Source organism: Felis catus, chromosome D3, assembly GCF_018350175.1.
Source record: "Felis catus isolate Fca126 chromosome D3, F.catus_Fca126_mat1.0, whole genome shotgun sequence".
Lineage (NCBI taxonomy): Eukaryota > Metazoa > Chordata > Mammalia > Carnivora > Felidae > Felis > Felis catus.
Window position 1 is genome coordinate 12,731,587 of NC_058379.1, and position 71,766 is coordinate 12,803,352.

At 50.5% G+C, this 71,766-nt stretch overlaps 1 long non-coding RNA gene across 1 annotated transcript; it reads right to left on the reverse strand.

Annotated features, from left to right (window-relative positions):
* Positions 1-30,653: 30,653 nt before the first annotated feature.
* Positions 30,654-41,671, reverse strand: LOC123381322. The gene is made up of 3 exons (XR_006588203.1): positions 41,328-41,671; positions 39,088-39,139; positions 30,654-30,834 (listed from the first exon to the last, which is right to left on the reverse strand). It is a non-coding gene; the product is annotated as an uncharacterized LOC123381322 (long non-coding RNA).
* Positions 41,672-71,766: the final 30,095 nt, after the last annotated feature.

Genomic DNA, 71,766 nt, shown 5'->3' on the forward strand with positions numbered 1-71,766 from the left:
CTCTGGCGATTTTTGTTAGGGCCATTGAAAAGCCCCCATGACTCTTTTCATACCTTTTTGTCCCCCTCCGTTTCACCCATTACCCAGATTCTCCACGACGAAGGGGAGCCCCGGGGTTTAACTTGGAAAGGGGAGGGGTGAACATCACTGAGGGTTGCATGTCCCTTAAGGTATTTGCCTTAGATCGGGTGCTCTGAGGCCGCGATTTGCACGCAGAGGGGTCACTGGGGGCCCCTCGCAGGAATGACACCTGCAAGGCGGCAAGGATTGCACCAAGGTGGAACAGGGGGGCTGTGACGCATTGCAACAAAGGTCTCAGTCGGTCCTCCAGGGAGCTCGGGAGCTGGGATGGCTCATCAGAGCTGTGTTAAATCAACACGAAGGAGCTGGGCCTTTCCACACCCAAGTTGATCGGTCATTGGGTAGAGGCGTCCCCCCCGGGAGAGTGAGCAAGCAGCTCCCTTCAGCCAAGGGCAGGTTCCTGCAGAAAGGGCTCAGCTGTGAGCCGGAGACAGGGAATATCTCCGGAGCTGGGGCGGGCGAGGAGTGCACTGGTTCCGAAGGTCGGACGCCTCGGCAGCCGCTCCCTTCACTTACGTATTCAACACACACTGTGCACCTGCTCTGTGCCGGACCCCGGACACCGTCCCCTACCTCGCCCCTCTCCAACCCCCTCCCCGCTGACGCCCCTTCTTCCGCCTTCCTCCCCATCTCCCTCTCCGACCCCCACAGTTTGCCCGGAGCCAAAGCTGCAAGAATTGGCTGGCTCTTTAATTGCTTCGCTCTCCTCCGTGACATCGATTGGAGGTGACATTTCCCGGGCACGGAGCTGCATCCCTGTGGCTGCATATTCCCCCTGTCACAGGAGATCATCGAAGCTGTCACCAGCGGAAAGCTAGAAGCCATCGGAGGGGCAGGGGGCGCAGAGATCCCGGGGAGCATTCAAAGGGTTGGTGAAACACACTTCCCAGAGCGGGTCCCAGAGGCACTTTCTGCCCCGCTGATCTCTGCCTCGGGAGAGTTGACAGGATCTGACATTTCAGGGGTTACCCGACTGAGCTGCACCAACTAGGTCTTTCACCCAAAGCAAGGGGAAAGGGCTGGATCCTGGGTGGCAAGCCGGTCCCTGAGGAAGGAACAGAACAACACGAGCAGGGAGAGAGGAAATCAAGCCGAGAGGATTCCAAGTGGCGTGGGGGGGCGGGAGGGAGGGGGCACACAGACTTGGATCTGAGCTCCAGCGCCGACCTTCGGAGATGCCTCAGTTTCCCCAGCCGTAATGTGGGGAGAATACTATCCACCTCCAGGGGTGGTTGTGGGGGTTCAATATAAACAATAAATGTGCCGATGGGGGTTAAATGTGCAGGGGTTGAATATACATATACGCGTAAATACGTATTTGCATATGCATATACATATACAGGTAAATATGTATTTGCATATGCATATACGCGCAAGTGTGTATTTGCATATGCATATACATATACAGGTAAATATGTATTTGCATATGCATATATATGCATAAATATGTATTTGCATATGCATATACAGATACAGGTAACTGTGTATTTGCATATGCACATACATATACGCGTAAATATGTATTTGCATATGCATATACATATGTGCGTAAATATGTATTTGCACATGCATATACATATTTACGTGTGTGTGTACGTACAGGTATAAATATATACTTCTGCTTATGGGAACTAAATCTAAATAATATGTATACATATAAATCAATCGCCCAAACTATAGGGGTATTTCTCGTCCAGCTCCCCTGGGTAGCTGCAGCCAATCCAGCAGCTTCGTTACCAAAAGACGTCCCAGAAATGAGCACTTCGCCTGTCTCCACTGCCACCCAGCCACCATCATCGGCCGCCCGGACAACTTTGACAGGCTCCCCACTGGTCTTTCTGCTTCCCCACGGCAGCCAAGACTCTCTCGAAAAACATAAATCAGGGCATGTCGACCCCCCCCCCCCCAGGTAAACACCTGTCAGGAGGCTCCCGCTGTGCTTGGAAAGAAAAGACCTTCCTTGCTCTGGCCCCGACCCCTCTCCAACTTCTCCCTTGCTCACTAAACCTCAGCCCCTGCCCCCCCCCCCCCCGGCTGCCTTTGCCCTTGCGGGTCCCTGTGCCTAGAATGCCCTTCTCCCGGTCTCACCTGACCGACGTCAGGTCTCTGCTCGGAAGTCAGCTCCTCGGGGCGCCTGGGTGGCTCAGTCAGCTGAGCATCTGACTTCGCGGTTTGTGAGCTCGGGCCCCACCTCGGGCTCGCTGCTGTCCGCACAGAGGCCGCTTTGGAGCCTCTGTCTCCCTCTCTCTCTGCCCCTCCCCGGCTTGCTCTCTCGATCTCAAAAATAAACATTAAAAAAAACCCAAACAGGTCAGCTCCTCAAGGTGGGCATCTGTCCACAATACCACCCTTGGCTAAACTCTCTCTCTCTCTCTCTCTCTCTCTCTCTCTTTCTGCCTCCCTCTCTCCCTCCTGCTCTGTCTGTCTCGTGCATACACAGAGATCTCATCATCTCACCTCCTTGCCATCAGCATTTTCTTATTCATGCCGTGGCTCCCGGAGTCTCCCCGTCTCATTTATTGTACCCCCAGCGCCCGTGCTTGGGACTTGACAAAAGTTTGTCGTGCGACGGAAGGACGCGTGCGCTTGGCCCGTGGCGGGCAGACTACGTCCCCGTCGTGACCTCGCGGGAGGAAGAGGCAGCCTGCTAGTCTGGCGCCAAAGCCCGAGGTGCCTGTCGCGGCCGGTGTCGGTACCGCCCCCGCTAACAGCCACGACACCCGCAGGTGACAGTGTCTGTTCCCACCCTCCACAGATGCCGCGGCTGCCCTTGAAGCCGCTGTTCGGACGGACGAAGGCCAAACGGGGGCTGTGGGAATGTCCCCACCCGCCTCAACTGCAGCTGGTCACCGACGACTCATGGGCTCGCAGAGCTCAAAGGGCCCAAGAGACGGCCTTGGCCTTCAGAACCTCTCCCTCTTCCGATGGGCGTGTGGCCCCCCGGGGAAGTCAGCCACGTCCCTGGTTCTTCCCAGGCTGGAACTCCCACGCTCAATCCACGGCCCACGGCCCCGGGCATGCTCCTCGCCTGGCTGGCTTTGCGAGGACTGAAATACCAGTCCCCATGGGGATGATTCTGTGACCCCCTCCCACAGATCGCCCCCACGAGCCCTGCTCCGTGCACGTCTTTCTTGCGCTTTCAGGGACTCCTTCTCTCTCTCGGCTCCGGGATGGCAGGGAGGTGTCTGTCTCACGCCCTCTGGGACCCTCAGCGCCCACACCGCGCGTGGCACATAGTGAGCGCCCCGAAACACGTGGTGGGTGAAAACCAACGCGAACCCGCCTTCCCACGGGCAATGCCGGACTCTCAGACCGTTCATCCGCTCCCGGGTGCGAGACAGGTCTCCACCGACCTTCAAGCCTCGCTTTCTCCCACGCCACGTTTCCTTAGCACCTCCAGCCGCGGCTGGGTTTTATTAATAATAAGAACAGCTTATGATTTATGGGGCACCATGGAACCCCAGCCGGCTAGTGGGCTTAAGCCTTGCGCATAAAAATCAAGCCTGCTACCTGAAAGCCAGCGGCTCGGCCAGAAAGGAACAGTGAACCATCGGATGCTCGCCGACCAAGCCCCTTGGGTTTTCTCCTGCCAGTGGGTCCCGTCCTGTACCACGGCTGCCCTCCTCCCCGGTCTATGCTCCCGGGCTGGCCAAGGACCGGGCTCAGGAGCCCACGGGCGTTCCCGTAAGTCAGAGAATCAGCCCCGGGGGCTAGAGAGACAGGCTGCAGATCAACGAGATGAGATATCACTGTTGGCTTTCGGGGGTGCTTTGTCCGGCCCGTGTCATCCTTGCAGGAAGTCGGAGCTCCTCGCAGACATGCGAACCTCACGTTTGTGCAGAAAAATCTTCCTCTGTTCTCTCGGGACACACGGAGCTCCCGCAACATCGGGCCAGCACCCCCGGCCCGCAGCCACTTGCAGGAGCTGAGTGATGGCTGCGCCCTTTTGAGGGGCAAGGGCCCCCGGTTCTCCCACTTAGTTCTCCCCGGGATAAGAAGGCCACCCAGGCCTTCTTCACGCGCCTGCAGGAGCCGTCTGGCTCGGAAGAGCTAACCACCCATGCATCCGCCAACTCGCCACGGCACAGGTGGAGACGGCGAGGTCTAGAGAGGAACGTTGCCCGAGATGGCTCAGGGGGCAAAGTCACACCCAAGCCTGGAGCCAACCCAGCCCGCTGGCCGTCAAACCGGGCCTCCTTCTCCTCGTCTGTGGTGCTGCCCGCCGCCTCCCCCCGCCCCCCCCCCATAAAGCCACTGTATTAATTTTCAGGGGCCGATGTGACAAAACTAGGTGGCTTTAAAACAAGAGAAATGTCTTCTCCGAGTTCTGGAAGCCAGAAGTCCAAAATCAAGGTGTGGGTGGGGTTTGCTTGCCCTGCTCAGCTGCCAGCCTAGGATCAGTTTCAGTTGGCGGACAGGGTGATCCGAGACCCTGGGCTCCACAGGAAGCTGCAGGGCAAACGCCAGGGTCCCCGAATAGCCCTGGCCGTGACCTCCACAGGGAAAGGCCCCTGAGCACGAAAACGCAGGAACAGCCACCACAAACACTGACATTACCAGGAAGAAGCACGGTGATCATGGTAGGAACAGGCGTTACGTGGTAACGCACAGGCATTATGCCACCGAAGCCTCGCGAAAACACGGTGAGAAGTGGCGTCATTACGTTCGGTACAACGATGAGGGAACTGGAGCCTCGGAGAGGTGAAGCCACTTGATTAAGGCCACACCGCAAGCAAGCGGTAGAAGCAGGTTCTGACCCAGCTTCGTCGGACATTAAACCCACGGTTTGCCCCGGCACCGGACCTCAGTAAGGACCTTAGCAGGGCGCAGTTGTGGTGGAGTCAGTCCCGCCATGTGGGGAGCATCCCCTAAAAGGGTCCCCGTACCCGATTCCTCTCCTTGAAAAACAGTTCCTGCCGAGGAGGACGTAGTGCCAGCTGGTGCATTTCCTATCCTTCCAGAGACTCAAAAACACCGGGAGGGCTTAAATTCCACTGGTGACAGAGAAATCGTACAGGCGTGTGCGGGGCCTTCAGGAATCTAGGTCAGGTGACACTCGCGAATTTCTTGCCTGCCTGCAATCTTCCATGTTCAAGGAGAGACCAGGGGCCAATCTTCACCCGCTGAACCTCCCCAAAGTTTGCAGGATGCCCCCCCCCGCCCCCCCACCCCCCGCTCCGCCCCGCCAAAGTCTCTTCGTTCTTCAAAGTTTCTTTTTTTTCTGCCACCAAGGAGCCAGGACCCATCAACAGCTCTCATCCTCATGAATTCTTTATTGGATTTTTTGGGTAGACGTGATAAAAAGCACACTTAGCCGCCAAAATACATAAATAGAAGGATAAAGACGGCCAAGGAATTTGGAGGTAGGGGCTGGGCTTGTGAGTGTTTACATCGTCACATGTTAAAGAACAGCTTAAAGCTACAAACGATATAAACTGTGGTACTAACATAAAGAAAATAGACAAGTCAGTCAATGAATTAGAAAGCCCGATGGCTTGATGAATGTTAGGACACTTGATTACGTATTTGGTCACACTACTGGGAAAAATTAGCAATACCCTTAACAGAGACGCTAACACATATACAGGCTTTTTTTTCTGCCAGGCACGAAGCATTATATGAATTAACTCAGCCCTGTCACTCGCCTTGTGAACTGGTCCTGTTATATTCCCAGGAGAGAGAGGAGGAAACTGAGGCACAGAGAGGTTAAGTGACTTGTCCAGGGTCAAACAGCTAAAGAGATGAAGCAGGTTATGTGAAGAATCTCAGGTGGAACGAGTTTCTGATCTACGAACGGAGAAGACCTTCCCAAGCATAAAGACAGGGGCAGGAACGAAAATGCAGAAAATTAATGAAGGTGACTTCATGGAGAAATCAACACCCGTTGAATCACCCACAAAAATGAAAACACCTGGAAGGGGGTGATAATTGACAGAACTGGAAGGAAAAAAAATTCTAACTTATGAGAGCAAAGGCTTCACGTATAGTGGTTCATGTATAATGAACTCTTAGAAATTAATCAAAAACGTGGACACTCTAACAGAAAGAGTGCGTCAACAACCAATTCATAAAAACAAAACCACACAAAGCGAGTAGGCATACAACTAAAGAACTTCAGAGAAAATAGAGACAGAATTTATATTTTTCTCAAGGTTGGTGAAGATTTAAAGAGTTGGGATTGGCTAACACTGGGGAGAAGAAGTGAGTAGGGCATTCTCATGGACTTCTTCCAGAAGCGTGAATTGGTATAACCTCATGGAAACGATTTATCACATGTATCCAAAATATTTCCATTAGCCAGGTAATGAATTCCTCTCCCGGCACTTTAACCTGAGGAAATAATCAGAGACGCACAGAGATTTACGTCTAAAGTGATCATTGCACAATAATAGGAAAACCAGAAATGACTTAAATATCCGACAATGGAAAATCCATGAAATCAAATTAGGGCTAGTCTTACAATGGAATATTTTGCTAAGGTCATGTGTTTGAAAACAATTTCAGGATCAGAAAAATTATAGGAGACTATGTTGCTAAATGAAAAAAAGCAGGTGTGTATGGTATAATCTTAATCCCATAATTGTGTGTGTATGTGTGTGTGTGTGTGTCCGTCCAAAGACAAATGAAAAGAATACAAAGCAAATGTTTAACAAGGTAACAGTGATTATCCTCTAAGAGGTGGAATTAGGTGTTATCTAGTCTTTCCAGTGGCTATAACCCAAATACTGGGCAGCTCACATAACAGATATTTATGTCTCACCGTTCTGGAAGCTGGGAGTCTAAGATCAAGGTGCCAGAATATTCCGTGTCTGGTGAGACCCCGCTTCTAGTTCATAGATGGCCACCTGCTTGCTGTGCCCTCACATGGCAGAAAGAGACAAGGGAACTTGCCGAGGTGTCTTTAATAAGGGCACTAATCCCATCACGAAGGCTCCACCCTCCTGACCTAATCACCTTCCAAAAGTTCCACTTCCAAATGCCGTCACCTTGGGGGTTAAGTTTCAACATATGAATCTCAAGGGCACACAAATATTCTATCAATAGCAGCCATTTAACCTTTTTTTAAATGTTTTTAAGTTGATTTATTTTGAGAGAGAGAAAGAGTAAGGGAGGGGCAGAGAGAGAGAGAGAGGGAGAGAGAGAATCCCAAGTAGGTTCCACACTGTAAGCACAGAGACCAACTCAGGGCTTGAACTCACGAACCTGTGAGATCATGACCTGAGCCGGAAATCAAGGGTTGGAGGCTTAACCGACTGAGCCACCCAGGCGCTCCAGCCATTCAACCTTCTTTGCGGTTTTCTGCATTTTCCCAATTTTCTCCAACAAACACGGAGGCGCCTGTCATTTCTGCTGTTGACCTTGTGTTCCTAGTCCTCTAACCTCAAGGCACGTAGCAGATTTTATTTTCTGGCCCTCCTCTGTGCTGGTAGGGCCATGTGACCAGTTCTGGCCAATGATTTTGGAGCATTGTGGCCCGTGGCACTTCCTGAGCTACAGCATTGAAATGCAGGTGTGAGACCAGTTATGTCTGGGATTGTGTCCTCTCTGTCAGCCAGGGTCACACACGGAGTGACCATGACAAGCAGAACCCTACTTGCTGATCCGGGACAGGTAGGTAGCGTAAACGAGAAATAAAAGTGTTCTTCTCCTTTTGCTTTTAAGCCCGCTGAATTTTGGGAGGGAGTCGTTACCACGGCGCAACCTGGCTTACCCTAATTGGAAACACAGCGTGTTGCTTTTCATGCCAAAAAACAACAACAACTGAGAATATTCCAAGAAGGAGGGGCGCCAGGGTGGCTCAGTCAGTTAAGCGACTGACTTCGGCTCAGGTCAATGATCTCGCGGTTCGTGAGTTCGAGCCCTGTGTTGGGTTCTGAGCTGACAGCTCGGAGCCTGGAACCTGCTTCGGATTCTGTGTCTCCCTCTCTCTCTGCCCCTCCTCACTCACCCTCTGTCTCTCTTTCTTTCTCAAAAATAAATAAACATTAAAACAAATTAAAAAAAAAAAAGAATATTCCAAGAAGGAAAAAAAAAAATATGCACGTGCTGTGTCAAAGACACTTTAGGATCTTGAAAAACATGAAAGTTGGCACGGCAGGAAAATGGCCCTTATCGCAGACTGAGACACAGTAAGTGTCTCAGGCAAAGCTGGACATAAAGTGAACCCTAGAGCAGAGGTTCTCTGGTCTACACATTGGAATCCCCTGGGGGACTCAAAAAGTATTGTCGTCACCAGAGAGGACAACACGTCTAATGCCGAACCTATTGTAATTAATTTGGGAAACTATTACTATCGGTAATAATCATTCACAAAGAAAAAGAATGTTCTCGTGGTTGACAACTTGCAATTACCTGGCTTAAAACCGTGAGTCTCAACTGGGAACTGGGGGCAATTCCCCCCAAAAGAAAGAAAAGAAAGATGACAACGTCTGGAGACATTTTGGGGGGGGGGGGGTCACAACTTGAGGAGGGGGGGTAGGGTGCTGCTGATACGTAGAGGGGACAGATCGGGAATGCTCTAAACAGCCCACCGTGCACAGGACGGTCCCCCACAACAAAGAATTATCTGCTCCGAAGTAGCAGTCGTGCCAAGGATAACAGACTCTGCCACAGAAGTTGGGATGGGGACAGATTCTTGAAGTGGAAAGTCATGTCAGGAGCTCAGGGACAGCTTTTGGGGTCCTGCCCTTGCAATCCTGCTATGCCTACCAGCTGTGGAAGGGGAGGAAGCCCCTGGGGCTGGCCCTGGGTTGCACGGTCACTGCTTCCCTTAAACCTCCCCCTGGATCCAGATCATCGCACACCAGGTATGCACTTGAGATTGCCTTTCGACTTGGAGGAGCCATTCAAAAGTCTTGGCATCCGCCGGTGCTGAAAGTGTTTATAAGAGACTTCCTCGGGAAAGAAAGGTCATCCAGGGAAAACCAGAAACAGATTTCTTTTCTTTCTCTGGCTCACTTCCGCCAGGCACCTCCAAGAAGTTCACTAGCACCTTAGCCATGGAAGAGAAACATTTAAGAGAAGAAAGGAGGAAGAAGCTATTTACGCTACAAGAAAAACTGCTCTAAGGGTCAGCCCGGGTTGTGGTCTGGGGGGGAGAAGAGACAGGATTAAAGAACGGGGAAAAAAGAGAGGAAAGAAAGAACAAAGAAGAGAGGGAGGGAAGGATAATCGATAAATAAGTGAAAGGAGGGATGAGTGAGTGGTTAGATGGACAAAGGTATAGAGGGGTTGGCGGGTAAGTAGATGTATGGGTGGGTTGGTAGATAGGCAGGTGAATGAATGGGTGACTGCAAGGATGGATGGATGGATGGATGGCCGGAAGGGGGTGGGGGGGGGTTGCTGGATTAGATAGATGGATAGATGGATGGGTGGGTGGATAGATGGGTGTGGGTAGCTGGATGAGTGGGTGAGTGAGTGGATGGGTGGGTGGATGGATGGGGGTGAGCAAGGGGTGTTGAGGGATGGGTGGCTGGATGAATAGATGGGTGGGTGGATGGATGGATGGGTGGCTGGAAGGGGGTTTGGGGGGGGTTGCTGGATGGATGAATGAATGGATAGAAGGAATGAAGGATAGGTGAATAAGAGCATGGATATATAGGAGGGTGAATGGGAGGTGAGTGTGTGGGTGGGTAGATGATGGGTGGATGAGCGGATGGACGGATTGATTCATCTCAAAGACATTGTATCTCTGCATAAGATTGCAGATGAGCGGTTCCTTAGCTGAATATGACAGCTAGCACGTTTTTTTTGGTTCAGTCACGGTTCCTGAACAGTGTCCTTCAATCTTGGCCACACGTTAGAATCAGCTGGAGAACTTACAAAAATCCCGTGGCTCAGAGGCCAATCCCTACGTCAATTATCTCACAATCCCTGGGGACGACACCCACAGCACTACTTTTTTTAATCGTCCCGTGATTCAAATGGCAGCCAAGCTTGAGGACCAGGATAAGTTCAAAAGGCAATGTAACTCGGCTAGACCCAAACACCTGCACTTGCTTATTTCTTGGCCGAGCCCAGGCTCCCTTGGAGTTCCTTGCTTCGCTTTGGTGAATTCTGCGTATGTAGCCAGACGTGGATGTCAAACTTGGGTTGGTATCTGCCCCCTTATCAAGATGCTACGTGCCTTTTGTCCATCTGCAAAATGGAGCTCATGAAAGTAAAGGCATACACCCAACAGAATTTTTCAAGGAGCAAAGCAAACAATGCCTTGCGTATTGTAAACACTTCCGTGTTTACCCTTATGAAGATAATAGCAAGGCAATACCTCCCAATTCGCCGATACAAATAATAATCACTTACAGCAGGTATTATTCGTGTACTTTATGCCAGGCATTGTTCTAAGATCTTTACATTTCATATGCATTACCTAATTCAGTCCTCGGAGAACCTCAGTGAGTTAGGTACTATGACTCTTCCCATTTCCCAGATGGGGAAAGGTTGAGTCACTTGCATTTTGCACACACAGCCAGTCCCGATGATTTCACCCGCCCCACTCTGACCTCGGCAGACCCGCATCGCGGCCTCATGGTCGACCCACCTGCAGAGGGGAGAGAAAGAATTCTCTGGCACCTCCTTGCAGGGCCGTTTGATACAGAGTGTGAAATAAACGCGTGTAAATCTAACGCCTGGGGCCCAGGGGGCAGGCTCTGTATTATTCCGATGACTCCCACTTTTGGAGGTGCAGAGGAAAGCGGGGTCAAGGACCTAGGCGCCCCACTTACTAACCGTGAGATCCTGGGCTTAAACACTTCACCTCCCGAAGCCCCCAACTCCTCATCCGTATCCTGGGGATGATAATGACCGTGTCAAGTAATAGTTGTTAGTATGGTAGTTATTAAACACCTACTTCATGGGAAGTCTGCTTCTGACTTAGATTTTGGGGGTGCAGAAGGTGTCACAGGGCTGGGGAAGGAAAGATCCCCACCACCCTCCATTCCTTAAACCTTTGCCAGCCTGTGGCTGACATCCTCACATCCGCCCCGGTGGGTTTTCGCTGGTGTAGGCGAGTGATACCCACCCTTCCTCCTCCTCCTGCTCCTCCTTCTTCCCCCCTCCTCCCCCCGCCCCGCGCTCCCCCTCCCTTCCCACTCCCAGAGACTCGGCTGGCTCCGAAGCTTCCAGACAGAGGAGCTAAACACGTTAGCCGACAGACTAGCAAGACACAAAAGGCGGCAGGAATCAAATAAAACAAAAATGCAGCCGAGTCACAGGTCAGTCCTGTATAAATATTTATGCTGAAGGAAAAGTTGGTGCCTGAGTAATGACCTTGTGGCTGGTATTAATAGAGATAATATGTGTCTCTAGAACATGCCGCCAGAAAGGGAAAGGGGGCGGGCATGGGGAGGGGGCGAGAGCAAGAGCCGGGAGGTTATAAATCTTCATGCCAAGCCGAAGCCCCTGCTGACCTTTCTACCTTTATCTCCCGTCCCCTCCAGCGACCCCCCCCCCCACCTTCCCTGCGTCTATATCTTCAAATCTATTTCCCCTCCTCGGCCATCAGGGTTCCACACAGCCATTCACTCGGGCATCAGCCGTGGTCAGGGCTGATCCCTGTCATCCAAGTTGGTGCCTGGGCACCATGCGGGGTACGCCCTGGGTGTTTCATAGGGGTTCAAGAGAGCTGATTGAGCCTCGCCTCTGTTGCCGATTCCCGGCGCCGCGTATGGGACTGGTTTTATCTTTTGATGGTTTCCGGCCTCCTCCCTTCTCCGATCCAGCCAGCTATTGGTTGGCGCTCTCTCTCTCGGGGCTGAGCGGAACCTTCCAACTGCAAACCTGACTGGGCCCCTCCGTCTTCTGCCAAAGTTCTCTCTGTGGCTCCCGCGGTCTTGAGATCAGATCCCAGCTCCTTAACCCAGCATACTGGAAGCTTCCGGGCCTGGCTCCCGCTCACCTTGTCAGCCTGCACCCCGCCCCCCGGCCCGTCCCTCCCTGGCTCCCCTCCCCAGCAATGCTGAACTGCTCACGGTTCCCAAGAAGCCCTGTTCTTTTCTCACGTCCAGGCCTTCCCGCTTGCTGCTTCCTTCCCTGTGCTAAGACTTTTCTGCATCTCTGAAGCGGGTTGCTTCCTCTGTGCCTTTGTATTCTTCTCTTAGGAGGCTCCCCTTCCCCCAGGAAGCCTTCCCCGCGTTAGATGCCCCTTTTAGCTGCTCCCATAACACCGTGCGCCTCTCACCGACACACCCCTTACCCTTTCAAGAGTCACTGTCATCTGGCTTGTCTCTCTCAGGCCTTCAACACTCTTGAGGGCCACGGGGGCAGCCAAGTGACATCGCTACAGCCCCACAGACGGCATCGCAGGGCCCAGCGTGCGGCAGGTGCTCAGAAAGCGTTCATCGGGTGAGTCACAGGGGTGGGACGGCGGGCTCCTTCTGCTTGAAAAACGAAGCGGGCTCAGCCTCCCCCCGTCTGGGACACATTCCTCTGCCTGAAACCATAATGGAAGGAGCAGCCATTCGAACGCTTGATCTTGACGGTCCTGGGCCGTGAGAGGTCTGGGCGACACAAGGGAAAAAGGAGCTAGGAGTCCCCCACCGCCTCTGGGCGCCTGGCCCTCAGCACGGGTGGTTCCCCCTTAATCTTCAAGGCGGCCCCGGAGTGTGGAAAGTTTCACCCCCGTTTTCCAGGCCAGGCATCTGAGGCTGGTAAGGGCCTAGAGTTGAGCCGGCTTGGGGGGACACCAGGCCCAGGCTTTCTTTTACAGCCTCCTGCCTTGTTGGGGACCACCTCTGACTATCACCTACTAGAGGGGATCGTATCTTTTCTTTTTTCTGTCCCCTCTATCCCACCCATCCAGGTACCAAGCTGATGGCCGGATCTTGTTGTAGCTTTGGATATGGCCGCTACGAGTGGGCCAACTGACTTGGACGTGGGTTGAAAGACCAAAGCCAGGAACAGCTGAGTGAGGCCCAGAGGGAGGATACCTGGCCATCACAGAAGCTTCTGCGGAGAAGGCAGGGAGAGACATCGTCCACGGGTGTTCACAGCATCATTCCACAACAGCCAAGAAGTGGAAACAACCCAAATGTCCATGTCGATGGACGAATAAACAAAATGTGCTCTATCGATACGGCGGACCATGACTTACCCTGAAGCAGCAAGGAAATTCTGATACGTGTTCCTTGGTTTGACCAACCTTGAAAACATCGTGACCCACATGGAAGAAAAAGGAGTAAAGGAGGACCCGCCCTCTCTGCCTCGCTGCCGGGACAGCCTTCTCCTGCTCTGACTGGAATCAGCTGCCCTCTTGGTCCCCAGGCCTCTAACTGGAACCACAAGGCCCCGCTCCCCGAGTTTCCAGCTTGCGGACGGCAGTCTGCAAGACCTCTCAGCGCCCCACAAACGCGGCAGCCAATTCCTTACGATAAATCATATGGGGAAGGGGCGATGGAGACTTCGTGCTTACTGGGCGCAGAGTTCCAGCTGGGATGACGGAAACCTTCTAGAGACAGACGCTGCCGATGTTAACACCACGACGTGAACATCCCTCACGCCACCAAGTTTCAAGAGTGCTTTCCCCTTGAAAACAGCCCTCGTAAAGGACAAAACCCACAGCAAACTTTTTGCAAAATGTAACTTCGCCACCGCTTGTCCTTAAGGTAGACATATCTTCCGTGTTAATACCGTAGATTTATCTTCCATGTTAATAACACTCCAAGCATCCAAGAGCACGTTATCAATGGGTCACTCCCGGGACATAACTCCCGGGACGTAAGGAGTTTGTGGCGGGAATCGTGTATAACATGGCCCAGTTGTCAGGTGCAGGGAACACAGGGAAGCCTGACTCCTGACTGATTACAGATTCACACCGTCTCCACCCAAAAGTCACCATGACACCTGACGTCACCCATGGTGCCACCAACCCGGTTAGGGTTTTGCCTCCTCGCGACGCTTTCTGGCACCCGGCCCGGGGAGTTGTCGATTCCAGGGACGTGGTGGGTAACGTGAGCGGCAGGGACATCCGGCTCCCACAATTCATCATCTGCACCGGCACAACAGACAGAGGCCTTTGTAGACGCTTATCTTGCAAGGACACCTGGCCTCACGTGGTGTGGCCCGGCATCCACTTCAGTGGGGGCGGGGAGGGTCCTGTACCTGTGGAGTCAGCCCTTCACCATGGTGCCATCCACCCAGCTCCCCTGATGCTAGATTCCTTCTCCGTGAGGCCGGCAAAAGGCACGAGCTCACCGTCGACTTCCATCAGGACTGGGGCTTCGGGAGACAGTAGGTCAACCCACTTCTTTTCAATAAAATTCCCCGTGCCTTCTTTGCCCGCAGGGCACGCCAAAGGTGCCAAGCGCCGAGCTCAGAAAACTCAACACTCTGACTTCAAAAATCGCTGTGTCGAGTCCTCTCACACCAGCTCAAAACAACAGGGAGGGGGAGGAGGTACAGAAGCGACAAATGGAAGCAGAATCTCTTAGGACCCAAAGCAGTTTCTCAATTCCCAACTTCTCTCCCATCCATTATTTTCCTCTTTTATCTTTCTCCTCCTCCCTTCCTTCCTCCCACCTTCCTCCCCCTCCTCCTCCTGCTTCTCCTTCCCTTCCCCCTCTCTCCCCCTCCTTCTCCCTCTCCCTCTCTTTCTTCCCTTCCTGTCCCCCTTTGCTGTGTCCACCCCCAATCTGCTTCATCACGCTCAGCTCTGGAACTTTCTGCCCTTCACTAGGTTGCCCCAGTTGGCTTCCACCTGCCCCAGCCTCCGCTCAGCCTCTGCGCCGCCCCACACTTGGCGCGGCGAGCCCAACTTCCCAAGAGGTAATCTGGCGGACTCCGTCTCAACCCTGCTCATGGGCAAGCCTACTGATTGGCTGCCCTTGATCAGGTGCTCACCTTTCATCCAATCAGTAACGGTAGAGGGAATGAAGGGCGTGGAGTCATGTGACGCACAACATGGCCACCTACAGCGCAAGGACTCAGGCCGGGATGGTTTCCTTTAGAAGGGTGGCAGGCAGGGCAGGCACGCCCCCTAGGTATCCGCTTTATAAGTGAGGACTGTGTCCCAGAGAACGGAAGTGACGTGGGTAAGAACATGCCCGTTAAGCTGTAAAATAATATATATATTATTTATATGTAATAAATACATATATCTATTATTTACATATAACAAATATCTATTATTTATATGTAATAAACATGTTATTTACATATAATAAATATGCATTATGTATTATTTACATATAATAAATATACATTATGTATTATTTATATATAATAATATCTATTATTTATATATAATAAATATATATCCTTTATATATAGTAAATATCTATTACATACATTATTTATGTATAATGAATAAATATATTATACATATAATGTCATTATTATCCCAGGTCACCTTGCTACTTATTAAAAGGGTTTTATCTCAGTCAGTTAAGTGTCCAACTTCGGCTCAGGTCATGATCTCATGGTTCGTGAGTTCAAGCCCTGGGTCGGGCTCCGTGCTGACAGCTCAGAGCCTGGGAGCCGGCTTTGGATTCTGTGTCTCCCTCTTCCTCTGCCCCTCCCCTGTTCATTCCCAATCTCTCTCTCTCTCTCTCTCAAAAACCAATAAGCATTAAAAAAATATTTTTAATACAAAGTGGCCCCGTGAGGTAGAGTGGCTAATATTTGGTTCCGAGCTCTAGCAGACAAATTTTCCAAAGGGAGAGGGAAGGGAAAGGATGTTTTTCGAGGGCCAAGTACATGGCCGGCCCTGTACGATGTGGTGTCTCATTTAGTCCTCATAGCTCTGTGAGAGAGTTGTTATCATTCCTTGTTCTATGAGATCACACAGTATAAGAAGCAGATATGTTAGGGTGTTCTCCCTACCAGAGGGAGACATGCCTGGACACATGTTCACTGCTTCCCACGCGTGCTGGCTTTTGTGCCCCTCCCCCATCCTCGATTCTCCCGGCCCATATCCTGGGACCACGAATACCTCATGCTTTATGCTGTCACCATCGTCGCTGTGAAGGATCCAACTGTGCGGCTGATCTATAATGTAAGGTTAATGCCTAATTCGCTCCTGTAACGTTTCTTTCCTGGATAATTCATGATAGGTCATTAACAACAGCCAGGGCGAACGGAGGGGCATGTTCATCACCATAAATCAGAGGCCTAAAAACATCATAGAAACAGGAAAATGTATGTATTATTCAGGTCAAACAAAGAGCCAGGTCTGCTTAAGGCTCCCCAATGCTCTTCTGACCCTGAGGTCAAGGGACCAAGCGCACGACTGGAAGGGATATTTGCTAAGAGCAGAAGCAGGCTGCTCCGGGCCAAGTGGGGATGCCACGTAAGGCTACACGTCTTCCTGTAAGACTTCTGACTCCCCAGGTAGAAAAGCCCTTCTGACTACCAAGTAATGTGTATCTATCGCATCAGTAAATAACTGCCATGCATAGAGCATCTACAGTGTCCCAAGCTGTGTGTGTGTGTGTGTGTGTGTGTTTTCCATGTATCAGTTAGCTATCGCTGCGTAACAAACTACCCCCAAACCCAGTGGCTTTTTATGAGTCTAAGATCTAGCTGGTTGCTGCTGTTGACCTGGACCAAGTTCATCTGATCTCAGCTGGGTCCTCCCATGCATCCGCGTGCAGCCGGTAGGTTGGCTAGAGGCTGCTACTGTCCCATGACCTCATTTACATGTCTGGCTATTGATTGGATGTTCGGGTAGCGGGGGTGACCGGGCCACACGTCTCACAGCGAGGTCAGCGTCCCAAGAGTTAGATTAGAAGCACGCAAGGCCTCTTGAGGCCTAGACTCGGAGCTGGCATGCTGTCACATCTATAGAGACTCTCTAAAGAGTCTACAGTCTCTCTAAAGAGAGTATCGGCTCACGTGGAGCTTAATTTTTGTGGAAAATAAGCGACCAACGGTAAACAAGTGAATCAACGCACACACAAGACACTTTTAGATGGTGTTAAACGCAGGCATGGAAATACAACTGAGTGACTGCTTAGTCATTGTTCAGAGGCGGTTTTTTTTTTTTTTTTAATTTTTTTTTTCAACATTTTTTTTTTTTTTGGGACAGAGAGAGACAGAGCATGAACGGGGGAGGGGCAGAGAGAGAGGGAGACACAGAATCGGAGACAGGCTCCAGGCTCTGAGCCATCGGCCCAGAGCCCGACGCGGGGCTCGAACTCACGGACCGCGAGATCGTGACCTGGTCGAAGTCGGACGCTTAACCGACCGCGCCACCCAGGCGCCCCCCAGAGGCGGTTTTTGACGGACTGGTCAGGGAGGATCTCTCTGAGGAGGTGCTATCACACCCGAGATCTCAATGGTGAGAAGGAACCCGCTGTGTGCAACTGGGAGCAGAACATTCTAGCAGGAAGAAGAAGGGGTGCCAAGGTCCTGAGGCAGGACGGCCTCAAGGAATAAAAAAGGAAGCCAGCGTGGCTGGAGTGCAGTAACTGAAAGAAGAGCTCTCCAGATGAAGTCCAGGAGGGAAGCAGACCTTTGCGGGGAAGCACAATGACATGTGAGCAAAATAAAACTCGCAAAAGGCAGTGCCTTGCCCAAAGAAGGTCATGACGGTAGCTAGCGAGAGGCAGAGCCGGGGTTCGAACCAGGGACCGTCGGAATTCAAAGTCACACCCTGCACTGCCCCAGCCTGCCTCCCAGGATGAAGACCGAGCTGGGACTTTTGCAGGTGGACAAATGAGACCTCACCCGTCAGAGGATCTAATGGCAACACCCCTGCCGGCAGCCGACGATGGCCAAAACTCAACACTTTGGCTCAGTCTGCTAACCTCGCTTCCGGCTGGCGCTGCTCTGCGGGGCTCCTCCAGCAGCCTCCGGACAAGCCCACGCACCGGAGAGCCTCGTGACAAGCCGACCTACAACAGCATCCACAGGCGCCTGCCCAGAGGTGAGCACTTCTCATCGGCTCCATTGTTTCCAGATGATTCCATTCTTCTCCCCATCTTGTTTTTTTTTTTGGGGGGGGGGAGGGAGCACCTCCCTGCCCCCTAATCATACTCCACCAGAAACCTTTACAACCTTCATTGTTAGAAGCTCTGCCCAGGAGGGGGTGGGGGTGGGGAAGACAAGAGGGACAGACTGAACCCTGCACAAGATCATGAAGGTCCACTTCAAGAATTCGGCCATCTTACTTGGACAAGCACATGCAAAGATCTGCGTAGTTTAAAATATGACATTCATTTATGCCACATATCTTTTTTTTTAACGTTTATTTAGTTTTGAGACAGAGAGAGTCAGAGCATGAACGGGGGAGGGGCAGAGAGAGAGGGAGACACAGAATCAGAAACAGGCTCCAGGCTCCGAGCTGTCAGCACAGAGCCCCACGCGGGGCTCGAACTCACAAGCCACGAGATCGTGACCTGAGCCGAAGTCGGACGCTTCACCGACTGAGCCACCCAGGTGCCCCATATGCCAAATATCTTAGTGGAGCACCTACCGTGGGTCAGGGACTGGTCTAGCAGTGGGGACAGAGCAGTAGGCTGGGCCCACGTGCTTTGCCGAAGTCCCAAACGTAGGACACGCAAGGTGGTCATAAATGGGGGTGGGTGGTTCCTGCAGGTGGGTGGTAGGTGATCAGGGAAGGCTTCTCGAAAAGAGGCTCTACGGGTAGGAACTTGACAATGAGGCAGAGAAGCTCACAGCTACTTGCGAGAGGAACAGGAGTGCGCTCAGACTCTTCTAGAACGTTAGCGAGACCAGTGTGGCTGAACCAGAGTGAGCAAAAGGGGAGTGGCCAGAAGTGAGGTCAAAGAGGTCAGGGGGGCCAGAGTTTGCAGAGCCCCGCGGGCCACGGTCAGGGCTTTGGCCGTCGCTCAGGGGGAGACAAGAGCCCGTGGAAGGTTCCAAGCAGAGGAAGGACACAGCGTCGCTTGGGTTTTCAAAGCGTCCGCTGGCTGCTATGATGAAAGCAGAGAGCCCTTTGAGGAAGCCTTTGCATTTCCTCAGGGGCGACACGATAGGGGCCTGGATTTGGGAGGAGCAGGCGGAAAGCGGTATCTGAGTGAGCAAGTCGGGTAGTCAGCAAATCCTGCACAATGAATAATTTCATCGCCACGACGGGGAGAGGTGTGAGAGAGGGACAGGATGCTATAAAAATGTACAGCGAGGAGACTGGCAGCCGGTTTCCTTGGGAGGACGCAGACTAGGCAGGGAAGGCTTCCCAGAAGAAGGGGCACACTAGCTGCCTATCGAAGGATGAGTCGAGCTGGTTACGTGAAGACGCGGGGAGCCTCCCACAGAAGGAACAGCATGAGCCAAAGTCCTGGGGCAGGAAGGCGGTTTGGAGGTCGGCAACAACACGCTCTTCCTTCTGTGATGTGCCACCCTGTTTGTTTGCCTGTGAAATAATTAATGATTCAGACGCTTCATAGCAAGAGGCCCACGCTGGCTCCACACCGCTATTAGCACTGTTTCATTTTTTTTTTTTTTCCTCCTCCCCCAGAGGCAGTTAAGGAGGCCCCGGACCTCGGACCTGGTAAACGAATCGCGAGGACCGCTTGGACCGGCTAGGTTGGGGCGAGATTAATAATGACGGCGTGGCTTTGACCTGTCCAGAGTTGAGTCCCCTCACGGGGAAGGACCTGGCAAACACATCTTTGTCCCAAATCCCTGCCCCTGGAGACAGCCAAGCTGCTTTATTGAGCTTAGCAGGTGTGGGGGAGATGGCAGGATGGCCCCTCGAAGGGGGAATCAAGATTAAGCACATAAGCTGGCCTTTTAAAAGCTTAGCGGGCCTTTCCAATTGGATCTCAAATGGACCACACTTGAGAAATTAAATAAACAGCATTTGTCAAGGGCTTTTGTGGGCTCCCAGCTGTATTTATTTATAGGTCGGTCTGTTATTTATGGGTGCTCGTGCTCCATATAAAAGCTTTGTCAGAGAAAAGTGGGAGGAGGGGGTGGAGGGCTTTAATGCGTACCGGGACACTTACGTATTCGCTCCAAGGAGCTCAAACAATGAGCCTTGCCTGCTTTCAGCCCACAGAAGCTGGTGCTCGAACCCATCAGGGCGGCCTTCCTGGAAACGCTGGACCCCTGGGTGCCGCCGCCCCCCGCCCCGCCCCGTCCCCAACCGGTCAGAGGTCCCCCCGGAGACCCGCGAGGCCCAGTTCCCAGAGAAAAGTTGAAAATCTGAGGTCGGTCGCGTCTTTGATTCGTCGTGACTTCTGACTCAGAGCTGGGAAGCCCCAAGAGCGAAGCCCCGGGAAACACCACCAGTGGCTCCTTGCACGAAGAGAGCGCCCGAGAGGCGTTGTTCAACGAATCGCGAGTGACCGTACGCTGTCCCTATGGTCATGAAACTGAACAGTGGGGTAGACCTCAAAGAAGTCACACGGGGTCCCTCGCGGGGGGCGGAAAAAAAGTTGGCCATGCCTATCTGGGGCCTGCGCTGTTCGCAGCTTGAGCTTGGTGTGTGTATATATATCTTTTTTTCTTTTTTTTTTTTTTCTAAAAATCCATCCAAAGGAGAATTCCAAGCGCAAAGGCAAAAAAGAGGGAAGGAGAGGAGAGGGAGGAAGGGAGGGATGAGGGGAGGGGAGGGGAGGAGAGAGAGGAAAGGAATAAAACTTCACGCAAAAAAAAAAAAAAAGAGGTGCCACATTGTTTGCGACAGTGAAGAATTAAAAAAAAAAAAAATGGGCTATTAACCCGGAGGACTGGTTGACTTCCTTACACCCCAGCACTGGTGAGTTACTACACGTTTGTTCAGAAGAGTCTACACAACAATACAGAAGTGGCCATGTTAAAATACTACGGGAAAAGGCAGGGGCAGTATTACCTCTACAGTATTATTAAAATCATGCGATTGTTTTTAACTATCAGAGAAAAAAAACCTCAAACGAAAGCCTTCTAAAATGTTAAGAGTGGTTATGTTTGGATGCCAGAACCGTCATTTTTAAAGATTTCTTCTGGGGGCGCCTGGGTGGCGCAGTCGGTTAAGCGTCCGACTTCGGCTCCGGTCACGATCTCGCGGTCCGTGAGTTCGAGCCCCGCGTCGGGCTCTGGGCTGACGGCTCGGAGCCTGGAGCCTGTTTCCGATTCTGTGTCTCCCTCTCTCTCTGCCCCTCCCCCGTTCATGCTCTGTCTCTCTCTGTCCCAAAAATAAATAAACGTTGAAAGACACTTTAAAAAAAAAAAAAAAAAAAAAAGATTTCTTCTGTTTCTCCAGGGCCCTGGGTGGCTCAGTCGGTGGAGCCTCCGACTTCGGCTCAGGTCACGATCTCACGGCTGGTGAGTTCGAGCCCCGCGTCGGGCTCTGTTTCGACAGCTCAGAGCCTCGAACCTGCTTCGGATTCTGTGTCTCCCTCTCTCTTTCTCTCTGCCCCTCCCCAGCTCATGCTCTGTCTCTCTCTCTCTCTCTCTCTCCTTCAACAATAAATAAACATTAAAAAAAGGTTCTATTTTTCTAAATTTCCCACTTTTGGGTAAAATTACATGCCAATTTGATGATCAAAAAATCATACTTGCTCAATTCGTCATTTACTAAATAAATAGTATTTTCCTGCCACAAGAAAAGCCTCTTTTCGTTTTTTAAAGTTTATTTATTTATTTTGAGAGAGAGAGAGAGAGCACAAGCCAGGGCGGGAGGGGGCAGAGAGACAGGGAGAGAGAGAATCCCAAGCTGTCAGCGCCCAGCACAACCCGGGGCTCGATCCCCCGAACCGCGAGACCATGACCTGAGCCGAAACCAAGGGTCGGACGCTTAATCGACCGAGCCACCCAGGCGCCCCAAGAAAAGCCTCTTTTAAAGGCCTCCCAAGGAGAGGTAATCCACTAGGTGGTTTCCATTGGTGCTGTTAAAGCCGGAACGCTCACCAGCGTGGCTTAGACCGGCGGGGCCCAGGCCTGAAGATCACCCGCCACCAAGCCGGAGAAGAGCTTTGGAGCAGCGCGAGCTCGAGGGACGTGGGCATCGCTCGCTTTCCCGCTACCTCCCCGAAATAATGGCCTCTGTCTGACCAGCGGCCCTCACCGTACTTCGGCCCTTGGCGCACGCGGGTGGGAAGCCATAAAGAGAAATCGCCAAGGAGGCAGAGAAAAGTTGGTGCCCCCAATCGCGTCTGGGAGGAAAAGCTGTTCTTCATCCAGAACGTCAGCCCTGCCCTCCGAGGCCTCGGGGAAGCCGAAAGTGTGGCGTCAGGGGCGCGTCACATGCAGCAGGGGGTTTGCCTGCCTCCTGGGGCCCCCCTACCTCGGACAGTAGATGTCCTTACCGTAGGGCAGAACCGTAGCAAGCTGGGCTCTTTGGGGGAGAAAAGGAAAGTGGGGAGCCAGGGACACATCTGTGAGTCATTTGAAGTGAGCACATACTCTCTGGGCATGGAGGGCGGAGGGGGGCTGGGGCAGTTGGTTTCCATTAAGCTTGGTAGCTTGAGAATTCCCCGCGTGTGGATGCGTGCCGGCCCCAGCCCCGTCCAGGGGGCCCGAGCGTCAGAGCCCCCGATGCTGCCTGGAAACGGCCCTCCTCCTCCTCCCCGCCCCTCCACCGGCCACTGTCGCAGGGGAACCCCAGTGTCTCCCCTGGGCCCGGAGACGGAGAAGCAGCCAGGAGGCCTGGGGACGCCGGGCCCTCCCATCCACCCCATTTTCCAAGACCCCTAATTAGGTATTTACATGACAGGCCAATTATGGCCCTGAAAGAGTGGTTACAGGCCAGGGGGTAATTAGTGACATTTTTAAAATACATTTTCAACCGCACAAAACCATGTTTACACAATGTCAAGGAACTGGCTTCAGACCGCAGAAGTGAAAAGAACCTTGCAGAGGCAGAAAGAGTTCGGCCGTGGACTGTGAAGGGCGCCCGCGTTCTCTCCGATGCGGGGGCTGATCCGAGCGAGGGTCGTCTTCCCGACCCCTGGAATCCAGGGGACCCCCTGCGTGCGGGCGCTTCCCGGGGAGCTGGGCTCACAGGACGGACCGCAGACCAGTCTCTTGCCTGGAGGAGCCCACGGCTCTCAACCGTACTGTGGCCGTGACCACATGGCTGTCCTCGTCACTTGGCAATTCATTCAACAAACGCTGGTGAGACCACCTCCCGTGCACCCAGGGGAGGCAAAAGGAGCCTCCTGAGGGCCTTGAGGTTCTGCAGCGCCTTGCCGCCTCGTGCCGAGCGCCGCTCAAGGCTCAGGGAACCCGCGATCCGACGCAGATCTGGATGCTTCCCAGGCTCAAGGTCGTTGAACGGCTTTGGGGGTACGATTAGCAGTTTGTGCGAGGGGTCGTTCATTCGCTCACCCGTTCACGATCGGGCCGAGTTCCCCCTCTCTGCGACAGAGACAAAGCTGACCGTGGAGGACTTGGAAATACACATGGGAGGTCTGGTCCCTGGGCTCAGGGAAAGTGGGTCCGTGGGGTCAGCAGAGTGGCTGAGTCCTGCGCTGGGGAAGCCGAGAGGGCAGTTCGGCTCTGCCTGGGAGGCAGCCCTGAGTGGGGCTGAGCCTCGAACAGCGATTCGTAGGTGGTCAGGCGAAGAGGAGTTAACCGGTCCCTGGGCAGAGCGTGAGCAGAGGCACAGAGGCGAGAAAGACGGGGTGGGGGGCCCTGAAGGACCTGGTCAGAGTGGCAAGAGACGAGCTGGAGAGGTGAGTGGATCCAGGCCACGGGGGGATGGGAAGGGCCCGGTGCTGGGCCACACAGTCGCCCCTGGAATCTCCCAAAGGAGTGGGGATGGCGGTGGGGCACTGCCGGGAGGGAACAGAAAGCCACGGGTCACCTCGCAAACCGAGGAGCGTCTGGGCAAGGTGTCGTGGTCAACTGCTGACTGGAGACGGCCATGCCATGACCATAGACAGAGCTCCGTGGGAGGCACGGCCCGGAGCTGTGGACAAGAATCTGGATGGGCACCGGCAGAAGCAGAGGGGCGGGGAGGTTCAAATGCCATTTAACAAAGCGGGGACTTAGAGAAAAACCACTGGTTGTGTTTGTGCTCAGTTTTTCTTTTCTTTTTTTAATTTTTAGTGTTTATTTTTTTGAGAGAGAGACAGAGACAGAGCATGAGTGGGGGAAGGGCAGAGAGAGAGGGAGACACAAAATCAGAAGCAGGCTCCAGGCTCTCAGCTGTCAGCACAGAGCCTGACGCGGGGCTCAAACTCATGAACCACGAGGTCATGACCTGAACCGAAGTCGGACGCTTACCCGACTGAGCCACCGAGATGCCCCCCCACCTCAGTTTTTCCATCTGGAAAATGGGGAGCTCACCACCTGCTACACAGACCTGTAATTACGGTAGCAGAAGTAATAACACCCTATTCATTTAGGTGATACTATCGACATTAACTATGATCACTCATGCTTTTCAGCCCTGTTTATCCTATTCTAAGTTTTTTATGTGTAGGACTCGCTGGATCCTTATAGAACCTCTGTGAAGTGTTCCACGCGCCTTAGCCCCATTTCCCAGATGAGGCAAGTGAGGTCCAGAAAGGTAAGCAACTTGGCCAGGGACACAGATCTGAACCTCAGTCCCGTCTAACTCCAGATGGCTCACGCTCTCACATCCCTCCCTCCCCATGCACCACGCAAATCCTCGCGCGAGGCCCACGTCCCCGACTCTGTCCAACGTGCATACACAGTGTCACGTGTCATCCGCTGTGACTCCGTCTCCTCGACCACAGCTGTGCGTCCGCCTCCAGAGCCAACCTCAGCCTTGCCCAGGACCCCAGCCAATCCCCGGCCTGAGATGCCTGCCCCGCTCCTCCCCACCCATGTAAACTCTTTGCGTTCTTGAAAGTTCAGTCCAAAGGCCGTCTCCCGCAGGGAGACTTCCCAGGGTCCCCGGGTCCCTCCTCAGAACTGTCATGGCACCACTTACCTTCAACCCCACCGACACTTGCTTTCCGGTGGGGGTCTCGTGTGCCTATATCTTATTTCCCTGCCTTGATTATGTCTCCCCGTGTCTTACGTGGAGGAGACCCTCCTGAACTGCCAGCTAGCAAGGAGCTGTTCTGTGCCACCTACGAGAAACAAGTCTGCAAACGCGACAGGCAGTGTCCCCGTCCTCATCAGAGAGACCGGGTCCCGGACACATAAACACGTAAGGACGTTTCACGTCGCGAGCATAAAAAAAGAGGTGAATTAACTCCGTATAATGAACCGTGACTGGGGTAAGTGAGGCTCAGCCCCACTCAGGGTGTTCGGGGAGGCCTCTCTGACGTGGCGATATATGAGCCGAAGCCTTCAACAATTGGAAGAGTCAGCCGTGGAAAGAGCTTGAGAAAGGGAGCCCCAGACGGAAGGAAATGGCAGATGCAAGGGTCCTGAGGCAGGGACGAATAGAGCCCTCCAGGAAAGGAAAGAAGGGAGCCGTGGCTGCAGCATGGTGAACCTGAGAGGACGGAGGGGAGATAACGTCCAAGAGCCGGACGCAGGCCAGGGCACGAAGGCCCTAGAGACGTGCTCGAGCTTATTTTAAGTGGAGTTGGGTCCACAGATCCTTCCCCTTTGAGGCGGCTCATAAACCGAATGGCAGACGGGTGCAGGAACAGGCCGGCCGTATCTCTTGTGAGCATCACCACCCCCTTCCCATCCTGTATCAATTAGGCCACTGACTCCATCGCTCCTGACTTCAAAGGGGGGAAAATGGCAGAGAATTTACAAAGGACAATAAACCCAGTCCGTGGCAGGCTGCAAACCCATAAACTTTTACCAGCTCTTCGGCTCCCCAGAATACATCACTCCCTGCCTCACCACCAAAGCGCTGCCTTTATCCACAGCCAGCACAATAAAAAAAAAAAAAAAATTTTTTTTTTCTTTTTTTATGGAATCACACACCACCTGGGAGGAGAATCCTGGAAATAACACTGGCCTCAATGAAGCGATCTCATTTGGAACGATCGAGGCCGCTGGCCGGGCTGCTGGCTCAGAGTTACAAGGTGCTGTTCCAACGCTCAAGGAGTCCCAACTGGACTCCTCAGCCGTCGTGTGGCCTGGGGCAAATCAGTGGCCCTTCTGGTCTCAGACTCCCCCATTTGGAGTGATGGGTTGGGGTCATCGCCAAGGGCCTCCCCATTCGACACACCCGGAAGTCTTTAAGTACCGCTCAAGGATTCCCTAGAACGCGCCCGGGTAACACCGATCATTGGCACGCGCGTTGGAAACAGCGTGCTCGTGCACTGCAGGCGGCCTTACGAATCGGCACAGCTTTGTGCAAGACAGTTTGGCATCGTGTATAAAGAGCCTTTCAAGAGAAACAGCACACGCACTCGGGTCCAAGAAATGATCGCATCGGGGTGCAAAGACGCAGAGCAACGATTCTCCCCTGAGAGCAATTTTGCTCCTCTTGTGTGAGGGGCGCTTGGAGAGATCCGGAGATAAATTTGCTTGTCCCAACAGGGGGAGGGGGTGCCGCTGGCACCCGGCTCGGGGGGCGGGGGGGGGGGCTCGGTGGGGTTGGGTCCGTGTCTCTGCTTCCCTCGGGGCAGCCGGGCCCGGTGCTCTGACACTCCAGTGGCGTGACCTCGCGTAAATCAGCCGCCTCTCTGTGCCTCAGTTTCCCTCCCTGTCAAATGTGGGTAATAACAGGAATCCATTGCATAATACCAGGAAAGCATTTGGGGCTATGGCATACCGGACGTGTTCGGTAAATATTGGCTTCTATTATACTAACACTCGTTTACGGGCGCATTTATTTCATTCCGTAAATATTAACTGAACACAGTAAATAAACATGACACAACGTTCTCATGGCCCCTGCCTCTCTCCCGAGAAAAAGCCCAGATTTCTAAGTCCAAATGAATTAACGACCAACTCCTGCCCTTCTGAAGTCGAGATTAAAGAGAGAGAGAGGCAAAGAAAGAGGAAAATTCTGTGCCCTCGCCGGCGCAGAAGCCAAAACATACATCCCACGCTGCACGGCCAGCCATAAATCCACCCCTGGGTGAGGGCTCTTCTCGGCTGGCGTGGTGCACAACGGGGGCCCCCGTACAGGCTTCCTCCACTACTGGCTGTAAGTACCCGCTGGGTAATCATCAGACCAGCCCCCTTCCTTCCCTCAAATACCTCTCAGCTCGGCAAGCAGGGAACAGCATAAGCAAAAAAAAAAAAAAAAAAGCTTCCTCCCTCCCTTGTCCCGTGAGCCTCCCGGCTTCCAGCTAGGCCAACCTCAGAAGGCCCCTGCCAAAAACGTTCCCCTGGGAAGAGAATGCCTCCCCGAGCTGAGTGTGCCAATGCCTAAAATCGTTTCATGTTTTTTGTCTCTACGAATTAGAAGCTGTTAAGAGAAGGCTGCCCAAGGAAACCAAGCACGAAATATATTTGGTTACAGATGGATGGGAGAGGTTTCTTTTTGCCTTTCTTCTTCTGCTTGCTTTTTTTCTTTTCCAAGAGACTGGGCATGAACTGTTTTTGTTTTTGTTTTTCTCTTTGAAGTTGCTGATACATTTGAAACTGGGTCCTTGGATCCCAAAGGGTGTAAGGAGCACACCCTCCTGGGTGTGGAAGAGACGTCCCCTCTATAAACATCCTTGCTCGGGCAGCGGGGTTGGCCCAGAACCCCCTCACACACACATGGTCAAGGGCAGCCTCTGGAAGCATGGAAGGCTCCCCACCAGAGCCACCCCCGCACCACCAGTGCTCTCTAGAGCCTTCTCACCAGCCCGGTCCCCACTGAAACATCGGGATTCTGAAGTTAGTGCCTCCGATACAAACCCTGAACCTTCCCCTCGCCACTCGGGCAAACCCTGTGCGCCTCGGTTTTCTCATCTGTCAAGTGGGGAGAATATGGATACAACCCCATGGGGTTCTTGTTAGGATTAAGTAAGGTAACGGTATAGCACAGGGCTTGGCACCTATATGTGTCCAATAAATGGTACCTCCTGTTATGGGTCACTGATCGCCTCTGTACCTAAGGCGGCACAGCCTGAAAACGGGGATCTTTGGGGAAACTGCCATGAAGCTTAATTTAATGACATTTTCCCTATCGGATACCAAATGCAGAGTGTCTATTTTTGTGCCCCCCGCACTGTGCTAAACAGTCCGCGTCCATTACCCTGTCGGATCCTTGCAATAGTTTGGAACGCGCAGCATTATTTCAAAAACGAGGAAACTGAGGCTCGGATAAGATACGGCACCGGTTCAAAATCTGTTTACTCCCAAATCTCTCTGATTAGAAAATGGTATCCTTTCAAATGTGCCTCCCTCTTGGGATGAGAGTGCACAGTTCACCGGAGGTCTTACTGATTCTCTTTCCGTGTCCCCCGAACGACTTTGAGTCTCTTGAGTTTCTGGGTATGAAGGCTGAGGCCAAAAGGGCAGCATGTGATAATAAAGAATAAGCATGCACCACGAGCTACCCTATTAGAGCCTGGCTTCTGTCTCTTGTGGGAATTTGGTGACGATGTGTCTCTCTCCCAGACTCTCATCAACTTGGTAACGTTGGTCAAGCCAACTGTCTGGGGGTATATTGACCTGACCAAAGAGCTGCCTCCACCATCACCACCAGCACCCCCAGAAGGCCTTCTCTGAACAAAGCCTCAATTCTGGAGACAAGAAAGAGTTGAGGGAAAAGAAGGGCCATCGGATGTATCGGCAAACGTCACGGCGATGAAACGCAAAGGCCGACCCCACACATAACGCCCTGAAGTAGGAAGTTTTCCTTCCAATGCAAAACTTCCTTTACGTCACCTGGGCCAGAGTCATAGTCAAACCAGACGTAAGTTAAAGGTAAGAAGAAGTAACAGATGTCGCGCAGCAGGACAGTCACTGCAAGAAGGACATGGGTCTTAGAGTCAGGCGGTCATGGGTTTGGACCTCACTCTCCCACTTACCAGCGGAATGCCCCTGGGGAGAGCACCTAAACCTCTCCGATCTTCGGTTTCCTCATCCATCAAATATGGAGAACGTTGCTTACCTTCAGGTTGGTCGTGAGCGTGAATTGCAATCATGCGTTTATAGTGGCCGCCACCGTTAGGATCTCAGCAAGTGTATCATCACGTTATTAAACCCCAGACCACTACAGAGCCTTATTCCCTACACATTCACCCTGAACACTTATTAGATGCAAGGTGGCGGCTGACCATCTCAGAGTCAGCACGGAGGAAGTTAGTTCCAGAGAAAATAAGACATTTGGATAGTTTAAAATGAAAAAAAAAAGAAGAAAGAAAGAAAGAGAAATATAAAGACAGAAAGAAGGAAAGAAAGAAAGAAAGAAAGAGAAAGAAAGAAAGAAAAAAGAAAGAAAGAAAGAAAAGAAAGAGAAAGAAGGAAAGAAAGAAAGAGAAAGAAAGAAAAAGAAAAGAAAGAAAGAGAAAGAAGGAAAGAAAGAAAGAGAAAGAAGGAAAGAAAGAAAGAGAAAGAAGGAAAGAAAGAAAGAGAAAGAAAGAAAGAAAGAAAGAAAGAAAGAAAGAAAGAAAGAAAGAAAGAAAGAAAACATTGTGAATTACAGCGCGGTCAGCCGCACAGAGGACATTCACCTCATTAGAGAGGTCACCTGCCAAGAAGAAGGACCTGTTTGGTGTGGCAGAGGGGGACGGAGCTCACAGTGTAACCCAGGTGAGCTGACAAGCCCAAACAGATTCACGTGATTCAGGACCTGCTTCTTGTCATATTTCTTGTAGATTTATCTTTCTGTCTTTGGGTCAAAAAGGAAACCCTTGCAGAGAACCGGGATCTCGTTTTCCTAAATGGTCCCCATCTGGCATGGTGCTGATCTTCCTGCAACCAAGGCTCAGCCCGGAGTTCCCACACAGGTGGGTATAGACCAAGAAGGTGGACGCACCGAGTTTGATCCGCTCTCCTCTCTGCCTCTCCCAAAAAAGACCATTTGGTGGCGTTGAAAGGGTTTTGCTCCCCGGGGGCTGAGTATACCTGGAAAGGGAGGCAGAAATTGCCTAGGGAAGATAACTAGAGGACCCCTACATCTTCACCAGTCAACGACTAACCGAAAAGGAATGAAAAGGTCGCTAGCTGTTCACATAGGAAAAGGTATTCAAAATCAAGGACTGCCCTGGATTCTAAGATTCTGTTCTTTCCACACTTAACTGTTTTGGAAAGATTCCCTCTTTCGCAATAGAACCTGAGTGATCGATGGCTGCCCGCCTTTTCTCTCCCTCTCCTGCCAGCTAACAGGTTTCAGGCAATTCAGGTGCCTGCTGTCCACCACCCCTTGGCCTCTGGAGAACAGGCCTCCATCTGCTGGCCAGTGGGAAGAGAGAGTGGGAGGGGGCCTTTCTGATGCTGAACCAGAGAAAGGGAGGGAAACGCTGCCGCCGGGAAGGACGGAAAATGGGAAGGACGGAGGGGACGAGACGTTCAGCCATCTGTGCGGCACCGAGCTGGGATGGAGTGGGGGAAGGAAGGAGGCTGAAAGTCTGGGCTTACGCTTCTTTAAAAGCAGCTTCCACTCGGGACTGAAACTTTTTTGTTTTTCATTTTTTTAAATTTTATTTGAGAGAGGGAAAGAGCACACGCGGGGGAGAGGGGCGCAGAGAGAGAGAGAGAGAGAGAGAGAGAGAGTCTCCAGCAGGCTCCATGCTGACCATGCTCGATCCCATGACCGTCGGACGCTCAACTGACTGCACCACCCACGCACCCCAGGACCGAAACTCTTGAGCCACAGTCTTGACCGAGGGACGCATGTACCAACTAACAGCTATTGCAGACAGGGCTGTTTAAAATATTACTTCATTTGGCAAAAGGTACAGTTGGCAACCTTCTGCCAGTCTCCCGGTGCCTTGTAGAATCACATCGTTTGTGACATTCCAAAGTTGATGAAGCGTTGCTTGGGCACGTGAAGTTGATCTTTCTCCAAGCGTTCTTTTTTTGTCTGGGTATTGAGGGGGTCTCTTCCTGAAAGAAAATAAGAGGACAAGCCACCTTCTGAATGTCATTAAAATAAACAACCTTTTAGTGATATTTTTAAAAGCTGATTATTGACTTACGAAAGTCTATATGATGCCGGATTTGGGGGTAGTGGGAACGGAAATGAACGTTTAGTGTTTGGGAGTAACTTCCACGGGGCAGGCACAGGCTGACTCACTTTGTGCCTCACTTGGGGGGCGGGAAAGAAGGTAATGAGTCTTTTCCTAAAGGGGAAATTGCAGTTGATGGCATAGGAAGGGAGGAGAGGAAGGAGTCGAGAATGATTCCCAGATTTTTGCCCTAAACTACTGAATTGACTGTGGGGCATTCCTTAAGCTAAGGAACGTCACAGTAAGAGAAAAAGAGAGGGCTGGGGGGACACTAATAGGATGCCCCTTTAGGAGAGCTCCCAGGGCCTGAGGCACATCCAAGTGCCAATGGCCAAAACTCTAGGATTTCGAGTCCAGGATAGACACAGAACAGGAGCCTTGGATTTCAACATCAACCGTATAGACAGGCCCAGCGAATACTGAACTCTGTACGGAGCCCCGCCCACCATCTCACTACCCCGTGTCTTGTCCACCTTCAAGGCTTTCCTATGGAAATGGAACCCCCCCCCCAAGAGCAGCTACTCTCAACCTCTTGTCCTGTAACTCTCAGTAGACAATCTTGAGAGTGACAGTAACCGTGATCAATAGCTCTCCGGGACCTACGGCTTTCCAAGTAGCTTTAGATCCCACTTCTGTAAGAGGAGTCTCTGGGTTGCAAGTGACAGAGAGCTCATTGAAATGACCTGAAACACAAATGGACTGCACTGCGTGACGGGTTTGCCCGGTTCCTCCGGGGAGCGGAAGCCAGGGCAGAATTAACACAGTCAGGAGATGTCCCAGGGAGATACCGGTGGAGGATAAAGGAAGAGGGGGCAGGAGTAGACCAGGAGAGCCTTCAGACTGTGTGATATGCTGGTCTGCTACCTGGGAGAGGAGAGAGGGAAGGGAACAGGATTGAGCAGAAAGAGTCTCAGATGGTAGTGCAGCTCCAATCAAGCCTCAGCGAGGCCAGCGGAAAGCCCCAGAGTGAAGAGAAACGGCCCTGCTTTGGGCCCACACCATGCTCGGTCCTCGGCTGGAGAACCCCGGGCACGGTGTGGCTTCCGAGTGAACACAGGCAGATCCTAAGTTGTAGACGTTGAAGGCTTCCAACCGTGATACTCACAGGGGAGATACTTGAGTGACGCATCTCTGTGGTGCCCCGGGTAATCGAGAGAGAAGCTTTAGGCATAGCCCGATCTGAAATGCTATTGGAATGTGTCCTTAGATTCCTGTCTTTCTCTCTCTCTGTCCGGCTGTCTCTCATCCCTCCTACCTTCTGTCCTCTCTGTTGACTTCACATTTCTTCTGGGCCTCATCGACATAAAACCAAAGATGGGTGTCAACAACATCAGGCTTAGAATATTCGTAGAGAAGCTTCCAATTTCTACGGAAGGGAGACCCACTGCATCCCAGCATCCACCCTCATTGCCACAAAGGGCTCACGTGTTTGCCCTGAACCAATCCACTAACACCAAGGGGCCGGGGATGCCCTTGATAGCCAGGCTGAGTAGGGAAGGAGAGAAGGGGACCTCTGAGTTCCAGTCCCACCAGAATGACACGGAGCAGAGAATGGCAGTCCAGAAGGCAGGAGGGTCAATAAAAGTAACAGCTGTCCACCATCACCTTTGGGGCAAGTGCGAAATCGGGAGAAAAGGTAAATTCTGCATCTGGGAGGGAGCCCATACAGCAGGCCAGGGGAGCACCATTTCATTCTGCGGAACACTAGTTAGAGGTTAGTTTGGTCAAGATCACTAAGGTTCGAGTTTGTTGGGCATTGGCTTCGATGGAAGGGGAAGAATAAAACTCCCAAAATAAAACTGAGTACATTCCCTCTTAGAAAAGTAAGTAGACGTCAGTGGCAAATCTCAGGAGTCTCAACTTTAACCTTCAGCGGTGGCGGCCGCCATTTGCAAAAGACATGTGTTCCCGATCAAGGCCATGGAGGGTAGAATTCTCACCCCGGATCTGCCACCTTCCAGCCGCACGGTCTAGGCTTACGACCTGCTTGTTTCTTTATCTCAAAATGCAAAGGGGGGAGGGAGCCTTTATTTTATTAAAAAAAAAAAAAAAGAAATGTCACTGTAAGAATTAATTAAGACCGTGAAAGCACCTAGCACAGTGCCTGGAACTTTGGTGTCTGAAAGAGTCCATGCGCTTCAGCTAACGTGGGCTTTCTGCCCTCTGGTACCAGGAAGCCATGCCAGCAAGCCTGAAAAAGCGTTTGCTTCATAATCCAATAATCCCATGGAGCCCTAGGAGGGGAAGGGAAAGTGTTCCAAGCCCAACGGGCTATTTTTGGGAGGTGAAACATCATCCCATTATTTGCAGAAGAGAAAGGGGACAGGGCAGAGAGTGGTTCTTCATGTTAACCTATGCCTACAGTTAACAGCGCCTTGGGGAAGGTTCCATTAGGCAGAGAGATGTTTCAACATCCTAGAACACAAAGCACCTTTACAGTCGTCCTTGATTTATTGCATCTCTGGGGCTGTCTCCTAACGCCAACCACAATCCGTTTAGGTCTGCCCGAGTTTCTGCTTATGTAGATTCAAGGGCATGGCCACAGCCCGGAGTGGAGGGAGGGACCCGGGGACTCTTTTGCGAGTCTGTTCTTAGCCTGGCCCCACTTTTGAGAGCAAGGAGACGCTCCAGATTCCTTTGGAGTTTGTTTCCTGAGTCTTTTGGAATCTCACCTGGCTAATCTAGACATTATTTTCGGGCAGTGATTTCAGAAACGAAAGCACAGATACAGATGAGAGCTCAGTGTTGGAGAGCACGGCGTGTGCCCCGGCTGGCTGGCAGGAGGTAGCGAAGCCCGGCCTTTCTCTGTGGTCTGACGAAATAAAGCGAATGGCGGAGAAGAGAGCTCCCTTGGTAAGTATGGGTGGGAGGATCCTGCTGTTGACTTGGGCAGGTGGGAAGTGAGTGTTCTGCTGGCCACACGCAGACCCTACACAGACGCCTGACGGCTCAACTCAACTTCACGGCCACCCTGGGTGCCGGAAGGAGGGGGCGGCTCTGTTGATGAGGAGAGGTCAGGTCACAACGGCATTGTCTCAACTTGCAGCATTAAAACACTTAATCAGAGGGGCACCTGGGTGGCTCAGTCGGTCAAACATCCGACTCTTGGTTTCGGCTCAGGTCACGATCTCGCAGTTGCGTGGGTTCGAGACCCACCTCGGACTCTGTGCTGGCAGCACAGAGCCTGCTTGGGATTCTCTCTCCCTCTCTGTCTTCCCCTTCCCCACTCGTGCTGTCTCTGTCTCTCTCCAATAAATAAATAAAACTTAAAACAACACACAGTTAGACTAATTCCTACGATTATGGAGTGGGTAATATGTGTTAGACTATCTATCTCATGTAATCCAAGCAGATCAAATAAAGAAACTGCACAGAAAGGCAAACACAGAAGCAAAATGACCCTTCAACTCCAGGCCTCGTTGTGTTCCCGAGAGAAGGGACAGCACGCGTCACAAGAAAATATGCGCCGGAATGTTCGTAACGTCTTTATTTACAATGGCCAAACGCTCAGAATGGTAGAAACTCCTATCAGAAGAAAGAATGGATGGACGTATGGCGTTATTCATACAGTGGAAAACCGTGTCGAAATAAGAAATAAAACTATTGCTCCACACAACTACACAGATGAAACCACAGATATTACATTGAGTGAAATAAGCCACACCCAAGAGTCTACTCTGTTTGACCCCATGTACGTGAATTTCAAGGACAGACAAAACTAATTGATGGAAGACAGAAGTCAGAGTAATGATTGCCTCTTGGTGGGAATTTGGATTGGGAAGCAGCACGTGGGAACATTATGGGGTGCTATCTCCTGATCTGGGTGGGGGTTATACACACACACACACACACACACACACACACACACGTGATAAAAATATTACTAATATATGTGTGTGTGTGATATGTATATTACACATCTATATCAGTAATCACTGAATATGAATGCACTGTCAGCAGCTTACTCTTCCCGTGCGATACCTAAATAAACTTGCAAAGAACGAAGGAAAGGGAGACAGGGATGGTGGGGGAAACAAAGACCCGCACAGATTCCCACAGCTAGTAAACGGCAGACATGGAATTTGACCTCAGATCTGCCTGGATTCAGAGAACACTTTAAACTACTGGGCTAGCCCGCCTCATAGCTGGGTTTCTGTTGACTATTGAATAAACATCTGTTGATGGATGGGTGTCTGTTTATGGAAACGTAGCCGCATGAGCTCACCGGCATTCAAGATTTAGATCCCGGTGAATTCCCTCTGACCTCTCCTCTCGTGCCTCTCAATGCCTCTCGTGGTTCTCGAGAAAATTTAGCTCCGGCAAGGCTATAATGAGCTTGCACTGCAGGCTGAAGTTTCGTGGTGAATCTAGCCTCCTGTTCCTGGGCCGTCGTCAAGGGAATGTGGACAAGAAGAACAGAGACAGGTATTGATCCTTGTTCATTACTTAAATGCATATGGCGGCAGGCAGCTCTGCTCAATAAAACCCTGACAGAGACGCCTCAGGCCTGAGTGATGGCCCCAGGAACACCCAGCTCCTCAAGGGGCCTGAGACTCAGTTTCTCCAACGCAACAATGGGAGTGTTGGTAGCCAAACCGGATGGCTTGGGAGGCTATTATGGTTACACTCCCAAGTGTTTGCTAGGTATTTGGATAGTTTTGTATTCGTGGAGAGGGAGTAAGTTTTCTCCCGCTAAGTTTAACTTAAAAACGGAGTATGGAAAATACCGTGGGATTGTTAGAATTTTAGCCTGCTCATAGAAGTAACACCGAGGGTAGGAATTCTAACCCCAGAGGCCGACTTCGTGTTCATCCTTGCGTTGCTGCCTGTCAACACGGCGAGTTGGGGCAAATGCTTTGCCTCGAGATCTCGGTTTCCACTTCTGAAACTGGAGAGAGTATTCACATACAACTCACGGGGCTGTTGTAAGCATGAAGTGGGTTCCAATGGGTATCCCAGTGCTTGATACAGACTGCTCTTTCAATGAGTAAGTTGTCACACTAGAGCCAACGGTGATTTGCTAACGATGACAACGATGTTCAGGACGGCTGGTATTTTACACGGAGTCACCTTTCAGCAGTGCAACTAACCGGGTAAAAGAAACCCTTGAGATTTATATCACACTGAAGTAAAAGTCAACTCTAAGACACCTTATGATGGCTTTTGATACACCACCGAATCTTTCTGGTTCTTTGTTTTCCCACCTACTCACCCATGACCAAGCGCGGGCTTTTCCTCTGTTACCCTCCCCGGGGTTATACTGGGATTTAACCCTCCTTACTGGCCTGACATCCAAGAGAGAAGGAAAGTGGGTCACGCTTCTGGGGTCAGGTCGGAGCACCTATCACCCCAGGGCTCTGAGTCCATAGAAGCTGAACAGATGCAATGAGGGTTCCAGCTTCACCGCCATGTTGAAGAAGTTGGAAGAACGAGAGGTGGTTCATCGATGCAAGGGTGAGATGTCTACAGCGCCTTGCAGCCTGCAGAACTTTCAGGCACTTCCTAGAAAGGGGCCGGCCGACTCCTCAAGCCATGGGGGTTCAAAGTCTGGAGAGCCAAAGTCTTCAGGGGCATCCTTCTAGATGTCCCTAGATGATACGTCAGAATCCTAGACCTTCCCAACCATGGCATTATCGGAAAAAACTGGCCACGGCTGAGCACGTAAACCTTTCTGGGGCTCTGCGACTGTATCAGACTCTCAGTCTGATCTCCAGCTGTGTTCTCTCAAAGACTGCAGGAAATACAGCCCTCCTTGTAAGGTACCAAAGGGGCTCCTTGACCCTCACACTTAACCTTCAACTGCTTGTTAGTGGCCATAAGATTCTCATTATTCCTCTTCAGAGCATCAATAGAGCTTAGCAACAACCAACCAACCCCACTGTCCTTGAAAGCATTGCCCTTCCGTATCTTTCAAGTCTCCAAATTATTGCCCTTAAAGCGAGGTCTCCTCCGCTGGTATGTTTTCCTTGGTCACCGCATGTGAAATCTCCAGCACCTGGGCTTCCACCTTGCATCAGCGGCTGTCGGTGACCCCTCATCCCGCTGGGGAGGGAGTCCTCTTTGTCCACTGGACTGTGAGGGGGCCGATCCCCGATCCCCTTCATGCCCTCTGCTTTCTCTTATCACTCTTGGTTCCAGCTGTGTTCGTCCGGCTCCTCCAAAACCGCAGACGCTAAGACAGGAGTCGACCTGCGAGAGATTCCCCCAGAGAAATGTCTGTGAACAATGAAGAAGAGGGAGCAAAAAAAAGCAGGGAGGTCTTCAGACCATGATGGAGGTCCAACATCCATGGAAAGAGAGAACCTCTCCCCACCCCACCTCCCCCCAAAAAAAGCAGAATAAGGTAGGAAAAGTCTCAAGCTGCAGCTCCGTTCCAAAATGTTTGGGCCAAGCCAATGAGAAGTCTTCACGTCAAAGGTGCCTGTTACAGGAGTCCCAGGAATAGACAGACCTGCATCACTTTCCCTTGAAAGGGGGGTCACTGGCAGGGACAGTCCAGGGGTAGCATACGCCCCACGTAAACGTGGTGTTGGATTCAGAGGCAAGGCAGCTGGGGCCTTCAGCCAATAATATACCAGTAGCAGGAGATCTGAGTGGTGCATTTTCCAAGCCACCAGACTGATAAACCCCAACTAACCCGAAATACCTACTCTGGGTCCAAAAACGTGCCACACTGAGGGTGTAGTGGTGATTCAGACAAACGTGGTTTCTGTTCTCGAAACCTCACGGGAAATACGCACGTGCACACGTAACCCATGAAAATGTGTGTGACATGTGTAATCGTACCTCAAGATATAATTTTATGCATTGGCTATCAACATATTGTCCTGTGTGAGATGATATATCTTATACGCCTATATTAAAATATAACCGTAAGCCAAGATGAACGCTCAAAGGGAAAGAGGCACAGTTTTGTGGATATAGAAAACAAAGTCACCTGACATAGGACATAGGGTCAAGGAACATCTCCCCAGGGTGGCGAGCCTTACACTAAGGTCAGAAGGATGAACAGGAGTACATGGGCCAGGAGGGGGAGAAAGTTCCAGACAGACGGAACAGCATGTGCCAAATACGTGTGGTGGGAGGAGAAGGGCACCTTCAAGGAGAAGAAACCCTTCTCCTTGTAGGTCCTTGCAGGCTCCTTGTAGCCTGGGGTGCAAGTAGAGGACTGTCACGGCACAAAGCTAGGGCAGTGGTCAGGGACAAGACCCGGCAGGGTAAACACTGTGAAGGGCCTTCATTTTTGTCCTAAGCACAACGGAAAACCATCGGCGGCCTCTACTTGAGCGCTGACGTGTCAAGATGTCACCAGCGCTTTCAAAAGGCAGCTGTGTCTACGCAGCAGAACAAGAATGAGAATGGGGCACAGCAGACATGGAGTCAAACGGGAGGCCGCCGCAGGAGGCACATGGTGGTAACTGGGACTGAGAGGGCAGCGGAGCTAGACAAAAGAACGCGATTCCGGAATGTGTCGTTCGCTAACGCAAGGACACCAGGGAACAAACAGACTCTTGCTATGGTTTTGGTGCCTGTGAGACACCCATGTGGAGACGCGAAGAGGCATCTGGTTATAGTCCCTGGAGCTCGAAGCAGCTGCCTGGGAGACAGATATAAATTTGAGAACCACTGGTATAGAGAAGGCACTGAAACCACAGGAATGGATGAAGTCACCTCAGGAGAAAACACAGGGACTGAGCCCGGACGACCTCCGAGATCTAATGGCTGGGTTGAGGCGGGCGGTAGTGTGTGTGTGTGTGGGGGGGGGGGGGATGGAGAAGCCATAGCGGGAGAGGTAGGGTAAACTGGGAGATTGGTGGGAAGTCATGAAATGATTCAGACCAAGTGAGAAGTTGTAGCGGGGGGGGAGCGTGTTTGTGTCAAACGCTAACATGAGAAAAAAAAATTATCCATTGGAAGGCCCAGTATGATTAGCACACCCATGGTCCTTAGTATCAGGGAGGTGGTCCCTTAGTATCAGGGAGGTGTTCAAGGACCACACGGAGATGGGTGTGGGTGGAGAGGCGGGGAGGTAAGCCAGGCTGGAGAGAAGAAAGAGTGGGAGGTGAGAAAAGGCCGACGATGAATCCAGAAAACTCAACCCGAAAGTTGTCATTGAAAGGCGGCTCCCAACCTTTGACTGTCTGGTCCGAGGAAGCACGGGTCATACCCTTCCACGTGTGCTTCTGAAAAACAAAAGAAGCGTCGCTGTACATCTTTCTATCCGGCTTTGAGGCTTGAACTTCCCTTCCTGATGAGTTCAAGCCTAACGGAACACAGAGCTTTGAAGGGGTAAATCTCAAGTGCTAACATGCATCCACACACACACACACACACACACGCACGCACGCGCGCGCGCGCGCACATTTTAAGATGCTTATATACAAGCTCATAATTCTCCCTGGACACCAGATAGCTCTTTATAGGCTCCATTTTGATGACCTAAGTATATTACAAATTAAACAGAAACATAAGGATTAAATTTCCCTCGAAGTACCACAGCTTTGAGGAAAAATAAGAGGAAACCAAGCAACGTCTGCATGATCGCGTTGTGGTTTTGCCTCGCCTTCACGATTCCAAAACTCGGCGAACGCAGGCTTACACGGCATGTCAAACCCATACGCCATCAGCCATCACACCCCACCAGCACCCCGCCCCGCAGCATCTCCTCCGGGCTGTCGTCCGTGGGCACAAAGGAAGTGGGATGGCAAATCCATGTTCTCGTGTATTCATGAGTGGAGGCGGGGACTTGCAGACCGGCCGGAGTCTCAGAGGAACGGATTCAGACACAACCCCCTTTGTTTTAATCTGACGGCCGTGTGTTCACGGCGATCGGGGAGGGACCGGGACCGCCTAGCTCCTTTTCATTACGCCATGGCAATGGACAGCTGTTGCGCCAGCTCGGCTGGCATCCGCCTGCCCCTTCAGCGGGAACGCACCTCTCCCCCAGTCCCTGCAGTTAGAGAGCCTGGTTTTCGAAGCGCAAGCCCAATAGACAGTGATTGGTTCGGGCATCGGCAATGACAATTGATAGCAAGTCACAGAAGTAATGCTAGGCCTTTTGTTGGGTCTACTGGGAAAAGAGGGGCTCCCTTTCTGGTGTAATTCAAGCGGGGTGCACAGTATATACGCCTGCTGCTGTTGGAGCCACGTGGTCAGCTTAATATGGAGGGAAAACCTTCCTGAGGACAGAGCCCGTGTCTAAGGAAGCAGGAGTGAAGAGGAAACAGTACGAAACTCAGCCTCAACTCCATCATCTGAGTCTTTGGATGGGGCCACACCTAAATTCGAATCTACCAACGGATTGTTTTTTTTTCCCCAGGACCTAACGCCTACAAGTCCCTTTCCACTTTATCCTCCTGCGTTGGGATTCTGTGGCTTTCTGCCGAGAGTCCTGATTGACCCAGTCTGTTTTGAGGTGCCTGCAATATAACGAGACGGCGATTATTTGTGGAAACCATTTCCGTCTTCGCTTTCCCCGTGGATGAACTGCAGTGCGGATAGATTCTTTGCATCTGGGCCGTGCTTCCGGTTTTACAGCACGCCTCCCCCAAGGGTGGATCTTCAGAGTGGCCATCCTGTTTGGTCCAGCCCGCATCTGCCCAACATCTGTTCCGACTGGTCCATTTCCACGCTACACGGGTTGCTAAATATTTTAGCTGTCACCTAGGTGATCGCATTTATGCCACAAACCAAAGCGGGGACAGACCAAAGCCAAGAAAGCCAAGTGCGCTTTTACAGATCGCCGAGATAAGGCTGAAGTGACTTCTCGAAGCGAATCAGCGGCCGGACCCGGGTCTGAAGTCAGGACTCGTGTTCCCGGAGCTCCCTGCATCTCGCTGTGTTTTCCACAGAACGTAAAAACACACGATAGTTTCCCCTTATTATTTATCAGAAACCGAGCGAAGGGGTCACAGCAAACCTCAGGAGGTCGGTTTCATCACCCTCGTGGTTTCGCGTCGAAGGCAGCGGACACTCGGTGGGGTTAAGTTCATTTCGCTGGGGAGTGGCGAAAGCAGGACTTGAACTCAGATCTGCCTTCCCTCAAAACCTGTGTGGTCTTTAGCTCCCAGAATCTAGCTGCGGACACAAACCTTTGTTAATCGAGGTAGAGCCGAAGATACAGACTGAGGTCTGTCCCTTGCCAAAGCGGTGCTCTTTACCACGATTGTCACTTAGGCCGCGGCTCCGCACACGTGGGCTCCAGCAAATCGTATCCCCGCTGACGTGGCTGATGCGAAACACGGCCAAGCCTCCAGGAGCGCCTGGTGGACTGTGTTTCCGTCCCGCCCCATTACCAGATGGCAGCAACCACCAAAACACAAGAACCGAGAAGTTAATTCCTATGTTGATCACATACCCCAAAATACCTACCGTCAGGATAGAGGACTCATCACGTCCAGGGTCTGTGGTATGTATGTCTGGAGCATCAAATACATTTCTGGAATTGAAGGGGAGGGAAGAGACCTCTCAGGTCATGATTAGGGTGAAACCCCTAGCTTTTCAAGATCCACAAGCCCTCCCGGGATCGTGGACTTTCTTGTAATTTTCGGAGACATCTAGAACTCTGCTTCTCGGTCCCGTCTCGACGTAAGTCACTGCCCCGGCATGTTCTGTTTAGAACAGAGGTTTAGAAGCAAAATCACTACATGTACCTAATGTCATATTTTTTAGAAAAAAAATTTTTTTAAAAGTTTTTATTTATTTTTGAGACAGAGAGAGACAGAGCATGAACGGGGCAGGGTCACAGAGAGAGGGAGGCACAGAATCTGAAACAGGCTCCAGGCTCCGAGCCATCAGCCCAGAGCCCGACGCGGGGCTCGAACTCCCGGACCGCGAGATCGTGACCTGGCTGAAGTCGGACGCTTAACCGACTGCGCCACCCAGGCGCCCCACCTAATGTCATATTTTTAAATACATCTCCGAAAAGTTGGATGATGACCAGACGTTCTCCCATACTGGTTCGAGAAGCCCGTGTTTATTTAACTGATACATAATAAGCCCGTTTGCTTTTACCTTTAACCTCTTAAAACCCTCTGTGGTTTTCACAGATATCCTTTTCACATGTGCCGTGATACCCACTTCCGTTTTCGCTGTACATAAAAGCTGTATACTTTCGGTCAAGCCTGGTTTTTTTTTTTTTCTTTTTTTCAGTAAGAATCCACTTCAGCGTATTGCAAAGCTAAGTAGAATCTCTCCCCGAAAGCTAAGGAAGGTTTTATCCCCCCCTCTTTATTTGGATCTGTATGATAGGATCGTTGTAAAATACGATGGGGGTGTGAACCTCGGAGATATTTATTTGAAGAGCAAAGGTTCCTGTGGCTCAGCTTCTAGTGCCCATCACCGTATTAGCCAAGACAGGATGGGTTTTGCCACAGTAACAAAGCCCCAGTTTCAGGGCCTTAAAACAGCAAAGCTCTGTTTCTCATTCACAGTATATCTTTATCGCAGGTCAGCTGAGGGCTTTGCCCCTCATGACCTCACTCTGGTACCCGATTGACAAAGCAGCCAACATCCAGAACCTGGTGAGAGAAAGAAAGGTAGATGTGGTAAATCGCATCCTGGCTTTAAAACTTCCACGCAGAAGTGACACATCCTTTCTACCTACGTTCTGTGGCCAAAGTCGGCCATTTGGCCATGGCTATTCCCAACGCTTATTCCAAATCAGGGCCCAGAAAAACTGACCTCCGTGATCACCACCCCTCGCCACCAGGGAGGAAGGTGCGCATGACAATAATGACCATAACTCACCTTTATTGAGCGCTTACCGTATGCGCATAGGAGTTTAGACAGTTTGCACAGATCAGCTCCCTTCAGCATCAAGACTACTCTTTGAGATTGGCAGCTTCACCCCACTTTAAAGATGAGGAAACTGACCAGGATGTGGATCACTTGCCCAAGGTCAACTACCTAGTCAAAGACCCTACTGAGCCTGGCTGTAGACCCTAACGGTTCGGCAAGGCTTCCCCCTGCCACCTTTGCTACTACGACAAATACCCCTCTCTTAGCTGCCTTCTCCTCATCCCTGACTTTCACCATCCCTGCGGGGGTTTCCTGAAAAAAATAAAAAATAAAGCAAAACTTCCCCCGCCCCACCCCTGCGCAGAGATTATACACTATCTGGTCCAATGGACGGCGAGAAATGACCAACAAGATGAAAAGACAACTTACAGGATGAGAGAAAATATTTGCAAACCACCTATCTGGCGAGAGAATATCCAACGTAGATGAGAAACTCCTACAACTTAGTAGCAAAACTAAATGAATAAGTGAATGAATAAATAAATAAATAAAACCCAATTACGAAATGGACCAGACTAGACATTTTTTTTTCCCCCGAAGAAGACCAACAAATGACCCACAGGTATATGAAAAAGGTGCTCCACGCCGCTCATCACTGGGAAAATGCAATATCGGCAATATCAAAACCACTGTGAGAGATCATCTCACATCTGTTAGGACGGCTGTTATCAAGGACAGAAGGTAATACGTGCTGGCGAGGATGCGGAGAGAAGAGAACCCTCGTGCACGGTTGGTGGGAATGCCAACTGGCACAGCCACTGGGGAAAACAGTGCGGAGGTTCCTCAACACATTGCAGATAGAACTACCCTATGATCCAGCAACCCCACTTCTGGGTATATCGTGGAAGGAAACGAAATCCCTATGCCAAAGACGTGTCTGACTGCCTGTGTGCATTACAGCATTATTCGCGATGGCTAAGACATGGAAGCAACCTCAGCAGCATGTCAACGGATGAATGGATAAAGAAAATATGGGGTATACGTAAAATAGAATATTGTTCAGCCTTAAAAAAGAAGAAAATCCATGGGGCGCCTGGGTGGCTCAGTCGGTTAAGCGTCCGACTTCGGCTCAGGTCAGGATCTCGCGGTTCATGAGTTCGAGCCCCGTGTTGGGCTCTGTGCTGACCGCTCAGAGCCTGGAGCCTGTTTCAGATTCTGTGTCTCCCTCTCTCTCTGCCCCTCCCCTGCTCACGTTCTGTCTCTGTCTCTCTCTCTCCCAAAAATAAACATTGGCACATTTTTTAAAGCAAAAAAATGAAGAAGAAAATTCTGCTATTTGCAATTACATGTATGAACCTGGAAAGTATTCTTCCAAGTGGAATAAGTCACACAAAGAAAATTATTGCATGATCTCACTTATATGCAGAATCTAAAAATTTTTTTCAAAATTAAAAAAAGTTGAATTATATTGAGTAGAATGGTGGCTACAGGGACTTGGAGTCAGGGAAATAGGGAGACACTGGTAAAATGTACAAACTTTTAGCTATGAGAGGAATTGGGTCTGAGGATCTAGCATATGACATGCTGACTATAGTTGATAACGCTGTGTCGTAGAACTGAAATCTGCTAAGAGTAGAACTTGCGTGTTCCCACCGCAAAGAAAAAAAAAGAAAAGGAAGTAAATATATGAGCTGATGAATGTGTTTGGTAACTCAACAGTGGGGATCCTTTCACAATGTATCCATGCATCACACCATTGCATTGTATACTTTAAATATATTACAATTTTGTCAGTTATATCGCAACAATGCAGGGAAAAAAAGACTGTTTCTAAGTCCGAATTTTTATACCCATCTCTCTTGGCTAAGGTAAGAGAAATAAGCTATCTCAGCCAGCCATCCAGATGGAAAGTCAGAAACCGAAGCATTACTCTTGGTACTTCCCTCTTCCTTACCACCACCACCCCCATCCTCCACTACCAAGTGTTTGCGATTTTCCTCATCTATGTTTCCCACATCCATTTGCTTCTTCCCAGCCTCACATCTGCTCAGTTCAAGCCACCATGCTTTTCTGCCCGGACCGTTGCAGTGGCTTCCATTTCTGTTCCAGTCGATTCCCCACCCTGCAGCGCGAGTGATCACATCTGATCGTGTCACCCCTTTAGTGTGATTGTGTGATAAATGTCTGCCTGAGCCCCTGGATCCAACAGCACCTGAAGCCAGACACCCTTGCATGTGTCCGTTTCCTGCCCCTTGCAACTAATTCATCTGTCTGATACTTACCTCTTTCTCCTACCGTTCTGGACACCCCGTGGTTATCTGTGTACCCCTAGTGGCTTAGCCAATGCTCAGCACATATTAGACGGTTTGCCAAAGGGAATTGATTTGGATGACATTCAGAGTCTTGTTCTAGGTAGAAACGGGGACTTGAAAAGGAAAGGCCTTAGCTTTGTCCTTGAAAAACCCACAAAACGTCGCCAAAGACGCAAATGTCAAACCTAATGGTTGACAACAAAGTTATGTCCCCAGTCCTCCTCTTCTCCAAGCAGTTCCCAAGAACTGTTTCGGGAGTTTTTCTCACTCCCTCAAATGTGGTTTTATTTACTTACTTCCCAACCCCCCAGAAAGCCTCTCATGTCCTGGGCCTCTTTCATTCTCAAGTCCAGCCTTGGGGAAAAAAAAAAAAATGTGCACGTAGAAAATCCTATAATTACAGGATCTGATTTCTGTTGGAACTTTTCCTCTCTGACATCACTGCAAAGTTCTTTACGAAGGGCAGCGAGCGAGGCCCCAACGCATGTCTGTGGTAGAGAATCTGCTGGTGTGTGCACGTGCGGACAGATGCGTGTGTGCGTGAGTGTGTCAAGGAAGGCACACAGGGCGCGTGGGTGCCTGTATGTGTTGGAGCGTGTACGTGAGCGAGTGGCGCGTAAGTGAACGCACGACGCAGAGACGGATGTGCGTGCTGTGCGTGTGTTAGTAGCCTATGTCCGTGAGTCAGAGGTAGGAGGCTGTGAGTGAATGGAGGGGGCACGTGTGTCTGCGAGTACACGTGAGCGCGTGCGGGTATACGCAGGCGCGTGTCCGTCAGCGGGAACCTTACCAGCCGGGGTGGTAGCTGAAAGGATGTACTGAGCGCCAGGCAAGACAGCAAGGGAGAGAGGACCCAGAGAGGAAAACCAGGGCGGCGAGGACAAGCATAAAGTCACCAGGGGTCTCATCACGGGGACCAGAGGTAGAGGGAGACGCGGGCTCTCCAGGAAGGAGGAGCTTACGTGGGAAAGCATCGGCGTGAGTGGTTGAGGGTGGGCTTGCCCCCCAGGTGAGTCCCCAGCAAATCACCCGAGACAGAGAACGATGCGATGTGCCACGATCAGAACAGGAGGTTGACTTTGGTCGGAAGACCCTGGACATTTTGTAGGGAAAAGTGGACCCGGAGGGCCAGCGGGCAGGGTGTTCCAGGATACAGCCCCCATCTTACTAAGAACACAATGATGAAGACAGGGACTCCAGCGCTGGGCTTCGTGGCTTTGACTCTAGGCATCATCTTCGGTAAGTTAACCTATTTTCCCCCGCCTCTGTTTCCTTCCCTGTCATATGGAGAGTGTGGTGGAATTTGTCTCCTGGGACTGTTCGTGATGACGGTTAAATGAGGGAATACATATAAAGAGCTTAGAAGAACATCTGGCTATTGGAGTGTTCGTTATCATCGACCTCTCTGTCGCCCTCATCCGTGCCTCCGAGAGTTAAGTGGAGCACGGGCTATACATGTGACAGGCATCTTACCTATGTTTGCTGAATGAATGGATGGATGCATGAATGAATGAATGAATGAAGTCGTTTTGCATTAATAAACGAGACTTCCCTTCCCGAGGCCTTGACACATACCGTTTCCTCTGCCCAGAGTGCTAGCAATCTTTTCCTTTTTCATGTTTATTTTTACTTTTGAGAGAGAGAGAGAGAGAGAGAGAGTGAGAGGGGCAGGGAGAGAGGGAGACAGAGGATCCGAAGCGGGCTCTGCACTGGCAGCAGGGAGCCCGACGCGGGGCTCGAACTCACGAACTGTTGAGATCATGACCTGTGCCGAAGCCCGACGCTTAACCGACTGAGCCACCCACGCTCCCCGCTGCTCGCAATCTTTTTCCGGCTCCTGGCCACCCTCTCTTGGTCCCGCTACCTCTTACCCATCCTCCTGGTGTGCAGTGAAACTTCATCTGCTCCAGGGAGCCTGCCTTGACCTCCCCCAGCCTCCCAGACACACATGTTCCGTGGATCCCAGCTTACTTATTCAAAGCGATCTCAATACTTATTCGATGTCCACCTTTGCTACTTAGCTGGACAGCCATGAGGTCAGGCGCTTTCTCTTTTCTGTTCGCTTCAATAAACCCGGTACCTGGTGCACGGCAGATGCTGACTGCATATGTGATGAGGGAATGAAGGAAGGAGTGATGCAGCCGTGCTACTCAGATGTTAATATGCACACGAATCAACTAGGGGTTGGGTTAAAATGCCGGGACTCCGAAGCCCTAACTGGCTCCAGGGGATGCTCGTGTTTCTGGCCCACATATCACACTTTGAGTAACAGGGGTCCGATAATATCTACTTGTTCGGGAATTTAGAACACGTAATTATTCTGATGTCATACAAACATGGGTATTAGTCACGCCTGTGTTTAATCTGATTCACGTAAAGATGATGTTGTGAAGAATTATTCCATAAATCTTAAAGGAGGTATGAATGATGGTCTTTGTTTTCGGGACTTTTCCTCCTGAACCCTTCTGTCTCAGCAAAGGATCCACGTGATGGTCGAAAAGGCAAACTGCTGGTGAATGAATGAGGCACAGAGGAAAATATGAATATCCGCTGTTTACCACCACGGTATTTGAACTAGAAGTGACCATGACCACGGCCCTGACCTGTTACTTCTTCCTGCTTGAAGAAGTATTTTTTTTTAATTTTCTTTTTAACGTTTATTTATTTTTGACAGAGAGAGAGAGAGAGAGAGAGAGAGAGAGAGACAGAGCATGAGCGGGGAGGGGCAGAGAGAGAGGGAGACACAGAATCTGAAGCAGGGGATCCAGGCTCCGAGCTGTCGGCACAGAGCCCGACGTGGGGCTCAACCTCACAAACCGCGAGATCATGACCTGAGCCGAGGTCGGATGCTTAACTGACTGAGCCACCCAGGCGCCCCCTGCTTGAAGAAGCTTTTGACAAACACGGATATACATGGAATAGAATGCAAAGTTCACACATATTTTAAAAATACACGGTTTTGATGACAAATGGAAAAGAGCAGCTCCGGGTCTGTCTGAGATTATTGGCACACTTCTCTGATAAAGGGTCTCGGGGATTGAGCATGAACATTTTTCTTTCCACTTCTAGATACAGAGAAGGAAAAGCCTGAGCAGCGGCGACAGGTGGCATGGAGACAGTTGAGAAAAAAAGCCATAAGCTTTTTTAGCTTTTTTTTTTCCAATGTTTTTATTTATTTTTGGGACAGAGAGAGACAGAGCATGAACGGGGGAGGGGCAGAGAGAGAGGGAGACACAGAATCGGAAGCAGGCTCCAGGCTCCGAGCCATCAGCCCAGAGCCTGACGCGGGGCTCGAACTCACGGACCGCGAGATCGTGACCTGGCCGAAGTCGGACGCTTAACCGACTGCGCCACCCAGGCGCCCCAGCTTTTTAGCTTTTTAGCAAGATAAACTGATTTCCAGAAACCAGGGCAGAACACAGGCCAAAGGGAAGCGAGACTGTTCTGCAAGATCAACCCAGGAAGGAACGTGTGCACGAGTGGAAGACGCAGCCTTTGAGGCGGACACGGACAGTGCTGCTGGGAGGGAGACGAAGGCAGAACGAAAGAGGAGTGTTTTCAAGCTTTAAATGAACGCGTTTTCCCCCGACTCGACTCAGACAGAAGAGTGCAGTCAGATATAATCAACGGCTGACGAAGAGCAAAATATTCGTTCCGGTAAACACACTCATCTCTCCAAAGTCACTGGAAACGTTTTCCGCTTTCTAAAGAAGCTCTTATGAACTCAGAGCCACAAAGAATCACCTGGCGAGTGGCTATTCCAAGAGGCAGCTCGGCGCTTCCGAGAAAGGCCGCCCAAGCCCTGAATCGTCAGAGCCCATGGCCCTGGCCCCGGGCCCTGGGCTGCTGGGTGTCAGAAGGGTGGCCTCAGAGGACCTTGGTACCCAGTGCCATTTAATGTGCAAATCAGGATGAGCCACAGATGGGGCTCCTCCGACCAAGGAAGGTGTGGGGAAGGGGCAGGGTGGTGAACCGGGGTCTCCCTTTGGACGGAAGGAAGGGGACACTTGCTGTGTCTTTTTCAACGTTTCGTGCAAAAATGTCCAGCTGCGGTCATGGGGCCCGGACAGTGCGAGGGTCTAGGTCCCCACGCAACACAACACAAATCATGCTCATAATTTTAAATTTTCTAGTAGCCACATTAAAAAGCAAAGAAAGAGGGGGGCTCAGTCGGTTAAGCGTCCGAATCTTGATCTCGGCACAGTTTCGTGAGTTCGAGCCCCACATCGCGCTCTGCTCAGAGCCTGCTTGGGATTCCCTCTCTCTCTGCCCCTCCCCAGCTCCCGCTCTCTCTCTGTCTCTCTCAAAATACATAAATAAACCTTTAAAAATTATTTAAAAACAAACACACGCCAAAAAAACCCAGGCGACCTTAATGTTGATATTTTTACGTAACTCTGCACGCCCTCAATACGATCATTTTCAACCTGTAATCAATGTAACAACGGTTAATGAGATAGTTTACATCCTCTTCTCCCTAAACCTGTAAAATCCAGCATGGACGTCATTTATACTTAGAGCACACAGACTTTTGATCTGAACGGCCTCCCGGATGAGCAGTTACCACGTTGGAAAGCATAGCTCCAGCCAATGCCAGTTCAGACATCAGCCGCAGGACCTACATTTCATTTTCCTGTGAGCCATAAAAGGTCTGAGTTGCAGAGGAGAGGTACCCTTCAAAAAACTGAGAGGGGAGAGGGGGGCGGTTCTATCTTTCTGTATCTGTCTTTATGCACGCGCTTGCTTAATGTTTATTCGTTTTTGAGAGAGACAGAAAGACAGAGCACGAGCGGGGGAGGGGCAGAGAGAGAGAGGGAGACCTAGAATGCGAAGCAGGTTCCAGGCTCCGAGCCGTCAGCACAGAGCCCGACGCAGGGCTCAAACTCACAAACCGCGAGATCATGACCTGAGCCCAAGTCGGACGCTCCACTGACTGAGCCACCCAGGTGCCCCATCTCTGTCTCTCTGAAAATTCGCTCTTTTTCTGATTCCCAGAGAATGTTATATAGGATATAAACAGAAACTGAGGGAGGTAGGGGACATCCCACCTGGATGAGCTGTTGGGAGAAAAACTTCCCTGAACACAAGTTAGCTAAGGAGACGCCTGCAGGGGTAGCCATGAGAAGCCACTTGTCCTGTGGGCAGGAGAAGACTGTTCCAGGCTGAGGGAACAGAATGTGCAAAGGCCTGAGGCAGCAAAGAACTGGGTAAGTCCCAGCAGCTGAGAGGCGGGAACCACCACCCGGAGGGCCATGGTGTGAGATGGGGAAGAAAGGAGAAGAACAGGGGCCTCCACTGGACCGACGGTTTCTCCTTAGGACCAAATCCCACGGGGAATACCTAAGGGACCACTGGTACAGAAGACTTTATGAGTCCGTGCCTCATTCACGCTGTAATTTGGAAAAAAAATGGAAAGCGACACAAAGGAACTGAAAATACAGACTTAGCGTGCAACTCTCGGGGATTGAGCATGAACATTTTTCTTTTCACTTTTAGATGCAGAGAAGGAAAAGCCTGAGCAGCGGCGACAGGTGGCATGGAGACAGTTGAGAAAAAAAGCCATAAGCCTTTGATTAGGTCCCCCCTTTCCAACCGCACGACACTGTCTCCCCTAAGCCCTTCCTTTAAGTGAACTTTTCATAATGAGTGTGTCCTTGAAGGCTTCTGTGACGGTGGAGTCTTGCGACCTTGTAGCCCAATTGAAGATGTCATCCCTGATTATTCTGTCGCGGGCACTGGGTCCCATCAAACACCCTCAGCCTACCTCTTGCTACCCCCAATGTCTTCATCCTTCTCTGTCTTTCTCTGTGCTTCTCAAACTTAAATGTGCATCCAAAAACCAGGGAATGTATTTCTTTTCATACAGATTCCCAGCCAATCCCCCCAACAATTTCTGGTGTGCTTTTCCTGGCGTGGAGCCCGGAGACCTTCCTTTCACCAAGCACCCCCCTTTCCAGATGGTTCAGATGCGCGTGGAGGGCGGCCGACTGTTTCCTGAAACGTTGACCTAACGCGGCACTGCCCCACGGCCCTTTCTGTGATCAGGGAAAAGCTCCGTATCCCTGTGCAGATACCCCCGTGGGATACCCGTTTCCCACAGCAGCCACCACCCACATGCGGCTACTGACCGCCGGATACGAGGCTAGTGGCACCGAGAAAGTGAATTGTTCATTTCAATTAATTTTCACGTAAACAGCCACATACAAGTAATGGCAGAATGAGCCCTTCTTCATTAATAACATTCAGGGCAGCGAACTCCTAGTTAAGGAAGTTCTTTATAGACTCTTTAAAGAACTCTTTATAGACTTGTGTGCACGATAGCTCCCCCCTCCCCGACAATTAAATCGGTTTGGAGATACATACATGCACGCGCACGCACACACACACACACACACACACACACACACACACACACAGAGGGAGACAGAGAGGTTTGTTTCTTTACGAGAGCTTACCAGTAATTATCATGTACTTTGAGGCCCATCAAAGACTCTCTTGCTCAATATTTACCATCCCCGGAACACCAGCCAGATCCAGCTCTCCGCATACGATAAAAGTCAACTAAGGCAAGGCACAGATGCCCCAAAACACTCTCCGCAAAGAAAAACTCAGCTTTTCTCATCTCGTGCTTCATATGCATGGCTCCCTCGTGGCTCCCAGCTGCCCAGAGCTCACAGAGGTCACTGGAAAGTGGCTCAAAGAGGAAGGAGTGGAGTCACTTACTGTAGGACCTTGAGCAAGACCCTCTCAACCAGGGGCCTCAGCTTCCCCATCGACAAATGGAGGCACTTTGGCTAACGGAGCTCAAGGTTTCTTTGAATTTTAAAAATCTTATTGAAAATAACCCACTTTATCCAAATGTACCGGGCTGGCCATGATGTAATTACCCATTTGTTACATGAATAAAGCAAGTTCCCTGTTTGGGGAATGTATGTGCATGTATACACATACATAGTTATCATACGTGGATACGCGCACACCATAGATGATAACGTAGAAAGAGAACCACATAAAGAAAAATTCCAGAAGCATACACGCCAGAGCGTTACCAAGGGTTACCAAAAGTCTCAGCCTCCGGGATGTACATGATCAACATCTACAGGTCTTGGCAACCTAGGACCCCGTCTTCAGATAACCGCCCCTAATTTCCGCTCTCCCTCTTTCAGTGCAGGAGACTTGGTTGGGTAGATTTCACCTGCCCTCCCCAGCGCCAGTGATGGGCACGTGACCCAGGCTTGGCCAGTCAGAGATCAGCATCCCCCAAGCTGGCCAGGTGGATCAGGACCCAAGCCAGCCAATCAGAGTCAACCCGGGGCCAAGAAGAACTAAGGCCAAGAAGCATTCTTTCTTTCCTCCGGCAGGAGGTGAGTCTGGAGGTGCCCTGGGGCCATCTTGAGGCCGGAAGGGCGAGGCTGCCTAAGACCAACCCAGTGAAGAAAACACAACGGAGAACTTAGGAGAAACAGAAGCCGATGGTCTGCTTTGATGCTCTGGGCCCAGCTGCGTGGGCAGATCTGTCTACCCTGGACTTTGAAGACTCGTAAGTCAATAGATTCCTCTCTCATACTGAGGCCACGTGGGGTTGGCAGTGACCTGCAGTCTTCGTTAATGCTGGCTGTGGCGAAGAGGGTGACCTCCGCTTTTTATTTCGGAGGCTTCCATTTCCGTTAGTTTTTTTTTTCTTCTTCTTCACAATGAGTATGAATTTACATGTAAAAAAAATACTTGGATGTCCTTGGTCTTAAAAATAAACATAACTCACATGTGTCAAGGTTTTGCTGTGGACCCAAGGCTAAACTAAGCACTTGCCATGCCTTATCTCACTAGTGACCCTCTCCCTGGAAGACAGGCCCCTCTGCTGTGACCATTTTCGAGATGGAAAGACTGAGGCCGGAAGGAGCTGGGCCATTGCTCAAGGTCCCGCAGCTAATAAACAAGGAAGACTCCACCGGGCTCCACGTCTGATGGTTGTCTAAAGACCCGGTTTTATCCTTTGCGGATTCACGTTTAGTGGGGAGAATATTTGACACAAAAGGATTCCTTTTTTAAAATTTATTTTTAATGTTTATTTATTTTTGAGAGACAGGACACCAGTGGGGAAGGAACAGAGAGAGCGGGAGACACAGAATCCGAAGCAAGCCCCAGGTTCCCAGCTGTCGGCGCAGAGCCCGAGCCGGGGCTCGATCTCATGAACCGTGAGATGATGATGACCTGGGCCGAGATCGAGAGTCGGACGCTCAACCGACTGAGCCACCCAGGCGCCCCCCCCCCAAAGAGATTCTTAATAAAGCTCTGTCTCGTGCACTAGAACAACGCTCCTGGACCTGGCTCATTACTGAAGGCACAGCGCCTACCGCCATGCCTGGCACAGAGGGGCTCAACAAACATTTGCCGACTGGGCGCATGAATAAGATGGAATATTGGAGACCCCGAGAGGCCCAGGTATGTGAAACACCCATTTCAGCCCAACATCTGAAGCATTCCTTCCAACTTCATCGGGGATGTATCTTAACAGCTCAGACATGCTTTCCAGTTGAAAACATTCATTTAATTAGCAGGCATTTTCCAAAACGGATGTGCCTTTCTCAATCACTGTGTCTGCGGCGGACATTTGTTGAAAAGGTGCCCCCCTCCCCCAAACATCAAAGCTTATGCTCCGCAGACCTTTCTCCCCCAATTACTTCCATGGGAGAAGGACAGCCGGGCAGACAGGAAATCGGCCACAACACGCAAGATGTTTTCCCTTTGTGAAAAAAGATGCTTGTGGGAGAAGGTCCTTTCTGGGGAAGGGGGAGAAAAATCCACGCCCTTTTTCAAGCTGTGTCTTTCAAAATCTGTTTCTTTTGTCGGCATAGGGCTGTTGGCTGTGAACTGCCGAAGATCATTGCTCGTGGACATCTCGCATCCCTTCCCCAAAACAGCCCCAAGGATCATCTGTAAGGTACTATTTCATTGGGTCTGCTGTATCTCTTCCCGAGTTTTGCAGCTCCTGGCCCTGGTGCTCTCTTTGGTTTGACCATTTACTGTTCGGCTGGCACAGAGATTCTGTGCCTTCTTCTCTCGGGTCCCCGCATCTTGGAGCCTGGGGCGGCACGAGCTGTGAAGCAAGCTTGGCGTCTGTAGTTTGGAAAAAATGACGTTCCTCGAGAACACACGGTTCTCCAAACCCACTGAGGCGTAGCTGGAGTCGGTGGGGTCAACCCTTTGCCCTAAACTCTTCCATAGCTCCCCACTGCCATCTGGATAATGCGTGGCTCACAGGCCAAGTGACTTAGCTGCAGTTTCCAGAATCCTGCTTCCTCCCATCCCTCCTTTGGATGTACTCTTCTCCCTCCCTGAAACGTCCTCTGGGTCCCACCTCCTTCATTCGGCTAATTCTCCTCAGTGGCGGGCACTGGATGTCACCTCCTCCGGGAAGCCTGCCCTGCTCCACTCCCTCAGCCCCCACTGGAAGAACTAAAGTCAGTGCCCTCCCCGGCACAATAACAGCCTACCCCATCCAGCACTGGTGGCCCTATTATAAATGCCCTTTTATTTCTCCATCACCCTCACCCATCCTGAATGCCTTATGTGAGTCTCAAGAGCCTGTCATATACACAGGACCTCAATGAATCGTCGAGGGAACAGGACGAATACATGAATGGGGTAGGGCCAGGGAGGCAGCTTAGCGTCCGCGTAGAAAGTGCGCTAGAGAAATTACGGGTAGGATGAAGCTTCCTCATTAAAGTGGTTGACTGCAGAGTGCGGAACATGATCCTGAAGGCAGTCACGTGCCAACCCTCAGCCCCAAGCCGGGGCGCACGGAAGACCAAACAAATGGCCCCCATCATGGCCTCGACAGGGGCATCAGCTCATACCCGCCAGGCCATACGGGGCCAACAGAACTGCTCAGAGTTCTGCAAACAAACTGCCTTTGCCCCACTGCCTGAGCCAACGGAGTTAGCTTCCAAGAGAAGCCACTTGGAAAGAGCCTTCAAGGTCACGGGCGAGGTCGGCGTGAGAAAAGAAGGCAAAGGAGGTACGAGAGTGGAGATTCTTGGAAGGAGTGCTCACTTTCCTTGGCTTTGGGTTCCGGTTGTTTCTGCCCAGCAACTGCCCAAGAGCCAGAGCTGAGTGAAAAATACGCAGTGCCAATCAGGTGGCAAAGACGTAAACACTGGGAGAGTCTTTTCCCTCCAAATTTCCGAGTCCCAGGAAACCTCTATGGCCCGTGGCGCTTAGCAGGTACACGGGCTTTGGAGTCTTTCTTCTCTCTGGGAGCTGTGGTACCCCACCCGCATGGCGTCTCTTTCGGGCAGTAAGTTTCCACTTCTGATTTCTCAGTATCTCAAACCTCGCTCTTCCCTGGGCCATCACTCTCAGGAAAGTGCAAGGGACTTCTGGCTCAGTGGGTTTCCCTCTTTAACGGAAAGAGCACTTTCTTGCCTCAAAATGTATGCTTGAAAAGCGCACTCAGGTATCTCAGTCGGAAGCTCACCGTCGGGGGGTGTTTGCATTCTGCCTTCGAACCTTCCAGCCTGTGCGATCTCCAGCAGGTGACCTAACCCCTGTGAGGCTGATCTGTAACACGGGATAATAACAGACCCCTCAGACGCATTTTCGAGAAGACCAAATGAGGTGAATATACCCCAAGCACCGAGCGTGGCCCCCCACCCCCCGGCCTCAACAAAGTCCGTATCACCAGCAATTATCATCCCTGCATTGGAGTAAATGAACAAAAATAGATGTTTCTCTCTTACGGAGATGTATAGAGCCCCAGCCAATGCTCACCAAGGCAAGTAACTGGTCTACGGCGACTCCAGGATGTATGGGGAAGCAGTTGTGTTTTTTCTGTTGTTAATACATTCCTGAGAGCCATTGTTTCCTGGTTATTTGTCTCTTTGGCTCTGATTGGCCAAGTTCCAATTTCTTGAGGTTTTTACTGCATTTGGAAGCTGTGTTATGAAAACCTTGGAGCCTCCATGAAAATGAAGGCTTCCTGTTCTTCCCCTTTCTCCCCAGAGTATGGTAGCCAGATACCCACTCGGACCTGGAGGACGGTCCAACTTCAAATGCTCTGTAACAGTGATTTCCCGAACATCAGTCGTCCCTCAAATTACAGTATTGGGGGGCCTACCTGGTACTTCCTTGCCTTGCTTCTCACCCCGAGTGGTGGTCAAGAAACATCCTTTGATAATTCATGCCTCCCCTTTGGGATTCGTCCTTGGTATATCTTGCTTTTCCTTGCCTTTTTCACCAAAACTTTTGGTTTGAGAAAAACCCAAACGCCTTTCATTACCACAGAGTATGGGAAGGGGTGGTAAGGACACCGGTAACCAAAGAATCCACTTCCCCCCCCCCCCAAATGTCTGCTAGGATGTGGATAATCCTCCGAAGTCACAGTCTTGTTTTCTGCTTAGTGCCGGCAAGCCAAAAAGACCGCCACACCGAGATAAATGGCTCTTTACTAGCTCTGGCAAGCTTCGCAAAAAGAAGCCAGCCCCACAGCCTCCAAAGACAGCTCCTGGGCTGGATTAATTTCCTCCTTCTCGAGGTCTCTTGATGGTGTTGTTGACTGTCCAGAATCAGCCCCAGAGTGCCCTTGTCCAAAAGACCAAGAACAGCACCCAAATCCGTCCCAGCCAAGGTAACCGGGGGTAGAGTGCCATCTGCTGGCCAATCGTACAAGACAGCTTCCTCCTTCGCCCACGCTATTAAATGTTCCCCCATTTCAAAAGTGTCAAAAGAATTTGATGGTAGCTTCAGGCATGGGAACAAATGGTTATTACTATTAATATCCTATTATTTGTAATAGGCATTTAGAAATAAAGCCTCCTTCTCTTTCACCTTTTTCTTTAAGCATTTAAAGGCAAAAGCAGAAATCTGGGAAAGATTGGTTCTGCTTATAATTGCTTTTATTATTGCGGACGTGGTTGTTACAGTGAGTGATAATAATAAAGTCTTGGGAACTTTGGTTTTACACACTCGTAATCAGGACCCCTAAATCAGCATATCACAATTTGCAAAGGGATTTACGATCCCAGGCAAGTTTACAAGAGCTTAACACAACAAAGGCCAAAAAAATAAATAAATAAAAATAAAGGAAAAAATAAAACCGAAATGAATGAGCCCGTTTTCAAAGGAGCAAGAATACAGCTGATGAACATATACTTGGGGGATTAGGTTGATATGTTTCATGTGAAAATAAGCATTTCTACTTGCGACCGCATGGGCTCTTTGCTTTTTTCTGGGTTATTACATGTGTAGAGCCTCCTCAAATCCAGAGAAAACACTGCAGTTTCTCTTTTTTAAAAGAACCTTGCCTATTCTAAGAGAGAAAACAAAAAACATGCTTCTTTAGAGCTTTTTTTTTTTTTTTTTTTTTTTTTGCCTATATTCCTTCTGGTTTCAAACTGTGACTCGTGAAATTGACAGAAAGGAAAAGAGACAGCTTTCTTCAAAAGAGCCTCTGACGTATTTTTATTTGTAATGTTTACCAGGAAGCGTGTCAATGGCGTACAAAAGTCAGATAGTCTCTCTCTAACTACACCATGTGGAAGTTTTCCTAGATGATCATCTACGTAAGTTTGGACGAATAGGCGGGAAACAGTACTAATTACATACATACACGTCCGCGTTTTGACCTCCACGCCTCCAAGTGCCCACTCTGGAGAAAGCTTGTGCCCTGGCTGGATGTTCACAGGTTTTCCACACCGAACAAGTCATTGGGATTCTAATCGTTGCTTTTGTGTGTCCTTTGCGCAGGCTTTCAGAGGCACCCGCAAGCCCCAGTCCACTCTGCAAAAGGAGGATTTGTTAATAGTTCCTAGTATTTTCGGCTCCTTTCTTGATTTCCTTCCTTTCCAGTATTTTTAGCTCCTGAGATAAAACCTCATTTATAATAAAGTCAGAATCCCTGGAAAACATTTCGTCAATGAAACATCCAGCCTTGCTGTGCATTATTTTATTGAATGAATGGGGTTGTTTCCTTGAAACCTGGAGACCCGGTCCTGATTATTTAAAGGCAGGCACAAAGGCAGAACTGGGTGGGTTTGTTTTGTTTTGTTTTTGATGTTTTCAGACGTAAAGATTTTATTTAAGATGTTTGCTCTTTGTGGTAAAATAAATAGCCTTTCCAAAGGCACAAGTTTGCCGGGACCAAATCATTCACTCAAGGAACCGGGATATGTCAGCACCCGATTCAGTTCTGGCAGATCCTAATTAAATGTATGTCTGAGCCTCTCTTTTTATCAATGCATATTATTCATGGTCCCTGGTGTAACATGTTGAAATTTTGAGGCATGATCAAATAACATTTTTAATTGAAACTAGTCAAATAAGAAGTTCTCTTTCTTTTCTCTTTGGAAGGTGGAACTTCTTTACAGGGTTCTTTCATTATCCCCCCACCCCCACCCCCAGAAATTTGGGAAGGTTTTTGCAATCATCGTACATTTGAAATACCAGCTGCTAACTTCAACACAATTTTCTGCCCTGTTTGAAAAGGATTTTTTGTTTGGATTTCGTGGGGTTAGGATTGAGAGAGAGCGTGCACGCACAGAAGATAGAGAAAAAGACAGAAAAGCACACAAACAGTTTTGCTTTGAAGTTGCTACATAATTGCTGTTAAGATCTATCAAAATGTGCTGGGAGACGGTGCTCCTCAAATCTGACGAGTGAACAGGCAAAGAGCCTCTAAGAAGACTTTTTAAAGGAACGCATCAAATTAAGAACACGAAGAGACGCAACCAAGGTAGATTGAAAGATGTTGTGGTTTCTGTTGTTGTGTGTTTATTTGTAGAGAAGCATTGGAAAGGAGGAGGAAGGCAGGAAGGTGAAGGAAGGGAAAATGAAAAAGAAACAAGTAAACAGAGGGTGGGAAGGAGGGAGGGGAGGAAGGAAGGAAGGAAGGAAGGAAGGAAGGGAGGAAGGGAGGAGAGAAAAAGAGAGAAAAACATTTACTGAGCTGTTTGATCTTTGTGTGTTTTCCTATTCAAAGCTGTGTCCTTGGTGCAGAAATTAAACATTACGTATAAAACACAGAAACAAGGGGGAAAATAGTTTTCCTTTTTCATTTCCTTTGTTGGAATACTGGCTTGGTACATGTGAAGAGAAAACGGTTGCTGAGTTGGAGAATTTTTCTTTTTCAGCAGTGATCAAACCAGCAACCTCTTTCAGCGAAAGTTCTTAATGTCACAGTGCCCCCTGGAGTATTGCCTGCAAGGGACCCTAACTCCCAGCTTTAACTACCTTCCCCGCTCTTTACTTGTTTTTCTTACAACTGGGGAGGGAAGGGGGGCAGAAGGGGCTTGGAAAATGTTTAAACAATATCAGAACCTTTTGAAGAGCTGCCTCTGACTAGGGGAAAGGAGGATTTCGAGAGATAACTTCCGATTTATTTCGGATAGTTAGGAGAAGGGGGCAGGAGGGAATAAAACCCTTCTCTTCGGTTTTTTTTTTTTTTTTTTCTTCCCCCTTACCCCCTTAATCCTATTTTAGTTGAGGTCTGACCTTGGAAATTTCCAAAAGACTTTAATCTCCTGTACTCCAAATTGCTAAAGGGAGCTGAAAGAGTGTATGCATGTGGGTAAAGGTGGTTTAAAATTGTTTATTTATGAATGGGTTAGACTTTCCTGATACTAAGAATGTTAACTAGTTCATTAGGCTCTCTTCATAAATTTAAATCGTTTTTTTTTTTCCTTTTCTTTCCTGTTTTTTTTTTTTTCTTCTTCAGAAAAATACAATCATTAAAACTCAGCTGAGAAAAATGATCTTAAACTATGCCTTCTGCCTCTGGGCAGGTCTGACCCACGCAAACGTTCATATTCTCAGATAGCTAGGAAATGCCGTGTGGTATTTTCTAGAACTACACGGCTCTTCTCCAACCCTCCCCCCCCCCCCCACCCTCCACCCCCTCCAGAGAAAACAAATTACCTTCAGGTCAAAAAAAGGGGAGGAGGGCAGAAAACAAGAGAAAAGAGTCATTTCCATAAATATTTTCAAGATAGAAAAGAAATCCAAGCTCTATGCAGATCTCAAATTTGGGGAGGTACGAACTCATTGAAATCATTAGGTATTTCATTTTTCAGATGAAAGGCTCCCATTTTGCATTACTGGGTAGAGATCTGATGTAATTTGAAGTGTCACTTTGGAGGGGTCTGGGTGATTAAGTCTTTTTCATTTCTTTCATTAAAGGGCCGACTTTCCTGATGTGGGTTATAACTTCGTTCCAATCTGAAATTTCACCCACCCCTCGCTCCCCCTCGAGAAAGGTCTAGATGTAGGACTGATTTTGAAAGAATAACAAATCCAGTTGTATACTTATTGTTTTGTAACTGCTTTTGATTTTATTGACCTACGCAATGCAGAACCACTTTACTATCATTCTCAAAGGTCCATTTTAAATCACGAGATACGTCAAGGTATAATTACTCACGTTTAAAACATTCTGTGATTATAGGAAGAAAGAATAGAAAAATGGCTTTAGAAAAAAAAGGATTATTGGAAGCAATTGACTTTCAAGAAATGTCTGTCTTTTATAAAGTTCATAATTTCCCAGTAAATTCTTTTAAGTTAATAAACATTTTCAACATGAAGAGCTTTATACAGCATCCCCCCCGCCCCCACCATCTGCCACCAGACGGACACACACAGGAAAGAAACCTTAAAGTCTTTTAAAATATGCGTCTTGGTTTTTTTTAGGGACCTCAGAAACGGAAATATTTCTCAGGAAATGTCAAACACGAACGTCTACATAATATCTACATGAAATAATAAATCAAAATCAGCTTTTTTTACCCGACAAAACACAATAAACTAGTTCGAGACATTATTTTTGTGCATGTTTTTTAGCTCTGAAAATACCCAATAATAGATAATGCCCTATTGGGAAAGATAACGGGTGTTTTCTTGTACCTTGGTGGGAAAAATATTTTTTTGCCCTTTGTAAAGGAAATTAGATATATATTTGGGGGGGGAGGGAGAATATAATGTTTCACTGTGATACGATCCAACAAAAACCCAGGAAATTCAAAGTCCGACCGATGCCCTGCTAAAAATTCACACCATTGTGCCCCTTTACTGACAACAGATTTAAGAGCCCAGAATGTCTGGGGGAACCTCTAATTTCCTGACTTCCAGCCTCTCATGTCTAAACACCAAACTTATTTAAACACCAGCGGGCCTTACGAGGGTTGCCATTTTTCCCCCCTTCTTTCGTGTCTCCGTGTATATTTTTTATCTTTGCTGGGATTGGTTTCGCCTCACCTGAAACGCATGTACTACATTTTAACCAACCCTGGTGAGCGACAGCTTTGGGGGGAAACTAAACTCCTTTTTCAAGGAGGAGGCAAGTTAACAAGAGAGGAAAAGAATCAGAGAATCATGGTTTCTCCAAGCTGAGAGACACCACCAAGGACATAGGGCAAATAAAAAAGAAAGGAGAGATGGGACGCGAAGGTGGAGAACTGGGGGTGGGGGCGTGGGGGGTCTCCCGTATTTGTCAAGGCGCCCAGAAAAAGCTTCACCAACAGGGAATCACACCTACATGAAAGGTGCAGTTACAGAATCAGATTCTAGAGCCCAACACGCCGTCAGGAGCTCTTTCCAAATATTTAAGCTCCCCAGATCCTCACCATTTGTGGATTCCAGATCATTAATTTACAACTGGATCGTTAATTACAGCGTAGTAATAGAAAACCGGGCTTGTAGATTTTATGGACGCTGCTTCTGTACAAGTGACGGTTGCTACTTTCAGGGGCTAAAAGTTTAAACTTTAACTGCCTTTTTAAGTAGTTGGGACCGGGGCGAAAAAGGTTGCTCGTCGATGGTCTGAGCTGGTAAGTAGTTAGTTATTAAAATGGGCTTTGAAGCTCTCTCTTGGCGTAGGTCTGCATTTTTTAAGGGTCCCAGCAAAAAAAACAAAACAAAACAAAACACTTTTTTCTTGAATGCATCTAATTTGGATTTCATTGAATTTTCTGTACACACTGACGTTAGGATATTTTGGTGAATTTAATTCCCCCAACCCCTCCGTATGAAAGAAAAGAAACTCTTTCTTGAAGAGATTTAAAAGGGAAGAAAAATCCTTTTTAAAAGGCTTAAGGGAGAGGGGGGCTTAAGGGAGAGGGGGTGAAGGAAATAAGAGGTAAGAAGGCTTTATTTTCTAAAGCTCAAATTCCAAAGAAGAAGGACTGTCTACGTAAGAACTGAAACTAATTTACCTGAATTCCTTTGTCACTGTCTGGCTCTTAACTATTAAATGATTCTTTTCACTAGCCAATAAAGGCAAATCAAAAGCATGTTTGAAATGGATGGGGTGGTGCCAGGCAGTCCCCCCAAACAGAAAGCCCACTTGCCACGCTGTGTCTGTTTGGGTGCCCCCAGGAGGACTTCCAAGAGGGTGCTGGGATTTGGGCCACCCTACCCCGATGGGGAGAACAGGGGACTCACTGGCTGTTACCCGTGGACGGAACTGCCTCTTCGGGATTACCCGGGAAGGAAAGAGAAAGTTCCTGCCTCTGAGCCAGGTCGACAAACCGGTAGAGGTTTAGTCTCCGCTTCCCTCTCAGACGCTGTTTTAGGATCTCCACCGACATGAGGGCTTGCTCAGACTTCGTGCCCCTTAATCTCTCTACCTTTGTAAAACAACGCCAATACCCACTGCCTTCCCTCCTGGAAACTGTCAAAGACAAGGATCTTAAAAGCAAGTCGCCATATAAAAACCCCATGATTTAAACACAACAGGAGGACAGCCCCTTCCATCCCTGACATCTCGTTGGTCTGGATGACAAAGAATATAGAAGAGAACTGCGGAAAAAGTGCCCGATCATTATGAATAAGCAAAAAGTACCTAAGTCACTGGAGGCATTCAACAGTGAATATTTAATCTGGATAGAGGCAGGAGACTTTCAAGCTCACTCTTTCCATCTTTCAACTGGAATTGTAGGAAATCAAGTACAGGAAGAAATGAAGATAACACTTCTCAAAATTCGCCGTCCCTGGATTTCCCACGCGCGGGGGAGGTTTTGAGGCCCTGCTCCCGGACGATGACATACGCCCGATTGAAAAATGGGTGAAATAAAGCTTTTTGCTGTTCTCCCGTCCGAATTGGATTGGTTACCCAATTTGACTGAGTGCTTAGAAATGAGTCAATAAGGCAACTAATTAATAATTTGACGAGGAGGGAAAAAGTCAATGTCTCAGCTGCACACAGAAGTTAAGTCAGCCTCACGAGGCACCTCGAAACACAATCCCTGGGTTCAGTTCACTCTGTATTAGTCTGTTTCTTCCCCGCGGGACGGTATCTTGGAGAAAAACGAAGGGCAGGGGGCAAAAAGGCCGCGAGATGTGGTTAATTTGATACGAGATCTAGTAACAATGCATTCTAGAAGATACATATTTATAAACTACGTCGCACTGTAATAATATAACCGTGGTAATCATGGTACAGTAAGTGTTTCCTTTGTCCTAGGGACTCTGTTAAGTAAGTACCTCGAACACATTATCTTATTCAGTGCTTAGAGTCCCACAGTGAGGTAGGCACCTATGATGTCCATTTTGCAGGTAAGGAAACTGAGGCCCACAGAGCTCAGCCACAGTAGAAAAGAAAATAGCAAGATTTTGAACCCAGACTCATGATTCCAAACCCCGCTTTCTAGTTCCTTGCCTCTGTGAGCATGGGGAAAACTAGCCAGGGGATTTGTTGCCACTTTTCTTTCTGCCTGGGTTAAACCTGAATTGCTTTTAAGACTGACCCTAGGGGCGCCTGGGCAGCTCCGTGGGTTAAGCGTCTGACTTCGGCTCAGGTCGTGATCTCACAGTTCGTGGGTTCGGGCCCCGCGTCAGGCTCTGTGCTGACAGCTCGGAGCCCGGAGCCTGCTTCGGATTCTGTGTCTCCCTCTCTCTCTCTCTCTGCCCCTCCCCCGCTCATGCTCTGTCTCTCAAAAATAAATAAATGTTCAAAAAATTGAAGAAGAAAAAAAAGACTGACCCTAATTTGCTGCGTGGCGGTGGACGAGGTGTTTCTCTCTGGGCCTCAGTTTCCCCTGGACTAAGTCAGGGAAACCCTCCAACAATGACTCCATAAAATAACTTTATCATCCAATGCTCCTGACTCGACCAAGAAACATGTTCTTAAGAAATCATCAGATGTTCGGTCTGGACCCAGAGATGCCAAAACTTAAAAAGGCACTAGGATTTTTTTTTTTTAATGTTTATTTTTGAGAAAGAGACAGAGACAGCACGAGCAGGGGAAGGGCAGAGAGAGAGAGAGAGAGAGAGAGAGGCACACAGATTTCAAAGCAGGCCGTAGGCTCTGAGCCGTCAGCAGAGAGCCCGACGCGGGGCTCGAACTCACGAACCGCGAGATCATGATCTGAGCCCAAGTCGGGCGCTTAACCGACTGAGCCACCCGGGTGCCCCGAGACACTAGGATTTTTTAAATCTGGATGCACCTTGAGAGATCATTTAGAGAAGTTTCATGACGCCTGGATTTGACCCAGGCTTCACCACTCACTGGGCAACCGGGGCTTCAGCTCTCTGAGCCTCAGTTTCCCCACCTGTGAAACTGGAATAACGTAGCGAAGGCATGCACCCGCGATGTTGCGGGTTTGGCTGCAGACGGCCGTGATAAAGCGAATATGGCAATAAAGCGCGTCAAACGTCCTGTTTTGCTTTTGCAGTACATACGAAAGTTACGTTTCCACTACCCTGTGGCCTAATAACTGTGCAATGAATAGCATGACGTCTCAAAAAATGTACCTATCTTAACTGAAAAAAAAAAAAAAAAAAAACCCACCACTTTATCGCTAAGACATGCAAACCATCACCCGAGCTTTTGGCGAAACACCATCCCTGATCACAGCTCACCAGGGCAAAAGCGGGAATAACGCCGAAGGGCGAGCTCCCGCGAGAATTACCCACATGTGACCAGAGACGCGAAGCGAGCGGTGGGAGCAGACTTGCTCGAGGCAGGGTGGCCACAAACACTGTCCTTTGCAGAAAACACTGTAGCTGCCAAGGACAACAAGAAAATGAGCCACGCGTTACCGCATCACTAACGCGGGCATAAGTACGAGCCTCGCAGGGTTGCTGGGAGGGCTCCACGAGGCAATGCTTTACCCAGAGAGCCTGGACCGGAGAGGGGGCTCCGTGAGTGTCACCGAGGACAAGGATGTGGGACGGCGGCGGCGGGGTTGATGGGGGGGGGGGGGGGCGGTGGTGGCGATGACCGGCGCCGGGATGCGTCCAACAGCGAAGGGCGCGAGGGGGGTGGTGTCAACGGACTCCATTTACAGCTGAGGAAACTGAGGCCCCAAAGTCAGGGGCTGATAACGGGCCTCGCCGACACCAGGAATTCAGGTCCCCAGTGCTGGCCCATCGCCTCTCCTACGCCCCGTGCTGAACATAAGCGGAGTAGGATTCTGCTGAAGGGAGCTGGGAGCCGTAGGTCACATCGGCCTCCCCTCCACCCCTGGCTCATTTTACAACGGCAGGGAACTGTCCTCACCAGACCTCGATCCCTGCCTTTTAGGGGTGATGCCCCTTCCTGATGCTTCACGGAGAGATAAGGGAAGGAGGTGAGTTCCAGAAAGCGGCTTTTTAAAACCACCTGCTGCCAGAGCCCAAAGCTATAACCACCAAGAAGCACAGGCGAGGCTGCTTCCCCTGAGGTACCCTGGCAGGCATTGCTAACAGATCCTGGAACTCTCCGCGGAGCCCAAAGCGGCCTCCCAAGCCTCCCCCCCCCCACCACACACACACACACACACACACACACACACACACACACACAGCTCTAGCTAGGCAGGCATGAGCAATCGATCAGAGTGACCCGGCGACGAAAATGATTTTCCACCTGACTAGGGAGCAAGACCGGCAATGGATTCATAAGGTCCTGCACCTGCTGAAAAAAGCCATCAAGCCACGAGGCCAGAGAGGGGTTACCCTGCAACACCCAGGTGGCACCTGGATTGAGGCCGCCTTGTCTCGTCTCAGTCCCAACACCGTGGCTGGCACTGCAGTCGTCCATCCGCCCCTCCATCCATCCGTTCACTCGTGTATTCACTCCCTTTCTCGTTCATTCTCCCGTCCCTTCGCTTCCCCCGCACCTCCCTCCCCTCCTCACTCATCCGTCCACTCCTTCCCTCTACCCTTCGTTTTTTAATTCAACCAGGATTTACTTCTTGCGCATTCCATGCCCCAGGAAGAGTCCTGGATGCTGGAGGCCTAAAAATGAACAAGCCCTGACCTGAAATGAGATGACCATCTCACACAAAAAGCTCAATTTAACAATGCCACAATCAATTATTCCTTCTCTGTTGTGGTCAGTGCAACAAAGGAGAATATTAGATGCTTCGAGTGACACAGGTGAGCCTAGCGGGGGAACAGGTGGGGGTAGGAATCGGTCCCCCTCCCAAACATGAGTCAGCGTGTGACCCTCAGCTGCTAAAAACCCGTCAGTGGCCGTCCCCTGCCCTCACAATGAGTGCCAAGCCCCTCACGGTGCTCGGGCCCTGCCCGCCTCTGCACTTGGCCCCAGCTAGCCCTTCCCACTGAGGACACCCAACCCAGACCAAATGTACACTTTTGAGAATGGGAAATAGTAGCCTGTGCATCCCATACATGCAGAAATGAAGCGTGTTTTGTTTCCTGCCGCATCCCAAGTGCCCGGGGTCCTTGGCACAATGCCAAGCACACGAGATGAACTTGAGAAATGTTATACATGGGCCAAGGAGCGCTTCTTTGACCCCGCCCTTGGCACAGGGCCTACCACAACGCACTGAATGTTTCAGTGTTGGAAGAGGGGAAGGAGGGAAGGAAGGAAGGAAGGAAGGAAGGAAGGAAGGAAGGAAGGAAAACATGAGTAGTGGGGAAAGGTCGTGCCATAATCCAAGGCTTTCAAAGCTTTAATTCCCATACAAAAAAAGATCCGGTCATACTAAATCATTTCAAGAACGAATTACTTTTTAAAAGAGAGAGAGAGAGAGAGATTCATACTCACCAGCCTGGGAACTCAGGGCCCGGTGGTGAGAAGAAGGAGGCCTCTGACTCCAAGCAAGATGGGTGGGGCCCATCTGGATACTTCCAGCCAAAAAGCATTTTTGTGGCCTTGTAATTTCTGAAAGCTCGTGGCCGGGCTAACTGGCTCCAGACACAACCTCCTAAAAGGTCGTCTCTTTGCAGCTCCTCAGCTCAGCCTCATGTAACCAACCCAAGCTCGGCCACCTGTGGGGCCTCAGTTTCCCCATCTGTAAAATGCAGTGGTTGGGTTAGACCATCTCCAACCCAACACGAACACCGTGAGTCTGTCTGAAGCTCTCTTCTTGGAATCCCTTCCTGACCATCCACCTCAACTCCCAAAACATTAATAATAATTATTGTGACAGCAGGTAATTGCCACTTATTGAACTCCTGTGATTCCAACCGCACCACTGTCACAGAGGGCGGATTTCCGATTCTCGTTTTACACACAAGGACACTGGAGTTCAGAGAGGGTGTGGAACCTGCCCAAAGCAACACAGCCAGGAAGAGCCGGAATTTGAGCTTAGACCTGTCGAAACCCAAACCCTCCCTCCCCCACCCCTGTCCACAGATCGGCAGTCCTGGCAGGGCTGGTGTTTACCGAACACAAACACGGATTCCTGGTCGGCCAGCAAGGCAGGCAGGCGAGAGGCAAGGAGACGTGTGACGCGGGAACAGCCTGCCTTGTGCCTTCTCTTCCTGGTGAAGGTGTCTCTCACACATACACGAAGTGTCGATGGAGGCTCTGACCCCTCCGCGTGGTCCTGATGGAACCAGGGATCGCAGGATCCTCGCAAGGGCAGTAGTAGTCACGTGCGGCCTAGGTCACATGACCTGAGCCCTCGCGGTCCCGGAACAGCATTCCATCCCCCCGGCCACGGTGATGGGTGATTGGCTCAAGTAGTAAACATGTGACCCAAGACAGCCAATCAGAGTGTTCCCCGGCTCTGAGTCCAGAGAAAGAGGCTTTCCCTTTCCTCCAGAGATGTTAAGTGGAGGTGAGAGACGCCTAGAGTCTCCTGTGACCTTGACCCGCCACCGCCGAAAGAGAAGGCGAGATGCGAGGTGGGGAGGGGAGCCCTCACCCCACGGATGGGCTGCGGAGACCGGCCCCACGCCTGTCCTTCCCTGAGCCCGTAAGGGCCTGAGTTGCGATTCTGCCCCTTGCAATCAATAGAATCCTAAGAATTCCTGGACCGGCTTTGCATAGTTGTGACCCTATTCCAACACACGCGTGCACACACACACACACACACACACACACTCACACACCATCTCCTGCTTAGAATTTTGAACCATATCTGGAAAAAGGGCGTTAGGGAGGAAAAGGAGGAGAAGTATCGAGAAAAAAGAGGACCCCCTCCGCCCCCAAATTGCCAGTTCCTTCCCACCCAGTCCTAGCTCGGTCTTTGACCTGTATCCTCGCTCGTGCATCGACGTCGTCTGGATTGAGTTCCCCTAGATCGTGGCTCCTTTACCAAACAGCTATCACCATTTCTACTTCAGCTCACTTAATCCTAATGACCACACAAAATAGCCAAGCTATGTCCATTTCACAGGGGAGAATTGAAGGCATGGGGCAATTCGATCGCCACCCAGTAAGTGCCAGAGCCTGGAGATTTGAACCCCATTTGGGTAACGTTAAAATATCTTTTTCTTTCTTTAACTACACCACGCCGTGTGCCCCCATCGATGACACGTAGGTTTGGGTGTGGGTACTTTCAGCGGTGTTTTCTCCCCTCTTCCTCTTCTGGTTGGTCCAGGGGGTTGCTGGAAGCTAGAAGTTCTGGAATGAGCCCCAGGCACTTCCTGTTCCGTGGGGAAGGTTTCCTTTCTGCAGCTCAGGGCTTGTAGGTGGTTGGATCCTAAGGGGAGCTCTTCCCAGGCCAGATGCCAGCCGCATCCAGCAGGCTCCCTTCACCTCCCCAAATCGGTACCCCCGTGGGCAGAGGGCGGGTGGGTCAGCCAAAGGTGAAAACAGGAAAATGAGGGTGTCCGGTGCCTAGAGAATAAAGCAGGACAGAGACCTTTGAAAGCGGAGAGGATGAGGAAATTGACATATTATTCTTGACACTTATCACTGCTTTGAACCCCAATCCAGAAGCATTTCCACAGCTATGCTCAGTGTTGCTTCGCATCCTAGAGGACAGAGACAGAGGTCCTGACCCTGGCTGCCCGGTGGGTTCCAGGTTTGTCACTGAGTCAAGAAAGAGAGCAAAACAGAGATTGGGCGTCCGTCAGTCCTCACTGTTTTTCTCGTAGCAACCTCTACTCAAGCTATTCATTCAGTGGTCATGTATTCAGTACCTACTATGTGCCAGCCATTGTTCTAGGCCCTCGGGACACAGCGGTGAACAAGACCGCTTTCGCCAAACCGTCTTTCTGAACCGGAGATCTGCTCCTGGCATGCTCCCTAAACCCTAAACTCTTCAGTGGCTCCCCATTGTCTGTAGCTCGAGTCCCAAATCCTCACTCTGGGGTACAGAGCATTTCATCATCTGGCTTCCTTGGGTCTGTTTCTTCCACCCGCTTCTTTCTAATCCGTGCTGTGGCCGAAGCCAAGACCACAACGTCCCCAGGCCCGAGCCAGCTACGTCTGCTGCCCTTTAACTTGGAGCGGCCTCACCCCAGTGCCCTCCGCCCATGCGCTGGCTGCCTCACTCCTCTTTCCCCTTCAGCACAGTGGTTACCTCTTGGCGAAGCTTCCCTGATCCCCCTGCCCCGACAGCGTTAAACACCTGCATATGATATTATGCTGGTCCTTCTATCTCTCTCTTCTCTGGTAATGGAGAATCCTTCCTCCTTTGGACAATGCATTCGGTGGAGTTCAGGTAAGGCACTTCTGGGCCCCTGTTCTGGCCACAGGTGACAAGCCCGAACCGTCACACAGCTGAGTGTCACTGAGACTCTACTGATCTCTAAGTGCCACGGGAGAAGGACGGGCCTGTTTGCTTCACTCTTCCAACTTCAGCGCCTAACATAAACACATGCTAGAGCGGCGAAGAGAACTGAAACTTGCTTTCAGAGTTGATCAAGCTAAAAACAGCGGTGGTGTCTCCCATCGAACACTCCAGGTTTAGCCCTCAGAGGACCAACCCGCACTGACGGTGAAGATTCGAAAAGGACAAAATGCTGAATATGTGTGAAAATTTGGTTACCATTGTGCTGACAGCGATCCCAACCGAGAATCTTAGTATTTCACTCTTCGCCGCTACGTGAGTCGAACTGGCTTCTGGATCACCGGTGAGTGAGCCAGGGTGGGTTTACCGCTAACCACCAGCCGCTGTGTCGAGGTAACTTGCAGCGAAAGTGTTATCACTTGCTCCTATCATGGCCAACTCTGGTGGCGGGTTGAGGGGACCCTGCTCCCAACCGCCATTCAGAGACCGAGACTCCTTGATCTTGGCCGTGCCACCATTTCCCACACTTGGCCCCCCAAGATCTCCGTGAAAGGTGGAGGGAAAGACTAGAACAGGGCCAGCCAACTCTAGCCTGTGGGCCAAATCCAGCCCACCACCTCTTTTTGTAAATAAAGTTTTATTGGAACACAGCCCTGCTCATGCCTTTACAGACCGACTCTGGCTTCTTCCGTGTCATGCTGGCCGGACTGAGTCATTGTGGCAGAGCTTGCGTAGTCCAAAAAGCCCAAAATATTTGCAGTCTCCGAAGAATAAGTTTGCTGACCCTCGAACGAGGAGACCTCACGTGGGTTTTATGGCCCAGTCCGGAAAGGAGCATGGTCTCTTTTGTCCACACCCCATTGACCGGAACTCAGTGGCTCGGCCCCCGTTGCAAAGAAGGCTGGGAAATGTAGCTTCCTTGTGTGATGAGGCGAATGGAGCAAACTTGGGTGGTCAGGGGGTCCTGTCTCTGCCACCGTCCGTTCTTGTATTCAGCAAATCTGTGTTGAGCACCTAGGATGTGTGAGGCGTTTTTTGAGGCCCTGGCGGGGGCGGGGGGGGGGGGGATAAAAGATGAATGAGATAGGTGTGCGTTAGGAGCAGCTCACTCTGACCGAGAGAGGCTCACAGGGAAGTGGTTTATCTCTAGACAGGAGTAACGACACCAGTCACTTGCTGAGTTTCCCGCGTGCCGTCTCACTTAAGCGACACAGCAACGCTAAGACGTCAGATCCGTCCTTCCCGTTTTTCAAACGAGGAAGTCGAATGTCACGGGTGTCGCTTTCCCCAAGTCACACGGTTGGTCATTGGTGCAATCAGGTTGCCACTGTGGGGTCAAAGCTTGAACCCGGCACCAAAGCCCTTTGCGGAACAACAGCTCCTTCGGTTACGGTTGTGAAGGGGTTATTAGCAAGTCACCTACGGAGGATGCCCTGGGAAGGGCCCCTGTGTCAGTCAGGATCCCAGCAGGGAACAGGTGGCACCCTCAAAAGAATTCACCTAAGGAGAGTTGGAGGGGGGGGTGGGGGACTCTCGCAGAGGTGTGGGCGGGGTTAAGAGAACCCGCAAGCTTGGGTGGTGGGCCCACGGACCAGCCATAGGGGACGGCCGCCATCATTTGCAGGCCCAATAGGACAAGGCTTGGGATGGCGCTACGGGAGCCTGGTGAATAAATGCTGGACCCCTGGCAGTGGGGCCACCTGACAGGAAGCCATTGCAAGAATCACGGGAAGGCGGAGTGAGGAGGGGGAACCGATGCCTTGGCCTGTCTCCTCAGCCTCCAGTCTCCTTACTGGCACCTCCCAGGGGCCAGGCCCAAGAGAAAGTGGGAACTGAGCAGGGCAGAGAAGGGCGGAGAAT